Source organism: Bos taurus, chromosome 1 (assembly GCF_002263795.3).
Source record: "Bos taurus isolate L1 Dominette 01449 registration number 42190680 breed Hereford chromosome 1, ARS-UCD2.0, whole genome shotgun sequence".
Classification (NCBI taxonomy): domain Eukaryota; kingdom Metazoa; phylum Chordata; class Mammalia; order Artiodactyla; family Bovidae; genus Bos; species Bos taurus.
The window spans coordinates 9,434,393-9,506,481 of NC_037328.1; the positions used below are offsets into that span (position 1 = coordinate 9,434,393).

Below are 72,089 nucleotides of genomic sequence, written 5' to 3' on the forward strand. Positions count from 1 at the left end.
TTACAGCAGATCTCTAGATTTTAGTATTCTCTGAAACTTTACACTCTTAAAGAGGAACTCTCCATTTCCCTGTCCTGCCAGACCCTAGCATCATCATTCTTCTCTCCAATTTTAGAAATTTGACTCTTGTGTGTGCACGACACAGTTGAACCTGAAGGACACTGTCTGTGTGTGTTAGTCACTCAGTCATGTCCAACTCTTTGTAACCACGTGGACTGTAGCGCAACAAGTTCCTCCGTCCATGGAATTTCCCAGGCAAGAATACTGGAGTGGGTTATCATTGCCTTCTCCAGGGGATCTTCCCAACCCAGAGATTGAACCCGGGTCTCCTGCATTTGCAGGCAGATTCTTTCCCACCTGAGCCACTAGGGAAGCTCTAAAGGACATGAGGTAAAAATGAAGTCACAGTCATAGAACAGACGCTGCATGATAGCACTTATATAGACATCTAAAATAATCTTTGCTTTTGAGGCAGATCTTCTGAGAATTTGCAACGGTGAGGGGCACTTGCAGGGAAGGGTGACCTAGAATCTTTAAAATGTGCATACAGGGCCTCAAGAGCAGTGGAGGTGGTCTACTCGCTGCATCTAGCATCCGGCCACTCGGGGACATGACACTTGGGGACCTCAAAATACAGCAAGACCTATAAGGTAGGGGCCATAATAGGGGAAAAACTATTACAGAGTTGAGGGACTGAGATTCTCCAACTTGGGAGGTAAGGAGCAGGTGTTTGGCTGGAGGGGAATATTTTATTGTCCGTTATTTCCTCACTCTTAGCATTAAAATCATAGATGGGGGAAGGGGAGGAAATAACACTTTAGCGAATGGAAATCTGAGAAAATATTACTTACAGGAACATACACATCCTTTGCAGGAAAGCTGTGCTGGAAATACACAGCTGAGAGCACCTGCAGAAGCTGGTCTCTTGCTTCTTTTTCCCCCTCTCTGGTTGCATTTTCCAGTTTGCACTCCAAGTATTCCTTGGTACATTTGGCTATTTCTCTGAATGGTTAGCATCTCTGAATATTAATCATGGCTTACTCATCTTTATATGTCTCCAGAGAACTTCCAGTGGGTGCTTGGCAGGTATTTGTTACACTGGGTGGATTTTAAGAGACGTGGATTGAGCATCAAATTACGAGGGAAGGGATTTTAGCTTCAGGATAGCTGGCCACTAGTGAACTTTTGGCTTACCGGCAGCTCATTTTGGTCTTGACTTTTATAAAATCTCTAGTTTCCAACTGATAACCTTCTGGAGTCGAACATTTGTTTTCCTTTGGGGAAATGTGAAATTACACATCAGGGGTGTTCATGTACTCTATAGAAATGCAGTAGACACCTCCCATTAAATATGCACAAATAAAACTGTTAGAATAATGAAAGAATAAAGAAACAATTAATCCCCCTAAATGTGATGCCTCATATATTTTCTCTTTCTACTTTAAAAAATGAAAATGAAAACCCAGACTACTTCCATCCAGTGCAAATTATTTCCTTGGAGGGACAGACATTAATTTTTCTGGAACATTTCTGGAATTTTCATCCTAATCCACAAGAGTAACATTTAGAAGTGTTATGAGAGGAACTTCCTAAAGTGCCCAAGTTACTTTCACAGAAAAAAAAAATATATCCAAGTAGAAGTTTTCTGAATGTGTAAGAATTTACTCATTGTATTTATAAGCTGAATTAGTTTCTGCCCTTGTAAATATGTGGTTATATTTATATTTATTGCTTGATATTTATGTTTGGAGCTTTATCTGTTTCCATTCTGTTATTCAACATATCTCTAAACATTTAAAGCATCTATCAAACCAGTCAATCCTAAAGGAAATCAACCCTGAATATTCACTGGAAGGACTGTTGCTGAAGGTGAAGCTGCAATACTGTGACCACCTGATATGAAGAGTCGATTGACTGGAAAAGACACTGATGCTGAGAAGGACTGAAAGCAAAAAAAGAAAGGGTTGACTGATGACGAGATGGTTGGATTGCATCACTGACTCAATGGACGTGAGTTTGAGCAAATGCTGAGAGATAGTGAAGGACAGGGAAGCCTGGCGTGCTACAGTCCAGGGGGTTGCAAAGAATCAGACATGACTTAGCAGCTGAACAACAACCTGAGTACAAATATCATTATGTAATTAAAACTGAAGGCCTAAAATTCAGAGACATGATTCATGGGAGAAATGCAGAGCTTTGGAAAGAGGAGAAAAACGTTCACTAAGAAGAAAATTCATTTGGAATTTCCTTAAATGCGAAATAAGAAATCTGTGAATGCAAATCATTATAGTTAATTGAAGTACACCACTGTCATCTAACATGCCTCTCTATCAAAATGATCCTTTGAGATTAACCATGATGAAAAGGTTAAAATTATTGAATCCAAATTGTTTTAGAGATGGTATTTAGTGACATATATTGAACTGTTTTTTACTGAAATTGGTAATAGCAACAGTAATAATAACAAATATTATCTAAAGGCACAAGACAATGACCATTGAAGAGAGAATGGCCAGCACAAACTTGAAGACTATTGGAGGAAGAGGAAAACTGCAAGAAAACTAGGTTGTCCCCTTTATTTCCTGATCTTGAAAGTCTGTAGGTCCTCAAACTATTCAACTGGTAGTATTGGTCTTAGACTGAGAGCCTGAGGGATTGTGGAATTAAAAAGCAATGGCCCAATATAAATTTCCACTAACAGTGTAGGAGGGTTCCCCTTTCTCCACACCCTCTCCAGCATTTAATGTTTGTACACTTCTGATGGTGGCCATTCTGAGTGGAGTGACAGAGGGTGGGGGAGTGGTGAAGGAGCTTCTCTTTTGGTTCAGATGGGAAAGAATCTGCTTGTAATGCAGGAGACCAGAGTTCAGTCCCGAGGTTGGGAAGATCCTCTGGAGAAGGAAATAGCAAGCCAGTCCAGTATTCTTGCCTGGAGAATTCCATGGACAGAGGAGCCTGGTGGGCTACAGTGTATGGGATGGCAAAGAGTTGGACATGACTGAGTGACTAATACTTATTTACTTATTCTGACTGGTGTGAGGTGATATCTCATTGTTGTTTTGATTTGAATTTCACAGCTATTGTGGAGAACAGTATGGAGAGTCCCTAAGAATCTAAAAATAGAGCTATTATATGATCAAGTAATCCCATTGCTGGGCATATATCCACAGAAAAGCAAGATTCTAAAGGACATATGCACCCCAATGTTCCTCATAGCACTATTTAAAACAGTGAAGACATGGAAGAAACCTAATGGTCCATCAACAGATGAATGGATAAAAAGAATGAAATAATGCCATTTGAGGCCACATGGATGAACCCGGAGGTTATCATACTTAACGAAGTAAGTCAGAGAGATAAAGACAAATATCATAGATATCGCTTTCATGCTGCTGCTGCTAAGTCGCTTCAGTCGTGTCTGACTGTGTGACTCCATAGACGGCAGCCCACCAGGCTCCCCTGTCCCTGGGATTCTCCAGGCAAGAACACTGGAGTGGGTTGCCATTTCCTTTTCCAGTGCATGAAAGTGGAAAGTGAAAGTGAAGTCGCTCAGTCATGTCCGGCTCTTAGCAACGCCATGGACTGCAGCCCACCAGGCTCCTCTGTCCATGGGATTTTCCAGGCAAGAGTACTGGAGTGGGGTGCCATTGCCTTCTCCAATCACTTTTATGAAAAACCTTTAAAAAAAAGTCACAAGAACTTATTTACTAGATTCAGACTTAGAGAATGAATTTATGGTTAGTAGGGGATAACAGCTGGAGGAGGGTTAGCCTGGGAGATTGACATGTATACATTGCTACATTTAAAATAGATAACCAACAAAGATACTCTGTAATAACCTAAATAGGAAAATAATTTGAACAAGAATAAATACATGTGTAAGTATAACTGAATCACTTTGCTGTACACCTGAAACTAACACATTTTTAATCAACTATGTATGTGTCTATGTGCGTATGTGTGTGCTCAGTCACATCCTACTCTTTTTGACCCATAGATTGTAGCTTGCCAGGCTTCTCTCTCCATGAAATTTTCTAGGCAAGAATTCTGAGGTGGGTTGTCATTTCCTTCTCCAAGGGATCTTCCCAACCTACATCTCTTTCATCTCCTGTATTAACAGGCAGATTCTTTAGTGCTCACCAGCTGGGATTCAACTATACTCCAATATAAAATTTTAAAAATAAAAATTTAAAGGCAATGACCTTCAGCAATAGTAACTTCTTCCCAGATGTTGTGGTATTTCAGAATCCACTAGGGGTTATAGAGTGGTCCAGAAATCCCAAGGATCATTATAATCATTACAATGATAAGTGAGAGCTAACTCAGGTGTTTCACCCCTCCTCTCCTACGACTCCAGAGGGTGCTCCAGGCGCAAGGCAGTGGGCATCACTGCTGGGCAATTCTGGCATTCTCAGCTTCATTGCTCCTCCGAGGACCTGAATCCAATTCAGGACCCTCCTGATTCCCTGAAAAAGTGATTAAATCTCTTGGCAAGGATACAAGAAACCATCAGCAGCTTGGCCTACACAGAGGTGCCCCTGCTATCCTTGGCATGCATCCCCTGTGAATTTAAGGTAGAAAGTAGATTCATTTTTCACTGATGTATTCATTAATTCGCCTAGGAATAATGGGGAAGGAAGATGCTCTTGTCCCTACAGTAGACCTTTTAATCATTATCAGTAGTGGTTAAAATATTTTTCCAGCAGTCATGTATGGATGTGAGAGTTGGACTGTAAAGAAAGCTGAATGCCGAAGAATAGATAACTTTTGAACTATGGTGTTGGAGAAGACTCTTAAGAGTCCCTTGAACTGCAAGGAGACCCAACCAGTCCAACCTAAAGGAGATCAGTACTGAATGTTCATTGCAACGACTGATGTTGAAGCTGAAACTCCAGTACTTTGGCCACCTGATGTGAAGAACTAACTCATTTGGAAAGACTCTGATGCTGGGAAAGATTGAAGGCAGGAGGAGAAGGGAATGACAGAGGATGAGATGGTTAGATGGCATCACCAACTCAATGGACGTGAGTTTGAGTAAACTCCAGGAGCTGGTGATGACCAGGGAGGCCTGGCGTGCTGCAGTCCATGGGGTGGCAAAGAGTCAGATACGACTGAGTGACTGAACTGAACTGAACTGAGTGGTTAGAAAGTCGTTGGATTTTCCTTTTTTTCTTTTCTTTCTTTTTTCTTTTTTTCTGCTAGATTTTATAATTTGAGGAAAGAAAGAGGAGGGACAAATAAAGTTGCAGTCACAATGCTGCTCACATACTAACACCAATTGGCACCCTTCCTTCCAAAAAACAGTCTTCTTTTTCACCTACAAGGAATTTCTGAGAATGATAGTATGTTAGGACCAAGGATGGTGAGTGGTTGTTTTAAGAGAAATAAATATAAATATGGGTATTTATGGGCTTCCCTGGTGGTTCAGCTGGTAAAGAATCCACCTGCAAGGTGGGAGACCTGGGTTCGATCCCTGGGTTGGAAAGATCCCCTGGAGAAGGGGAAGGCTACCCATTCCAGTATTCTGGCCTGGAGAACTGCATGGAAGAAGTCCCTGGGGTCGCAAAGAGTCGGACACAATTGAGCAACTTTCACTTCACTTCACTCATGGGTATTTATCGTGTAAGTATTATTTTAGCTGAAGGAAGAAGTGAAGTGTGGGGACATTATTTTTTTAATCTTATGGTGGGGGGGGGGGGGGGGGCGGGTGTGGAATGAGTTAACGCTTTCAACCTGGCAAAGCAAAGGAAGTTCCAGTCATCTGGGATTGAGTGACAGATTGCGGGCGCGGATGAAACGCGCGCTGGAGAAAGCGGGGAGCGCGCGGCTCGCACACAAAGGCGAGGAGTTCCCAGGCCTCCCGCGGCCCTGCCCGGGGACACCTCAGCGGCGCGCCAGCTGCCCGGCCCCTCTGCTGGAGGCTGGGAGAAGTTAGTCACCCGAAACCCTAGCCTAGCGGGCATCCGAAAGCGACAGCGAAGAGTCTGGGGAATGTGGAGGGAGGAGATTGGTACCGGGAGCGCAGGGCGAGGGGGTGCACGGGAAGCCGAAAGCCCTTGGCTGGTGGATGCGCTGCTGCAAGGTCTGCGAGGCCGGCGCGCACCGGCCTGCAAAGAGAGAGGGGAAAAAACTTGCGGCAGGAACTTCCTACCGAGGGAAAGAAAAGCAGGCGAGAAGGAGGCAGGGAGAGACTTGAAACGTCTCAGTAACTTGAAAAGCACACCAAAAACACCCCTTCTGGAGATGAGGTAAGCCGAGGTTAGCCAACCCCATTGGTTGTGAAATATCAGACAAACCCCGAGCCGCTGTGGCTTTAAATGCGGCCAAGGAAATCTGTTTTGCTTCCTCAAATACTTTTTTCTCCCCCTTCGCCCTTGCTCTCTCCCTCCTCCCTCCTTCCACCTCGCCGGGTCCCTTCCTCCTCCGCGGTCGCCCTTTCCTCGATCAACCCCCCCACCCCATCCCAGGCCCGCCCTCCCCCATCTGATTAGGCGCGGACCAGGAAGGGTGGGAGTGTTGGGGGAAGCTCTCCCTTTAAGAGGCAGCTTGCAGTGACGAATTGTTGAAATTGCCATTGCAGGATGGCATGCCGCTATAAATTCATTGTTCCACCTCCTCGCATCTTCACAGCGCTCGCGCTGCTCTCGGCGCTCGCAGCGGCAGACTGGGGATGACGGCGGGCAGGAAGACACCGCATCCGAAGGGACCCAGACGCGCCGCTTCGCTGGCTTGCCCCAGGCCGCCCCTGGCATTTTTGTTTTAATTTTTCTGCCTTTTTTCCCTCTTCTTCTTCCCTTCTGACCTGTTCCAGTAGAGTCAAGGAGACCCCCCAAATAAGAAAAGAAGCCGGCTCCGGAGCTGGGAACCCCGCGGCCGGCGGGTCGGGAGCAGCAAGGAGCCTGGAGGAAAGCATGCACCAGTCTCCCGCCTGGTGCGCGGCACCTTCCTGACTTTTCTTGGTGCCCCGATCCTGGCCGTGTTTGGGTTTTCCCCCCTTTTCTAGTACTTGCTGAATATCCGCAACCCGGCTTTTTTTTTTTTTTTTTTTTCTTTTTTCCTTTTCTTTCTTTCCTCTTCTTTCCGGAGCCCGAATCCAAACATTTTCCAAAGCAACAAAGAAAAGTTCGCACGCTGGCATCGCGGCCGGGACAGGCTGGCGCTGCTACCGGGTTCCCCCTCCCTCCGACACTAGACTCAACCTTGCAAGCAAGTGTATGTGTATCCCCACCTCCCGCCCCGGTAACTTCCAGAGCTAATAACAAATAACCCACCAAGTGCCCCCCGGCGCGCAGCCCCTCCCCGCGGGCAGCGCACTATGCTGCTCGGGTGGGCGGCCCTGATGCTGTGCGCGCTCCGCCTGCCCCCGGTGGCCGCCGGCCCCACCGCGGCACCTGCCCAGGATAAAGCCGGGCAGCCTCGGGCTGCTGCTGTGGCTGCGGCCGCCCAGCCCCGTGGGCGGCGGGGGGAGGAGGCGCAGGAGCCGGCCGAGCCTCCGGGCCACCCGCACCCCCTGGCGCCGCAGCGCGGGAGCCGCGGGCTCGTGCAGAACATCGACCAGCTCTACTCCGGCGGCGGCAAGGTGGGCTACCTCGTCTACGCGGGAGGTCGGCGGTTCCTCTTGGACTTGGAAAGGGACGATTCGGTGGGCGCCGCTGGCTTGGTGCCCGCAGGAGGCGGGCCGAACGCGACCCGGCGCCACCGGGGCCACTGCTTCTATCGGGGCACGGTGGACGGCAGCCCGCGCTCGCTGGCAGTCTTTGACCTCTGCGGCGGCCTCGACGGCTTTTTCGCGGTCAAGCGCGCGCGCTACACCCTGCAGCCGCTGCTGCGCGGTCCCTGGGCAGAGGCGGAGGGCGATGCGCGAGTCTACGGGGACGAGTCCGCGCGAATCCTGCACGTCTATACCCGCGAGGGTTTCAGCTTTGAGGCTCTGCCTCCTCGCACCAGCTGCGAGACCCACGCGTCCCCGCCAGGCGCCCGCGAGCGCCCCCCGGCGCCCAGCCGCCCGGACGGACGCTGGGCTCTGGCCCCGCAGCAGCTCCCGGGCCAGTCGGCTCCCTCGTCCGACGGGAGTCAGGGACCACGGACGTGGTGGCGGCGGCGGCGCCGCTCAATCTCCCGGGCCCGCCAGGTGGAGCTGCTCCTAGTGGCCGACGCATCCATGGCGCGGATGTACGGCCGGGGCCTCCAGCATTACCTACTGACCCTGGCCTCCATCGCCAACAAGCTGTACAGCCACGCCAGCATCGAGAACCACATCCGCCTGGTCGTGGTGAAGGTGGTGGTGCTGGGCGATAAGGACAAGAGCCTGGAGGTGAGCAAGAACGCGGCCACCACGCTCAAGAACTTCTGCAAGTGGCAGCACCAGCACAACCAGCTAGGGGATGATCACGAGGAGCACTATGACGCGGCCATCCTGTTTACTCGGGAGGTAGGTCCCGCCTGGGTGAGTGGTTCAAGCCCTGCAGTAAGGAGGTAGGTCAAAGGGATGGCCTTGTTGACAGCCTTCTTTCTCCCACGAACCGCCTGGCCCCATGGGTTTACTGATCTGCTCCTTGCAGGAAACCCATGACAGCCTCCCACTGTGCTCGTGTTTTCAGAGTATAGAGTCAGCAGCAAATCAAACCTTAAATGACCAAGTCGGGCTTAGACATCAATCCATCAGGTTGGATGTCTCCAGTCTGAGATCTGATACCATAGAGGTGCAAATAGGATAAAATGGGCTGGGCTAGCATTCTTGGGGAAATGTGCACGGTTCCGTGGGGAGAAGGGGAAAGCTGAGTCTGTTTTTGGAATCAGGGGTCATCTACTTTCCAATGAACCCAAAGGTAGAACCTTGGCTAACCTGATGTAGAGGGCTGTGATGGGTGATTCACGGTAGTCACCCTTATCTACCATCTTCCTCTGTAAATGCCCAACCTTCTTCCTTGAACCTCTTTCGGGACATAAGTCAAAAGAAGACTTTCTAAAGGAAGGATTCATTTTCTCATCTGGCTTTCTAATGGCGTTCTTACATATCCACCTTGGTGGAAACTTGGTTCCTTGGATGGAAGAGATGCGGGAGGGCCAGCAGGATATAGAAACCAGTCTTGTGAGGTTCCTTAGCAACGCCTTTGCCTGGTTCTTCAGTGCACAGCAAGCACTGCTAGGTTGTCCACAGCTGCCTGTCAAGGGTCACATCCAACTCGCATGTTTGGGTTTTGGATGAATGTTTCTGAAGTCCCAGAGCGGAAAGATCTGGGCAGAGAGTCAAGACATGAAGGAATGTTTTTCCAGGATTTCCCTCTTTTAAGGACGGAGGTAATGGGAGGGGAAAAAATGATCTTTATAGACTCAGAGGTTCTGGGAGTAACCCAGTACCTATGTAGACCACCACCAAAGTATGACATTCGGATACAGAGTCTGAGATGGTTTTGTGCTGGTTTTGCTGGGAGCTCTGAGCCTCGGTTTTCACAGCTGTCCTCTGATTGGCAGTTTTGAGTCATGCTCTCAGATGTCTGGTAAGAATGGACCTTGATAGCACATTCTTTAAGTGCTTGAGATCCATCCAGGATAGAGGAGGGATTAGAAACTTTGGAATATTATGCAAATTCATGGTACAAAAGGGAACGAACAGAAATAGGACAGGAAATTCAATGACGGCTTGCAGGAGGTTTCAGAATCACACAGCTCCACCACCTAATTCTCCTATTTTTACTAAGGCACTCCTGGTATGAAGGAAAAGTGTTGATAAATTTGGAGTGAAGAAACACTTGTGGTTCATGGGGTGGACATAAATGCAAACCACATGTAAATAAAGACGCTGGAGGGCAGCAGTTAGGGAGATGCCGACAGTACAGGGTGCTTTGCAAGATGGAAAATCTTTCTCTGCATTAAATGATCTCCTGGACACCATCCTTTAATTTTTCTGCACAACATTAATCTTTAAAACGGAAGAGCATTCACTTTTGTGGCCTTCCATATGAAGTGAAGTTCTCCTGTAAAACTATCCCTTTCTTATTTGGTTTCCAGGTCTTTTTTTTTTTTTTTGGTAAGCAACTTTCCGTGTCTGGATTTCTTGCTTTGCTACATCACTAGAGGCTGCCAAGAAGGAGGCTTCAGAGAGTTTATGGAAGGAAGTTCTCCAAAGACAGAAGAAAAAATACTTTTGTAGGCATACTACTCCAAAGTGTTCCCTTTGAACATTGTCATGGTGCACTCTCATTTTTAATACAAATGCAGATTCCATAATTTTTTAAGTAAACATAAATAGAAGACCCCATGACTCTCTAGTTCCCGCCCTATAATTTTCCTAATTGCGTCTTAGAATAAAAAGGAAAAAAGTAAAACTAGTCAGTGAATCTAAATGATTTGCCTGTTGCCTTTTCTGGATTTCATTTGAGTAGTTAACAATTCCTATTTTCCAAGCTTTGGAATATATCAGTACCTTTTATTAGATAAGGAAGGAATAAATTAACATCTATCTTCATTTTAATAAGTACTATAAGGACATTCATTTTTCAAGCTAGTCTACACATGAAAATATTTTACATGGGCCCTCCCTGGCCTCCTTGCCAAGCAGAAGCAGTAAAGTAAATCTCATTTAGCTGGTGGCTGGCTCTCTGGTATATACATCTAACTTGATGAGAACCAAATATTTGAAAAGCATATTATCATGATTATATGCATCTAATTTAAAAAGCACAATTAATTAGGGGCTGAGAAGAATATAGCAAGATTCTCACATAGCATTCACTGGGGAGTACTTTAAAATAGAATGTCAGTCTCTGGTTAATACTTCAGAGTATGGAAACCAAGGGGAACTAAAGGAGAAATGATCTGAGATCTTCAGTTTCATGGAAATCAGATATCTGGGATCTAAAGAAAAACTTTCATGGCTGTTTTTTTTCAATGAGAAATACCCGGAGTTGGCATCAGAATCCCACTTTTACAACTCTGTTTTGAATGTAAGAAGTACGTTGCTTAGCAGCCAGACGCCAAGCCATGAAATCCATGTTTTGATGGGCTCTGAGCACTGTTCAAATTCTGTGTCCAGATGTCTTCTCCTAAATTGCTTGTTTTTCAGGCATGAAGCAAATGTGTGAGGATATGTTTTCCACCCCTGTTGACTAGCCGAGGCCACCTTGATTGCTGTGTGTAGGAGTCAGCAGAATACTGCTGGTAATTCATTTATCAAACTAACAGACTTCACTGTTAGCGCCGTTCCCCAGCACTTGGTGCTGTCCTAACTAGAGAAACTTAGCACCAGTCACTTTTTTTTGCAAGAGGAGCAGTTTTCATCCCGGAGTGGCACTTACACTGGAATTCACACCACTTCTTCCATCAAACAGTAGAAATCCGAGCACCCTAGGATTTATTTTTGCCTTCCAGAATCCTTTTCTGGTTCTTAGCTTCCTCTTTTTTTTTTTTTTTTCTTTTTAAGATAGTTTCTTTAAAGACAAACTCCTAAACCCACTTTGGGGGCCATGCAATTTTTTTTAGAGGTAAAACACCTGCCTGCTTGAGAACACAGTGGGAAATTGTTTGTTTAATATTTTCTGCCCTCTGCACCACATCAGTGAAAGCTTGACTTTTTCATGGATTGGAAGGGTTGGATCGAAACTGAACCAGCTATCAAACTATACAATAGAAGCAGTTCATTCATTTTCATGAATCATCAGTGTGCCAGTTAACAGGTAATTATCAGTTAACACCTTGCTCCTATAATTGGTCTTATTTTTAAAGTATTTTTTATATTGGTGTTAGTTTCAGGTATACAGCAAAGTGATTCAATTATGCAAATCCATGTATCTATTCTTTTTCAAATTCTTTTCCCATTCAGTCTATTACAGAGTGTTGAACAGAGTTCCCTGTGCTACACAGTGGGTCCTTGTTGGTTATCTGTTTCAAACATAGCAGTATGTACATGTCAATCCCAAATTGCCAATCTACGTTCTGCCTTATAATGCTGTAAGGCATTATAAGGGGAACTCTTACATTGTAACAGGGACTCCACTCAGAATTACTAGCTAGCTATCATGATAGGGCGCCCTAGAAGAAGATTGGGAGCTTGGAAGAGGGAAAAGGATGAGCTCTTTATTATTTGCTTGTAGGCTAGATTAACTGATTCTATCACACATTTGAGTTCAAATCCCATTTAAACTCACAAGGAAAGCCTTCTCAAAGAATCATAGCCAATAGGTCAATTCTAAGTGGTAAAAAGCTAAATAACTCAGAATTGGGAAGACAGGGGGAAGTTTCAGCCGTTCAAGTTGACATTTAAATAATAAGTTATGAATTTAAAATTGCTGAGAGTAGGTCTTAAAAGTTCTACATCACGAGGGTAAAACTTTGTGATGGATGTTAAGTAGACTTACTATGGCGATCAGTTTGCAATATATGTGTCTATTGAATCATTAGTTTGCACACCTGAAACTAACATAATGTTGTAAATAAATTATGTCTAAATTAAGTAGTCATGAAGAATATTCCACAAAATCAAAAGCCATTAGATCAGAGACAATAAACCATGACACAGAGGATATATTTCACTGTCGTCTCTCTTATATTCAGCTCATGCATCTGAGCACCTCCTTTTTGTGAGACACTCATTTAGGGAGTTGAAGGGAGTAAGAAAATATCTCATCCCTGCCCACTCCGGCTTGTCACCAGGGGAGAGGAAGCAGATATATGCATGTTGTTGTCGTTTAGTCACTATGTCCAACTCTTTGTGACCCCATGGACTTCAGCATGCCAGGCTCCCCTGTCCTCCACCATCTCCCATCATCCACCATTTGAGTTTGCTCAAATTCATATCCACTGAATCAGTGATGGTGTCTAACCCTCTCATTCTCTGCTGCCCTCTTTTCCTCCTGCCTTCTATCGTTCCCAACATCAGGGTCTTTTCCAATGAGTCGGCTCTTCGCATTAGGTGGCCAAAGTATTGGAGCTTCAGCTTCAGCATCAGTGCTTCCAATGAATATTCAGGACTGATTTCCTTTAGGATGGACTGGTTGGATCTCCTTGCAGTCCAGGGAACTCTTAAGAGTCTTCTCCAGTACCATAATTCAAAAGCATCAATTCTTCCAGTGCTCAGCCTTCTTCATGGTCCAAATCCCACTTCTGTACATGACTACTGGAAAAACCACTGCTATGACTATACGGACCTTTGTCCACTTACATATGTATATGTGTTGTGCCTGCAAGCTAAGTTGTTTGAGTTGATGCAGTGGATTATAGCCTGTCCATGGGATTCTCCAAGCAAGAGTGTTGGAGTGAGTTACCTCACCCTCCTCCAGGGGATCTTTTCAATCCAGGGATCAAATCCACCTCTCCTACACTGGCAAGCTGGTTGTACTAGTACAAGTACCACTAGTTACTCCCTGGGAGGCTCACATATATGCATATATTACTCTAATATTAGGAAAGCTCTGATAATTGCTGCAACTGAGCTATAAACAAAAGCTGAGAAAGGAAAAAGAAGGGAACAATCAATTCTGCCTCTGGATCTTTATACAGGCTTTATTGTAAATGGAGAATTGAATTGGTCCTCAAAGGATGGATAGATTTTATTTGGATTCAACCAGCTTTTGTTGAGCATTTCATAAGATGCTATTCATAGTCATAAATCATTTAAGAGTTAATTCTTTCAACAATGTGCATGCATCTGATCCTATTATCATTTGACAGATAAGGACATGCATACAAAGAGAAACAGAGATAAACTTCTCCCAGTAACAGCTGACAAATGGCTGAGAGGGAAGCTGTCCTATTAAGTGGTCTCTAAGATAAAAATATTACAATGAATTTATGAAAACATTCAATATATTTCTAATAGGCAAAGAGGGATTCAGAGGTTTGAAAAGTGGCCCTTTTCCTAAGAATCCTAATGTAGGAAACAGAAAAGAAGTAGATGATTGTTCTACAGTGTGATGATGTTTTAAGATATGTGGTCATTAAGTGTCATGGGAGTACATTAGAAGGTAGCCTAACCCATCTGAGTTCAGTTTGGAAGAAAGAGGAGAATTAACCAGATCCATAAGGAGGATATAGGCATTGTAGAAACACCAAATTAATTCTTGGAGTTGCCCAGAGGCAGCATGGCAATCCTGGGAAATAGAATAAGCTTTAGGTATGAAAGGACAGGGGCTTCCCAGGTGGCGCTAGTGGTAAAGACCCTGCCAATTCAAGAGACACAGGAGACACAAGAGACTCAGGTTTGATCCCTGAGTCAGGAAGATGCCTTGGAGGAGGGAGTGGCAACCCACTCCAGTATTCTTGCCTGAAAAATCCCATGGACAGAGGAGCTTGGCTGGCTACAGTCCATAGGATCACAGAGAGTTGGACACGACTGAAGCTACTTAGCACCCAGCACATCAGGATGCTGAAAGGTAACTTACGTAGCATATAGGTAGAGATCTCACAATGGAACCCCACTCCAATACTCTTGCCTGGAAAATCCTATGGACGGAGGAGCCTGGAAGGCTGCAGTCCATGGGGTCGTGAAGAATCGGACACGACTGAGCGACTTCACTTTCACTTTTCACTTTCATGCATTGGAGAAGGAAATGGCAACCCACTCCAGTGTTCTTGCCTGGAGAATCCCAGGGACAGGGGAGCCTGGTGGGCTGCCATCTATGGAGTCACACAGAGTCGGACACGACTGAAGTGACTTAGCAGCAGTAGCAGTAGAGATCTCACAGGAGACAAAGGACCCTTTAAAAGCCTTAAGTGATAGACAGGAAGGAACAATGAAATGAGCGAGAAAGAGAGGACAGCTACCTGAGACATCTGTGACTCACAGTGCCCGATCTGATGTGGCCAGGAGAGGCAGGCAAGTTAATGAGGTCACCAGGTGTCTTATCCATCACTTTCAGCTTCTTTTCTGGAATATCTTTCTCAGTGCATTTCGTATGTATTATACTGAGCCTGTAGGTTATTGAATTTCACCAGACATACCATAGAGATAAAGATTATGCTTCCCAGGTGGCTCAGTGGTAAAGGATCCACCTGCCAATAAAGGGACTGCAGGAGACATGAGTTGATCCCTGAGTTGGAAAGATCCCCTGGAGGAGGAAATAGTAACCCACTCCAGTATTCTTGCCAGGAAAATTCCAGAACACAGTAGCCTGGTGGGCTATAGTCCATGAGGTCACAAAGAGTCAGACATGACCAAGAGACTAACACTTTCACTTTTTTTTTTAACATTGTCAAACATCTTTTCATCCCTTGAGATCCAGTGACCTCCTTTGAGACACCTTTGTTGATTTCCCCAAGGAGCGTGTGTCATCCTCTTCTGAAATCCCTCAATAGCCTGTTCAGTCTGCCTCCCTCTGGACGTGTCTAAATCATGTCATGTCACATTGAGATCAGATCTTGTTTTATTTATTCACTACACTGGCAGCACTTAGTACAGTGTCTGGCAGGTTGTGACCACACAGTAATTGTTTTAGGAGTAAGTGTACCCAGGGCCCTTGGTCCCTAATCCAGCAGGGCTCTCTGTGTTTTGTGTTACCTAGCTGTATCCAGAAGCACAGATGGAGATTGCATAACATGGGACATCGTCTTTTTCGGCTAAACAGACCCAAATAATGTAGTCTCTGCTGAGGCCCACATAAGACCCTCTGTTATTGGGGGGATGCCATTTAGATAGCCAGAGAGGGAAATGACACCTCAAGAATCAGATCCAGGGGAACTTCCCCGGCAGTCTAGTGGTTAAGACCTCACCTTCCAAGGCAGGGGGTGTCCGTTTGATCCCTGGCCAGGGAACTAAGATCCCACATTCACAGAGGCCAAAATACCAAAACATGAAACAGAAGCAGTATTATAACAAATTCAATAAAGACTTTAAAAATGCTCCACACCAAAAAATCTTAATAGGATCCCACAGGAAAAATATGAATTATGATGAATAAGTGTATATCTGAGTTATACTGATGGCCATAATATGTACCACACCCCTTTCTCCTATCAATAATTCTTCTTCATTAAGAACTGGGCAGACAGATAGGCAGACACGCAAGGCTACGTAAACCCTCTTCTCTGCCCTTCCCTTGAGCGCCAGGCTTGTCCTCATGTATGTGCTCAGTGGCTCAGTCGTGTCCAACTCTTTCAACCCCATGGACTACAGCTGGTCAGGCTCCTCTGTCTATGGCATTCTACAGGCAAGAATACTAGAGTGGGTTGCCATTCCCTCCTCCAGAGGATCTTCCTGACCCAGGTATCAAACCCTCATTTCCTGCACTGGCAGGCGGATTCTTTACCACTGAGCCCCCAGGGAAGCCCAAGCTTGTCCTTTTGAGTGGTAATATCTGTATAAATATTTAATAGAAAGTACTGTTACAAACACTGGGAGAAGCAAGGCTGAGCATCACTTTGCCACAACTGTCGAGCACCTCAACAGCAGCGACCAGCCGATCAACAATAGGTAGGGGTCTAGCTGAAAAGCCATGAGAAACCCAGATAGCGCATTACAAAGCAGAGACATAACTCTGCCGATCTTTCCAGTAGTCATGTATGGATGTGAGAGTTGGACTATAAAGAAAGCTGAGTGCTGAAGAATTGATGCTTTTGAACTGTGATGTTGGAGAAGGCTCTTGAAAGTCCCTTGGACAGCAAGGAGATCCAACCAGTCCATCCTAAAGGAAATCAGTCCTGAATATTCATCGGAAGGACTGATGCTGACACTGAAACTTCAATACTTTGGCCACTTTATGTGAAGAACTGACTCATTTGGAAAGACCTTGATGCTGGGAAAGATTGAGGGCAGGAGGAGAAGAGGGTGAGAGGATGAGATGGTTGGATGGCATCACTGACTCGATAGACATGAGTTTTCATAAACTCTGGGAGTTGGTGATGGACAGGGAGGTCTGGTGTGCTGCAGTTCATGGGGTCGCAAAGAGTCGGACAGGACAGAGCGACTGAACTGAACTGAACTGAAGTGTTAGTTAACTCAGATTCCCCCTTACAAAGCACTCTGCCTTCATTCTGGCTGCTGTTCTGCAGATGTGATCAAATCTGCTCTTATCAGCCTCCATGTTTCCTTCCTTCCCCCAGTGCGTTTGTGCTGCCTGAGAGACCAGTCTCCCCTACATCTCTTTCTGTTACTTCCAGTTTGCACATTCATGTCTACTTAGTTCCTTTTCTCCACCCAGTACCAATCACTTTAATTTTCCAAGTTGTATTAGCTTCCAGGCACCTGCATTTCAAGGTAGCATGCTTTGCTGGCTCCCTACTCCCCGCTCCATCTGCAAGAATAGGTCTGGTACACTGTGAGTCCTTCTAAACTCCATGATGAATCACAGATACTGCCATATTCATGACATTGTAAATGGCCACCCCTAGTCACCATGTCAATGACCTCTTTGTCAAGCTTTCCCTGGTCTTGCTGACCATTTCAGCTCTATTTTAGATACAGTGTCCCAGTCCTGTCCTCCAGCCAGGAACACCCCAAAGCCCACTGGTTAAATCTCTGCGTGCTCTCGAAACCCTTACATTGTATTCAATTTTCCATTGCATCATTGTCTATACATATCAATATCATGAAATCAATCCTGCTTAAAAAGAACCATCTTTAACATAACAGATATAAATTAACCTTCAGATTTATACTGACTAAGCAGAAGAATCCTTGTCAGCACTCTTAATTCATTTGACTCTTACGTGGATACCTTTTGTGGTTTTCATTCCTTTAGTACTCCAGTACTTTTGCCTAGAAAATCCCATGGATGGAGGAACCTGGTAGGCTGCAGTTCATGGGGTCGATAGAGTCGGACACGACTGAGCGACTTCACTTTCACTTTTCACTTTCATGCATTGGAGAAGGAAATGGCAACCCACTTCAGTGTTCTTGCCTGGAGAATCCCAGGGAAGGGAAGCCTGGTTGGCTGCCGTCTATGGGGTCGCACAGAGTCGGACACGACTGAAGCGACGCAGCAGCAGCAGCAGTATCTCCTACCTCCAGTTTTGGAAGATAGATGAATGGATGGACAGACAGGTAGATACGTAGATATGCTATTGTCTCACTAGGATGCTTAATCCTGCTCTGAATTAAAAAAAAACAAAAACACCTATAAACTTCAAATAAGCTTTGCACCTGTAAATGTTGTTATAAATCATCATCAGAAAATAGAGATGAGTTTGATGTGTTAATAATTTGATGCACAAGTTCAGTTTTAGTGGATTAGAGTGAACGTTGGATCACAGAGAAGCACAGGCATTCATTGTCAGTCTTGAGGAAGACACCATTACTGGGCTGCCATGATTTGAAACTGCATAAGTAAAATGGAAAGGTTGCCAGTTCACATAATTACAGTTACAGAAATAAAGACTGTGGCTATGCAGTCAAGGGGTTTAATCAATGTGATTTAAAAAAAAAAAAAAAACTGCTTTTGTTCATAATTTTGTCACATGTACAAATTTCCATGGCAAAGGGCCAAATGCATTTAATGCAATTCAAGGATGACAAGGAGGGTTGATGGGCTCTAATGAGCAATTGATTATCAGTAAACAGAGAGAGATGAAGAATCCACATTAAACTCTGTGTAGAACAAGAGGTCATTTCCATTAGCTGTGACTCTTCATCCAAGCTTATTAATGAAGTAAAGCGTAAGAAGGGGAAACATTTCTTAGATTTTGTCATTTGAAGATAATAACCCCAAACTGTGAAGGTAAACATAAATCCTTGTTTAAAAAAAAAAAATTTGCATGTGCAGAAATAACCTACAGTGTCCAGCAATTCACTTAAACCATGACCCCGGTCTTTGGTCTTAAAGCTACTAAAATGACTGGAGGAAAAAAATGGATTAAAACATGCATTCAACTATACAATTATCTCAAAGACCGATTGTTATGCAAACGTGTGTTCTAATTTCAATTTTAAAAACTACTAATTTGTTCTCAACAGTAGTAATTTGACATCCCACAAGATGGCATATGAGGATACCCAGGAGACTTTGGGAGGCTATTGTTGGTTTGGTGACTCGATTCACCAAAGGTACTTGGCTGAGATTTCCACTGTCTGAAGTTGTAATGACATGGCGGCCACAGTACAGTTCATCACAGCTGGGATCTCATATGGAACACAGTAAGGATCTGAAAAAGTAGGGAGATTGTAGCGTATATCTTTTAAATATTATTCACCTTGGCTGGACTTCCATGCAGCAACATAGAGCAGAGTTAGAAGAGTATGTAGACATTGACTAGGTGGCATTGATTATATAGTAGTAACATCTCGTGTTGGCTTCCTGGAGTCTATTGCAGTCTTGTTAGCATACAGCATATTAAACATGTGTGACAATGTTCAGTAAGGCAAAAGTCCACATAAGATAAACATCTTTTCTCTTCATCCTGGTAGGATAAAAATATTAGCTTATGTCATCAAAATATAAATGAACAAAAAATAAAGGCGTGTGAGGTCGACATTGCATCTGAGAACTCACCTTCAATTAAGCAAATGTTTGTTGAGTTCCTGTTGAAAGTCAGACATTGTGGTAGTTGGAGACACAAAGATAATAACTGCAATAGAAAGAACAATTTTAATTAGTAAACAGTCATCTTTCATAGTAATCAATATTTTATAAAACTCTTCTGCCGTTATTCACTTACAGTTTCTTTGATAGAAATATACACACTCTCAATTCATTTTCATTGAAAACAGGAGTCAAATACAAGAAAAGCTAATGTCCATTAATATTCAAATAACATTTAGTGGAAAGTTTATAGTTACAAATCTATATCATAAATTTTGGCTTCTATTTTCTCTTTATGCTTCATAATTTAAATTTGTCTTGTTGCTGTCTCTTTCATCTAATTTGATCATCTTAACCATGAGTAACAAGCTTCCCTTTTGGCTCAGCTGGTAAAGAATCCTGCAATGTGGGAGATCTGGCTTGGAAAGACCCTCTGGAGAAGGGAAGGGCTACCCACTCCAGTATTCTGGCCTAGAGACAGTTCATGGGGTCGCAAGGAGTCGGACACGACTGAGCCAGTTTTCACAACCATTAGTGAGGTGTGATCATGTTGTCCTTTGAGAAACTCTTATAAGCTATACAACTTCTCACCAGACAAATGCATACACTCATTTATATAAATACAATATATTACAGGGGCTTCCCAGGTGGCACTAGTGGTAAAATTCTGCCTGCCAATTCAGGAGACTCAGAAGACTTGGGTTCGATCCCTGGGTTGGGAAGATCCCCTGGAGGAGGAAATGGTAACCCACTCCAGTTTCTTGTCTGGAAAATTCCATGGACAGAGGAGCCTGGTGGGCTACAGTCCATGGGGCCACAAAGAGTCAGGCATGACTGAGTGACTGAGCACCCACAATATGTTACCTATATTTTCTGAGGATTGATCAAATTGAGAAACACTACATTAAACACTTTGGGAAAGATTGTATACATTTCTGAAGAAACAATCTATGACATTACCACTGGATTTGGAAATTGAGATGATCTTTTGAGGAATTACCCTCATACATTAAAACTTAGTTTCCTATCCAAATGACTGAGAAGTTTATATTCTGCCATGAATATGTGGCAGAATTGCAGTTTTGCCCCTGTGATGGAAAATAAATTATTACGTTTGACTTCTGATACATTTAACATGAATTTAGGTCAGAATATTAAGACTTTCTTAAGCATGACCCTATGTGAAAATGAGATACGTGCCTACATTTACATGATACAGCTTTGTTAAGACTGTGGCTACTTTTGTACGGGACAAGCCACAATCCTGGACATCTTTTAAAATGTAATTGAGTCCCATCATCCTTCTGTGCTTCTGGGGCCTGGAGAAGCTCAGCAGAGACAATGCCGTCAGTCTGTCTTTGGACCATTTCCAGAGCTGAGCAGGTGATACCATCAACAAATCCCAGTGTTGACATTTGGAGTGAGCAAGTGGTTCTACAAGGTGGCTCCTTCTGGATGTAAATTGACTCTAATGATTTCTTTCTTTCTCCTGGGCAGGATTTATGTGGGCATCATTCCTGCGACACCCTGGGAATGGCAGACGTTGGGACCATATGCTCTCCTGAGCGCAGCTGTGCGGTGATTGAAGACGATGGCCTCCATGCAGCCTTCACCGTGGCTCACGAAATTGGTATGCAGCGTCTTTTCTCTTTCCTGGCCAAATCAAACACTTGTAACAGCTGCAACAGGAACCAGCATACTTGTCAATTAATTCCAGATTTCTCCTGGTTCAGATAACCCTTGGGGATTATATTTGTTTATATTTGCACTTTTAGGGTTAACTCCTAAGAGGGATGGAAACCAAAGTTAGGCACACGTGGTAGAGACTTCCTTTCTGTTGGTACCATTTAAAAGTTTCAGAGAAAGTTACTACTGCCATTGTAAAGTATCCACCCAGGACCTGATGAGATAAAATCTGTCACAGTTGACAATGGAATGCAGAGATGTTTGTCTTAGAAATCACTCTGTGGACTCATCCAGGGCAAATCAATTTACACAGAAATTCATCAGGTTTTATTCCACTGTCAGTGATACATCGACTCCTGGCAAAGGTAATCAATAGCTTAAGGTCACCATTCCAGTCTTGTTTTTAAGAAGCGAAGAAAATGAAACAAAATCTGTCACCAGGGTTGATGTAAAGTGTTCCTTACCTGGTGACATTAAGAAACTCATTTCAACCCTGAAACTGGAAATTTTAGACTAAATATGACAAATATCCCAGCAATTAGGAATATGTGTTTTGTAATCACTGACCGAGGCTACTAGACATATGAGAAGTTAATTTACTATTTAGGATTAGGTTTTAGAATTAGATACATCTGGGCTCAGTTCTTGCTAGAGTACTTTCTGCCTGTGTCCTGTTCGTCTGATGATTTAAACTCTCTGAGCTTCAGTTTTCATATCTGAAATATAGAAATAATAGTGCCTACTTCATTGAATTATTTCAGGGGCCAAGTTGAGTAAATTATAGATACCAGCTGTTATTTATATTCATATCACTTCTGTTTTGCTTTTTAATTAACTAATTTACTTATTAAATGTATCACCTTTTAGCATTCTTTTTGGGGGCAAAGTATGGTGCAAATTTTTGTGCCTTTTGCTGTATTTTATTAAACAGATGTAGTTTTCTTAAGCTAACACAGTAATTTTAAAATAGAAATTAAAACTTTTCTTCCACGTTAGTAGGCAAAGAACATTTCACAATGTGTTGATTTTTGGCCGCTATGTTTTCTTTGGGGACTTAACTTCACATCAAAAGTACAATTGCAGAAGTCCGTATATTAAAGCAGTAAAATAGAAATCAGTAGTTAAATTCCAATTAATATATATTAATCATGATCTTAATTTTCTTAACTGACACTCTTCTTACCACCTAAGCAAAAAAAAAAAAGCACAAACATAACATCTTAATGTAAATAACTGTCCAAGAGCACCACTGATCACAATCCAATTTAACACTTTGTTAATTGAGCCTCTTTAGCTTTGAGATGGACTGCCAGCTCCGTATCCATGTTCTCTGTTTTATCTCAGGCAAGAGATTCAGACAATGAGTCCCCGTTTTTTCCCTAGAAGGTAGACCAATAATGAATGAGACGGCCCTCTGGTGACTGCACCAGAAGACCTCATATGGCTGCAAAGATTTTTAAAACACAGCTGCCATTTAAACTTCAGGGCTGGGATTATGCCTTCACCTATCTCTTACTCTTGCCTATTAAACTGATTGATAAAAATACAGCCTAGCACTGGTCTTTCATCAATATTTGTTACTTATATCTATATATGCACAAGTGAGTAAGTGGGAGAAACACAAGAGCCACGCAAGGCAATATTCTGATTTTTCAGCAAAGCTAAGAAGAATAAATTCAAATACTCAAAAGCATTGTAACTACCCAGAGATGATTTTCAAAGTACACCAGTATTTAATCACCATTATTCAGAATGGGAGAAGTTCCATAAGGAAAGTTCTAAGCCCTGGTAGGCAGAGGCTGGTTAAGGAATGATGAGGGATAAGCAACAAAGTGGAACTGTGGCATCAACCACCATAAGCTCATGAGCCCTAATATTGACTTTCTAAAAAAGAGAGTTCAGATTCCATGAAGGACGGGCTTTCTTCCTTCAATCCTCTTGTTGTTGTTCAGTTGCTAAGTTGTGTCCAACTCTTTGGACCCCATGAACTGCAGCACACCAGGCTTCCCTGTCCTTCAGTATCTCCCAGAGTTTGCACAAACTCATGGCCATTGAGTCAGTGTTGCCATCCAGGCATCTCATCCTCTGTCGCCCCCTTCTCCTCTTGCCTTCAATCTTTCCCAGCATCGGGATCTTTTCCAGTGAGTCAGGTCTTTGCATCAGGTGGCCAAGTATTGGAATTTCAGCTTCAGCATCAGTCCTTCCAATGAATATTCAGGGTAGATTTCCTTTCAGATTGACTGGTTAGATCTCCTTGCTGTCCTAGGGCCTCTCAAGAGTCTTCTCCAACACCACAGTTTGAAAGCATCAATTCTTTGGCGCTCAGCCTTCTTTGTGGTCCAACTAGTTATCTATTTTCACACACTGACAGCATCTTGGAGGTTTCTTTGTAAGGGAACCACAGTGGCAGTAAATGCAGCTTCTTTGAGGTTTCATGGACCCTCAAATCAACCGAATTGGAATGAAGAACCTTCTAGCACCACCTTTCTCAGCCCTCCTGAATTCCTAGGGAATTACAAGGGATTACGCAGGCAGATACAGTAAAGAGGTAGGAAGCCAGATGCTAATGAGAACAGGTGTTTTATTAAAACTATTTATGTACAATAAGAAGTTTTCTTTTCTTAAGTAGACATGGTTCTACAAGAGAATAATGTGGGAGAAATGTGGGTTTCTCTGCAAAAAAATCAAACCTAAATCTTTGCTGTCTGACTACACTCCATGTTCCTTTTAATTTCTTGATTGGATCATTTGTATGTACTTTAGAATTCTGTGTAATTTATTCTCCAATAAAACAGTGCCTATTTCATTTCTCTTTATGTGTCACATATGGCCTAATCTGAGAAATGTAAGTTCTGGATATAGGGGAATATGGGTTTAATTTCCCTTTCATAAAGGAATCTGGCTTTCATTCATTTTGTTTTCTAATTGCTTTATTATTCTTTAATTTCACTTTTCACCTAAATATTGCAAACACGTGTTATAAAGTATGAGCCTTAAAAATTGTAGCAAAGATAACCTTACAAAATATTTCCTAATCATCTGTATACGATTACAGAGCTTTGCCTCTGCAGCCAGTGTGCTCTTGGGTCATGGAGTTCCCTGTTCTGTTTCCAGGGCTTTATTTTTAGATTGTTGCTTGTAGCCATCAGCCTGAGTTTATTATGCTCTGGATTCTAATTCTACTCTGTTCTTCTATGTAATTTCCTCCCTTTTTATTAGACATTTACTACTTTCCAGATCTGGAGGTTATATCCAGGCTATATGGTGATATGGTGACAGGTTATACGGTGATAAAGTGCTGCTGTGAAACCTCAGTTTTGCCAGAGTGTTTTGAATTCACTTGAGTCTATTCCAAAATGAGCAATTTGCTTCATGTGTATGGTAAATACGTTTCTGTGCTCAAAACATAAGATGTGGAGAAAATTTCCAGGATATTCCCATGATTTTTCTACTTTATTTCATCTATCAGCAATGAAAGGTATAATTAAGAAATCAGTTCAGTTCAGTCGCTCAGTCGTGTCCAACTCTTTGTGACCCCATAGACTGCAGCACACCAGGCCTCCCTGTCCATCATCAACTCCCGGAGCTTGCTCAAATGAATGTCCATCAAGTCGGTGATGCCATCCAACCATCTCATCTTCTGTCATCCCCTTCTCCTCCTGCTTTCAATCTTGCCCAGCGTCAGGGTCTTTTCCAATGAATCAGTTAGTTCTTCACATCAGGTGGCCAAAGTATTGGAGCTTTAGCTTCAGCATCAGTCCTTCCAGTGAATAATCAGGACCGATTTCCTTTAGAATTGACTGGCTTGATCTCCTTGCAGTCCAAGGGACTCTCAAGAATCTTCTCCAGCACCAAAGTTTAAAAGCATAAATTCGTCGGCACTCAGCTTTCTTTATGGTCCAACTCTTACATCCATACATGACCACTGGAAAAACCATAGCTTTGACTAGATGGACCTTTGTTGGCAAAGTAATGTCTCTGCTTTTTAATATGCTCTCTAGGTTGGTCATAGTTTTTCTTCCAAGGAGCAAGTGTCATTTAATTTCATGACTTCAGTCACCATCTGCAGTGATTTTGGAGCCCAAGAAAATAAAGTCTGTCACAGTTTCCACTGTTTTCCCATCTATTTGCCATGAAGTGATGGGACTGGATGCCACTATCTTCGTTTTTTGAATGTTGAGTTTTAAGCCAGCTTTTTCACTTTCCTCTTTCACTTTCATCAAGAGGTTTTTTTAGTTCCTCTTTACTTTCTGCCATAAGGGTGGTGTCATCTGCATATCTGAGGTTATTGATGTTTCTCCCAGAAATCTTGATTCCAGCTTGTGCTTCATCCAGCCTGGCATTTCGCATGATGTACTCTGCATGTAAGTTCACCTTTATTAACTGGTTTAGCTTCTCATGGCATGCTCTAGTCACTACTTCCTCTTTCTATACAATAAGCGTTTAAAACACACAGTCTTGAGAGTTGAATATAAAATTTTTTGTTCTTTTTTAATAATTTATTCACTTGGGTCTTGGTTTATTTGTGCAGGATCTTTCATCGGGGTCCACAGGCTGTGAAGTGTGCAGGCTCAGTAGCTCTACAGACATGTGGGATCATAGTTCCCAGACCAGGAATCCAACCTGCATCCCTTGCATTGTAAGGTGGATTCTTTAACCACTGGGTCATCAGGAAAGTCCCCCAAAGTTTTTTTTTGTTCTTTTACTCACTTTTACTTGCTCTTTCACTCGGTCCATTGAAACATGTCCCTACATTGAGAATTATCATGTAAGACAGAGGCAAGCCTTAAGTCTTTATCTTGTACCTTTTCTGTCCATGATGTTAAAGTCATAATGAAGTGACTTAAATGAACAGTTCTGAGAAGTGATGCTTCTTGTGCCATGTGTGAATGGGAATACTTCTCTTTTCCTGCTTTCCTGTTCCTTCTTAACAGAAAGCTAGATTTTGGAGACGCAGTCCACGGGTGTCAATACAGCTTTCTGGAAAATAGATTTTGATGCGTCTAGACACTGCCCAGGCAGTAAAGAATTGCCTTACTGCCTGCCTTCTTGCTATCTTATGGACAGGTCAACATCAGGTAAAGTGTTAGGATCTTTGAGAAAGTTTTTTAAACTATCAAGAGCGTGGTTCCTATCCCTGGACTATGGGTGGAGGTAAGAATGTGACTATAGCTGTTTTACAATCCAAATGTGAGCTGTAGCAAGTTTCAAGCGAATGTAAGTTTACATTTAGAGTTTATGTTTTTAACTTGTCAAACTTTTATTATGGGCTTGTAATAATGATTTCACCTGCTGCACACATAGTTCTCCAACATAATAATTTTATTGATGTTGGGCCAGCCTCTAATGTGCTAGGGGAGCCATCTGATTTTATTTAGACTCATGATATCCGTAGTTTGCAAACAGGCTGAAGCTCTGCCTTAGAGTGGTTAATTATAAAATGTGCTAAGTGAATCTCTCCATCATGAAAGACTCCAAAAATGCTTCCTAAGCTAAAATCAGGCCGCTCAAAGAGTCAGGGCCAGATAGTCAGCTGGAAACTTAGGAAGTGGTGGAGACACAACAGTATGGCTGCCTGTGTTTTGCTGCGGTTGGAGGGAGTGCTCTGGTTCTGCTGATCTGCGTGGGACTCTGCCCCCGCCATCGATTAGATTAAACGAGGCCATGTTTTGAAAGGCTGCAGAGGCCTTGGAAACACCATAGACCAAAGCCAAGTACACAGAATCAGATGTCAGGACTGGCTGTGAGATGTGAGGTGAAAGGAAGCCAGGATTAAATTTGGTATTTACCCTCAAAACCCATAGCTGTAATCAACATGAACTGAGCTTTTTTTTTCTGTCCGGTTTGGAGCAGTGCCATACAGTGTCTTTCTTGGCCCCCAGATGAAAGGTGGAAATAGGTCTTTGCTCCGTGTCCAGAGGCAGCATTGAAAGATGTAGTTTTAGTATCAGTTGGTTTGTTTTTAAATCAAACCCCAATTCGTATTTCTCTAGGGAAAGCCTATGGGTTGTCTGCCATGGGTATGGAAAGCCAACAAGTTGAAGGTGACAGAAAATAAATATATCACACACAACATGTAATTTTTTTTTCCTTCTTAGGATTAGAAAATGTCCCCTTGTCTCCCAAATTGAGTGTCTGATTATCAGACACTAGTAATCAAGTGTCTACTAATCAGACACAAGTAATCTAGCATCTGGTAATCGGAATTTATCAAAAACTATGTAAAATTAAACTACTCGTAAGTTAAAATTATAACAACCCAAGATATCAGTGAGAACAATAAAGTTCAGTAACAATCACTGGGCCTTTATATTTCTCAGGCACATTTTCCAAGCACTTTGCAACTTTTATATCCTTTAAGCCTCACCAAATCCCATGAAGTGAGTACTATTAATGAGTCACCCAAGAAAGGAGGATGCTGACACACAGAGAAGTCTCTAAACTGATCTAAGGTCAACAACTAGGTATACTGCTTGGGGAAAAGTTAAATCCAATTTATCTGGCTCCAGAGCCCAAAATTTGGACACTATGCTAGAATGGCTTGTTAGGGTCCCTTTTCAAAGATAGTCTTGAATTTGAATCAAAAGGATATTGACACAGCTATTTATAAGGTGAAAAAAATTTATTTTCTTCCTTCTAAATTACATCACTGATATAACAGTTAGCATTTGTGTTTAGGGCTTCCCTAGTGGCTTAGATGGTAAAGAATCTGCCTGCCAATGCAGGAGACCCAGGTTCAATCCCTGGGTCAGGAAGACCCCCTGGAGAAGGGAATGGCTACCCACTCCAGTATTCTTGCCTGGAGAATTCCATGGACAGAGGACCTTGGCAGGCTACAATCCATGGGGTCACAAAGAGTCAGACAGGACTGGGTAACTAACACAAATGTTTTTAAATGGGAGTTTAAGAGTTGTATCACTTCTCTTAAGGATTTGCATTTGAATAGATATGTAGGATCCAATTACTGGGGATCCTGGTTTCCTTCACCAAGGATTCTACGTCCTGATCCCCTGTGTGTTTTTGACTCCCTTTTCAACCCCTGGCAAGACCTTCCTGAACCTTAATAATCCCAGCTGGAAAATTAGGTAAAAATAAAAACATGACCTCATTAAGAAACAGATGCTTCATGAGCTGGGCTTTCTTAAGAAAACACATGACAGAGCTCTTTGTGACATTTTTTTAGGATGTGATGCTGCGGCCCCTTGCCTATTGGCCAGTTTGGGGTCAGGACACAAGAGCTTGAAGTTCTGTTTAATTTACAGACCAAAGTTTAGAAAAATAACCCAATTTCCTTCCTGAGGTTAATATTATAAATCAGCCCTAGTTGTACAGTAATACCTGAGTTGAATAAGAAACTAAACCAACATTTTCCTGTAATGTGTCTTCACCAGGGTGTCCATTATTTCAGATTTTCTGACACCAAATTCATGTGTGAATTTAAGGAGGCAAGATGCTTTTTAAAATCTACATTGTGAATATCCAAGATGAAATTGATTTAATGAAATTCTGCCTATTCACCAATTTTAAAAAATGATTCTTGTCCAAAAAAATTACCAGGTGACTAATAGTTTGCTGTTTCTGAACTAACACTTAGACTCTTAGCCTACAGACTTTGAGCTTTGACATAATTTACCCGAAACTCATTTCCTCCGCATAATTCAAATAAACTCTTTCCTGAGGTTATTTTGTGTGATGGGCACTCATTAGCAGGACTGTCATGTTTACGACACGGTTTAATATCTATTAAGAATAGATGGGTATTTTCTACAGAAGCCCTTATAATCTACACCTGGATTTTTACTAATTTCAAACATCAAGATACAGTTGTAAGGGCTGCATCACTTGGGACATAATGAATTGGACCCCCACATCACTGTAAATTTCACTCTGACTTCTGTAATACTTTTTAAAGAAATTTAGTGTATGAATGCCGTTAACAAACTCACCCACTGCCTAACAGTGTTTGGTCTGTAACTGTGTTGGGATTTTACGTGAGAAGTGGCTCCCAATTACATCACTCAAGAATTAAAGGTTCACCAAGAAAGATAGCATTGTAAATAAGGTTGCTTAACTTAGTTAAGGCAAACAAACCGCTCTTCAACCTTTTGCACGTCTACTGATTACAAATGGTTCCATATATAACTGCTAATGCTTCCTTGAAGCAAGACTTTGGAACCTCTCCTTTAAACCCAGATCTTGAATTGTGGTCGTTAATCCATATCAGCCTTGCCCCCTCACTAGGATTTTTCACATCCTGTTTTAGTAAGGGAGCTTGGTAGAACTTCCTCAAATCTCTTCCCTTACCTTTCAAAACTGCCTTGAATCTTAAATTCACTTTTTTCCCATACTTGGCCTAGAGAAAGAAATGTCTCTGTCTTTCCAAGGGAAATAATTGCCTTTCTCTATGACTTTCTGGATCCTATCTCCCTGACTCTTTCTCGATCTTGCGCTAAGTCACTTCAGTCGTGGCCAACTCTGTGAGACTCTATGGACTGTAGCCTGCCAGGCTCCTCCATCCATGGATTTTCCCAAGCAAGATTACTGGAGTGGGTTGCCGTTTCCTATTCCAGGGGATCTTCCTGATGCAGGCATTGAAAGTGTGTCTCCCATCTCCTGCATTGGCAGGCAGGTTTTTTACCACGAGCACCGCCTGGGAAGCCCACCCTTCAGCTAACTCTGGTTTGCATTGCTCAAAAACCCATCATAAAAAAGCCTTTTGATGAAAACAGTACATTATTTTAGGAGATGTCAACATTTTCTCTGACACTGTTTTATCCTCTGGAACACATGTGTTTAAATCTCAGCTTCATTAATCCTGCTCAAGGCTGCTTGTGGGAGAAGCGATTAATCTCTAATCCATGCCTGTCATTTTGCACATCTCACTGGATGATTTAGGAACAGATTCTCACTGGAAAAGGCCATCAGTGACATCATGATAAATTCTGGTCAAGCCCTTCACAACATCCATTTAAAATGTGTTGTTGTCAGTTGCTACAGAACATTCGAAATTTCCTAGGTTCCAGGCTTTTCTCTGTTAATAAGCATGTGGTCCCTAATGTGAGTGTCCCTTGAAAATAACTTATGCTTTTATCTGTATCTTGCCATTCTAAGGCTCAAAGATACGGGATGATTTCAGGCTGACGTAAGGTGTCCTAGCTTAATGATGAGAGGAATCACATTTGAGAATGCCGTTTCTTTGGCTGTCCACAGCCTTTAGTATGCCCGTCACGTCTCTCCTGAAGAGTGTCCGGACATCCCGCACATTGTTCTTCCATTTCAATCCCTCTCCAGCTTCTGAAGGGAAGTCACATGGGTCTCTCACTGTGCCCTGGATCCAGCTCCTGTGGCACTGGCTGCCTGTTCCTCTGGTGCTGAAACGGTCTTCACATTGCCCATGATTCTCCTTGTCCTGGGGAGAGCATTCCTCTCCCAGCCAGCTGACAGGCTTTCTTCATGGAGAACAGAGCATTCATCCTCACTCCAAGGAGTCTGTCTCTCTCAGTTGACCCGCAAGCAGTCCTTTCTGACTGACTCTGGGAGATCTTATAAAATTCATTTTTCCTTTCAGCTCTTGCCAAAGTGGACCTCCAATTTGTTCATGCCCAGAGTGGCTGTCTTTTCTAATAACCATATACCTATATTTTCAGCAACAAGTTATCACATGGATAAATTAGAAATTCAGAGGCCAAAGAGTCTGCCAAAAGATTCATTTAAAAAGACCAGAGCATCTTTATCTTAAAATAAATTGCTTTGCTTTCATAATTGATATTTAACACACAGGCATCGCCATTATGTATAAAAGAAAAAAATAGAGGTAGTTTCCTTGACCCCCTCAAAGTGAATTTGATGTTTACCATGTGGCTTGTATTTAAATGAAATATCTAAAATTTAGCATCCAGATGAAGTGAGTATCTCTTGAGGCAATAATACACATGCATATGAATAGTGCTTTTATCTAGATACATTGGGAGGAAAAGACTATTATTCTATTGAAAGTGCTAGTCACTTAGTCGTGTCTGACTCTCTGTAACCTAATGGACTGTAGCCCACCAGGCTCGTCTGTTCATGGAACTTGCAGGCAAAAATACAGGAGTGGGTAGCCATTCCCTTCTCCAGGGGATCTTCCCAACCCAGGGATCCAATCCGGGTCTCCTGCACTGCAGGCAAATTCTTTACTGTCTAAGCCACCATTTCTCCATTAAATAAATATAAATGTCTTAGGAAACAGAGTGCAAAAATCACATTTTTTGATGTATAAAACCTAGATTCATAATACAGAGGTTCCCTTGGGCCACTTTCTCTACTATGCCAGGGTGGGAAAAACTCAAGTGTGAAACCTCCACATTAATCCCACTATCCCACTGATAAACTTTCTACATTCTCAACAAGTATTTGATGTACTAAGTAACTTTTAGCAGTTTTGAATAGGATGTGAATGAAAGGTACTATTTTTCTGTGGGTGCGGTGAAACTCAACATACCACCCAAAACTTGGACGAGCTCCTGCCAATCTTCTTTTGCATATTATTTGGAAGGTATTTTATGAACTACACTGTGAGTTTATGCTGCTGACCAAATAGAACGTGAGTGGTGGTAAGAGGGTTTCCCACAGAGAACTGACTAGCTGAGTAAATGCTATTGAAGTAAATAACTGTATAAATAGCATCAAAATGCGAAGCTTAGAAGGTCACTGAGCCCTGGCCACTTAATTTCAACCACAACAGCAACCAGCTGCTCAGTGGACAATTTTGTTATGAGGTGTTAGTGATTTAACAAGTTGGCCCCAAGTAGTTGGAATTTGGCGTGAAAAATTTCATCTCTGTTGGGTTTTACTGCTGCACACTGGACTTTTTCTTGGCAGAATGGTCAAAGTTCCTGCCTTTGGTATTCAGGAACTCAAGGAGAATGCAGTAATCGCTTTTCTATGGTATTTTCCACTTTTTTTCTTTTTGGTGGTTTGTGTAGGGTTTTAAAAGCTTTGCAAAAAACACTACACTACTAGGATGTCTTGTTTACTGTTTAGAATCTCTCCAATCTGAATTTTACCACTGAAGTATATGCACCACCATGTGCAAACTAGATAGCTAGTGGGAAGTTGTTGTATAACTACAGGGAGCTCGGCTGGTGCTCTGTGATGACCTAGAGGAGTGTATAAATAGGAGGGTGGGAGGGAGGCTCAAGAGGGAGTGGATATATGTGTACTTATAGCTGATTCACATTGCTGTATGGCGGAAACCAACAAATTGTAAAGCAACCAACTATTGTAAAGCAATTATCCCCCAATTAAAAAACTAAAAACTAAAAAAAAAAAACCAACCCCAGTATTTTAAATGTATTGTAGAATGTATTATACCTTTAGACTATGTGAAAAATTAATCCTATGTAATAAAAAAATTTTAGTCAGATTGTAAAAATGGGCTTATGTACTCTGTGGAATAATAGCACGGTAGAACGGGAGCACCAGTGTGGGGTCACAGACAGTATGTTTGGTAGACTTAAGCACAAACACCACCTGAGTGGTTCTGGACAATCACTTCCCTTCTTAGTATTTGTTTTCCCTCCAACGGCTAACACTTGGTGAGAGTCATATTGGTGCTTTAGGTATTTCTTAAATGCAAATGGGTATATCCTCAATATATACCATTTACTCGCAGAACTAGTGAACATTCACAACTTACTGAATAACGGAAAGAAATGAAAGAGTGACGCAAGCTAACATTTGCATGAAACCAGGAAGTTGCTAAGTTCACTTCTTTCTTTTCTCTTCTAGTCATCTCTTATATGGCTACCTATTTACGTGGCCAAGAAAATGGAAGTCCCTGACCTTCAAATACCAGTATTAAGTGTTTGTAACTTGCAGAACATAGAGTTAAATATAGATTTTCCAGCAGTGGCTGGTGGGGAGTAGGGGGGTGGGGAATGCTTTCTGATCTCATGGGGCTTATAGTTGAGCACAGAAGATGGAAAATTAACAAGCATTCAAAATAATATGTTGTGAGGACTATGACATAATCCCACAGTTGCCTTGCAAATTCTAGATTCTAAATAAGGTCTGTTTCTACATATTCTTGAGCATGTGTGATCCAGATGGATTATGGGAACATCTCGTCTCGTGTAATTTTTCAGTTTTCCCCAGAATGTTCACCAAAAGTGACCGCTCTGATGACATCCAGCTTTAATTTCCCTAGGGGGCGTCCAGTCTCTGTGTGAAAAAGCAGTTAAAATGAACTCATGTACAACTGGGAAGAGAAGAGTCAAGTGCTAGTTTAATTGCCACAGAAAAGTAGATGTGCAAAAATCGCTCATTATTTGCACTTCATCTATCCTGTCTTTCAGGACATCTGCTTGGCCTCTCCCATGACGATTCCAAGTTCTGTGAAGAAAATTTCGGCTCCACGGAAGATAAGCGCTTAATGTCTTCCATCCTCACCAGCATTGACGCATCCAAACCCTGGTCCAAATGCACCTCAGCCACCATCACAGAATTTCTGGATGATGGTCACGGTAGGTACAGCTCCACAGGCTCAGAGACAACACCTCATTGCATCCTCCTGGTGTTCACCTTGTCCTCTAAGACAATGGTTGCTGAGACAGTGTCAGAAAAAGAAACAAGGGGGTCTGTCTACTGGTATGGAATGCCAACATCCTTGGTGGCATTATAGCTATGGTATTTTTTGCTTTTGAATTGCCAAGTTCAAAGAGAAGCAGTGTGGGAGACCACACAGAAGGCCTCGCTAGTGCCCTGAAAGCCTGGCTTTTATTCCCTCTTTCACCACACCAGCCTCCTGTGAGAATGTTGGCATATATCTCATTTCCCTGTTATTAATAGGACTCTCAGAATTATTTGTTACATGCTTATTATAAAGATATGGTTAGAATATAAGTAACAATTCTGTCAGATTCTCTTTATGGCAGCATAAAACCAAGAAAGGAAGCTCCATAGATCTACATTCACTACAAGACTTGGCTTCACCCTGGCAGCCTGTTTTCATGAACGTGGGGTAAAAGCTGCAGAAACAGAAATAGAAAATCAATCTGAACCATGAGAAAACTGTTTAAGAACTTCAAAAGAAAATCTTTGGCTTTATCCTCTAATTGGAGTTCAAGAGCACAGCATACTTTATTAAGGTCTATTAAATCTAGGATTAGTGCTGTAAATTATATCAAAATACCAAGGAAGCCACAGTTTTTAGAAATAATAAATTCTGACCCTGAAGTAATCTTTGAAACAAGCTATTGCTAATTTCCTAGCATCCCTGTTACTTTAAAATACTGGAAACACAGGCAAATAGATGAGATAAATTTGGAAGAGATTTTCAGAGACCACAGAGTTCAAGTTTCTTATATCACATGTGTGCGTGCTCGGTCACTTCAGTCCGTTCCTACTCTTTGACACCATGGACTTTTTTGCGACCCTTTGGACTGTCACCCACCAGGGTTCTCTGTCCATGGGATTCTCCAGGCAAGAATATTGGAGTAGGTTGCTACTTCCTTCTCCAGGGGATCTTCACAACCCAGGGACTGAACCCACCTCTCCTGCATCTCCTGAGTTGCAGGCAGATTCTTTACCCTCTGTGCCACCTGAATGGACACATTCCCATTCCCTTTTCTTTCCTCTTAAAATTTGTTTCTTTCTAAAACTAATGGTTGAAGTAAATGGGACAGAAATTCTTGATCATGATAATGTTCACAAATTTATCTCAGGATATGGTTCAAAGCTGGATAAAGAGAATCTGGGGTAACTGTTTTTCCCTAGTTCCACAGCAGTTATAGTCTGATATTTTTGTAATTTCTTAGTGAATTTGCCATCTTGAGCTTTGGCTACATAATTACAAGACAATTAGTAAATTCAGTTATTTTCAGACAAAAGGAAATTCTACTATATAGCCTTTTGTTGTCTTATAGCCAAAATGTTCACAAACTCATTTTTGCTCTGTCAATGGTGAATTGATAATGCTTTAGCTACTTTCGACTATTTAAATTTCCTGTTCCTGAAAACAATACCTACCTAGCTTGCTTTAAAATTTCCCTTAACACAAAATAACTGTTCTTTGTTAGTTGAAAAGATGGCCTAATATCTCAAAGATTTAGAAACAGTTTCAAGAATCGATGTATTAGGTTTATCCTAGACTAATAATAAAGTGGTAATTTTCTTTTTAGTTAGCTCAGTTTAAAATGCTGAGTAAATGCAGAGTCCTGAGATAGATGCTTACCTAATTATTTGCCTACCTACATTGATCAAGTCCATATCTAATAACATTTCTTCTTAGGTGAAATCTTAGTTTCCACTCTTAATGTTACTTTTACTGTTTTGTTTTGTTTTTTCAGCTTTTGTGAATATGGAATAACATTAATATTTTATTTTAGCATCCCACATTACACATTCCAAAAGGTTGAGCTAAACTTTGAATCACTAAATGAACAGATTTAGTTGCTAAGGCAGCAAATACTTATGGCTAAAATGGGACCAACATTTTTTTTTCCTGTATAAGTATTAGGTCAGCTAATTACAATGCTGTGCAAAATCTTGTTCCTTATTGCCATATTTCTGGAATGATTCATTTATTTCATGTTTGTGGAATTCATGATTTTACTTTCCATGCAGTAAAGATGCTTCCAGTATTGTTTTCACCTTCTAAATCTCATTTCTGTATTTAAAAGAGTCTACACTCAGATTTAAAAAATTTTTACAACAAATTTTATACATCTTTCTGCATGTGCTCCAAAGGATCTCCTGGTAGATAACCACCAAACCGTACTTTTACTAGAAATAGATCTCATTCATTTGCACTGAGAAAATCTTATCTAACTTTCCTATCTATATGTTAAGTAAATAAATAAATTTCATTACCAATATTTGTTGGACAGGAAATTCTCATAATAGTCATTAATTCATTCATTTCATCAAAACCTAGACTCTCTCACCTTTGAATGTTGAGTAAGCAGTTTTGTATTTTAGCTAACGCTTCAACCCATCTCCGCCCCCCAAAAGAAAACTGATTTTGTGATGAGGGTCAAAGAAAGGCACCGTAGCTGTGACACAGTGGCAAGATTAATTATATTCATTTCAAACCTAACCTAAGCATGCTCAGTCATGTCCGACTCTGCAACTTCGTGGACTGTAGCCCACCAGGTTCCTCTGTCCATGGGATTATCCCAGCAACAATACTGAAATGGATAGCAATTCCCTTCTCCAGGGGATCTTCCCAATCCAGGGGTCAAACCCGAGTCTCCTGTGTCACATGCGGATTCTTTACCGCTGAACCACCAGGGAAGCATTCATTGAAAAACAGATACAGAATCGAAGCTGCAGTACTCTATGTAGCACTGTCATTTAAGCGTCACTTTAAATACCTTAATAACTTTTAGAGTGCAACCAAAAACTGACTTAGGTCAATTCAACTGAGAATGTGGTGATAGGAATTAGTCAGCAGGATTTTGAGATGGTGGCGGTTCTGACATTTCAACTTCAGAGCTTAGGAGAGAATCAAGGGGACCATTCAAGCCCAAGGCAATGGAAAGACAAACAAAAGCAAACAAACGCACGTCTTTGTTAGAAGATTAAGCTGATGTCACGAAACCATATCATCAAACCTTCCTTTTCCATCTACTACTTGCATGCAGAGCCCATTCGTTCACATGCAGTAGGAATGAAAGGGTTCTGTTTTTCTGTTTTGATTTTCTAGGCCACTAACAATTTAGGGCTTCCCTCATAGCTCAGTCGGTAAAGAATCTGCCTGTAATGCAGGAGGCCCGGATTCGATTCCTGGGTTGGGAAGATCTCCTGGAGGAAGAAATGGCAACCCAGTTCAGTATTCTTGCCTGGAAAATCCCATGGACAGAGGAGCCTGGTGGGCTACAGTCAATGGGGTCACAAAGAGTCGAACACAACTAAGCAACTGAGCATGCATGCATGCACAGTACCTAGAAAATTCATTTATATAATTGCTTACCTGTCTCCTTCCCACCTCCAGCAATGCTGGAGAAATGAGTTCTTAGAGTACAATTTAATTTGTATCATTTGTTTTTAAAATTATTAGCCATAAGTAACTAGACATGTGTAGCACTCTACCACTGCCAAATTTAAATTTATTAATATTGAGTGCTTTCTGATTTAGTTCCAACAAGAAATGCACAGCAATTAGGTTATGACTGACAATTCAGTTTGCACACTGTAAAGTAACTGGGCCTGCAAATTTGTGATTCAGAAAGGAAGAAGTCATGTCTTATGGGAGACCCACAACCCCAGCCTGGCCAAGATACTTGTAACTTTCTGTAGTGTTTATACAGCCTAGCTCTAGGCAAATTGGCTTAGGAGTATGATCCTCAAAAATAAAGGTAAGCACTGGCAGAGAAATTGCTTAGCAAAAGCAAGTTATTAAATTTCCTTTCTCAAATGCTTAATAATCTTGAAGCCAAAAATAATAGCCGTGTCCTCTGGATCCCTGAGTCCCCAGTGCCAGGTGATGAGAAAGGGCCACTGCCAAAGCAGATACAACTCAAGCACACCCAAGATACAGGCTGCTAAGGAAAAGCTATAGACATCTTTTAAAAATTCATATTTAAAGAACTAATTTGCAGCCACTTACTGAACACACAACTTTGGAGGAAAACTGGTATTAAAAGCCATTCTCTTAATCCTTTGGAAGTATAGACAATAGAGGTCGTAATACGATGTTAACATTTGGTTTTTAAGGTCTTACGAAATTCAAAGCCCACTATGGTAGCCTCTTGATTTTTCACAGTAAATATGTTCTTTAACAGAGTTTGCAAGTAAGACATGAATTTTAAGTCCACAGTGACCTGTTTAAAAAGCTAATCTTCATCCTCAAATACAGGGAATTTTTAATCGAAATTTCCTTGGCATAACATCTGCTAAACAGTGTACTAATGCTTCTCACACTTTCACAAGCAGATCTCGTGAATTACTTTGAATTACTTTGGCACAGTAATGACTGTGCCTTTGTCATCGCCCGTTAGTTTAAGGGCCTCCCTAGTGATTTCCCTTTAGCTCAGACGGTAAAGAATCTGCCTGCGATGCAGGAGACTGGGATTCGATCCCTGGGCCAGGAAGGTCTGCTGGAGAAGGGAATGGCAATCCACTCCAATATTCTTGCCTGGAGAATCCCATGGACAGAGGAGTCTAGAGAGCTATAGGCTGAGCAACTAACTACTGAGTCACTGACTCAGTGGTAAAGAATCCTCCTGCCAATGCAAGAGATGTAGGTTTGATCCCTGGGTCAGGAAGATTCCCTGGAGAAGGAAATGACACCCCACTCCAGTACTCTTGCCTGAGAAATCCTGTAGACAGAGGAGCCTGGCAGGCTACAGTTCACAGGGTCACAAATGGGTCGGAAATGACTTAGGGACTAAACAACAAGCAACAAGTTAGTTTATCCATCATTGAACCCATGATGCATCAGTGTCTCTTTTAATGTTAGACATTCAAATAAAGACCTCAAAGAAGAGTTGCAAGACCACAGAGGGATGATGATAAAGAAATGAGTTTGTAGTGTTATGAGAGTTCTTTGAATGAGTTTCATTAAGAATATTAATTTATTTCTCCTAGGCCAAGAATATTTGGGCCATTGTGTGTGTGTGTGTGTGTGTGTGTGTATGTGTGTACGCTCTACTTGGTTTGCAGGATCTTGGTTCACTGACCAGGGATGCAATCCAGGCCCCTGGCAGTGGAAGCATGAAATCCTAACCACTGGGCCGCCAGGGAATTCTCTATTTGGGTCAATTCTTAATTTCATCATGTGTATTAAAAAGGAAGAGAAAACAGAAATAACTACAGTGTTAGAAATAGGGGGGGAGCGGGGAGAAAAAGAACAACCTACCTTCATCTGATAATTTTCATTAATCATTAATATGAAAGATAGACAGTGGCACCAGTCAGATACAAAAAAGAAAAATTTTTCTGCTCCATTTCTTGGAGACTTGGCATACTTTCCATCACCCAAAAGTGTACTTTATGGCCATGGGATATGACCACATTATTCCTTTTATTTGTTCATCACAAATCACTGAGTCTTACTTTTTAAACTTTTCACCTTACTGAAAGCATTTAATTTAACATGGATAGTGAAAACAAATTTGCGGTATGCACACATTTTCATTGTCTTTACACAGAATGTTAAGACAAAAGGAAAGAAGGAAGGAAAAGAGATGGGGAAAGAAAAGGGAAAAAGAACTTGGCAATTTTATGGAGCAAAATAAATAGACAAAATGTTGGCAGTGAAGTCCAGATAGGATTTCAGGCTAAGATAAATTTTAAAATATGTAAAGAGATGGTTGAGAATAAAAGTAATAGAGATTAAGAAAAGTCAGCAATAGACTGAACACTTTTAGAGGTCAATATAAATGGTATTAAAAGAGTGATCAATTTCCTTGCTAACCCCTCCCCAAATTGTACACATTTTTTAGATGAAAGATGTATATCCAATCCACTGTTACTCAGATCTTAAATATTTCATATCGTGAGACTCAGGATCAAACTGTATTTTGATTTTTTTATTCTTGTTCCCTGGCACCAGTCTGCCATTTGGTAGTGCTGTCTATATCTATTTTATCGCCAAACGACACGTCAACATATAGATGAAATCGATTGACTGTAGATTTCAGTGTTATCAGCAACTAATGCAGCAACAAATCCTGATGTTGAGAACATTCAAGTCATAAGTAAAGGCAAATCTGAATAAAGCTTTTTTTTTTTTTTTTTAAGCAAGAACAGCTCGTCTCCAACTGACCTCTAACGGAAAACCACAGAACTAAATATGTTTTTTCTTTTTAATAGTCAAGCAAATATGTTATGGTTCAGTGGGTAAAGAATCCACCTGCAGTGCAGGAGACACAGGAGACACGGGTTCGATCCCTGGGTCAGCAAGATCCCCTGGAGAAGGAATTGGCAACCCACTCCAGTATTCTTGCCTGAAAAATCCCACAGACAGAGGAGCCTGGCAAGCTACAGCTCAAAGGGTGGCAAGCAGTCAGACACGACTGAGCACGAGACATACATGAGCTTAAATAAAGAGGGCCCACCTCCTGAAGCCTCCTTTGTTGTAAGTCAATTTCCAATTACCTTGTCCATTTCTTTTCACAAGTCATCTGCCGGGGAGGTTGAAAGGGTGTCAGTGACATATCCGTGGGGAGGTGATGAGTTGTTTTGACTTGAGGAAAAGCAATGTCGACCCATGCCACAGGCACCCACGCATATTAAATACTTTCCAGCTGATGTTTAGTTACAGTGTTACAGTCTGTGATTTTCAGTGGGAAAAAAAAGATTCGTCAAACAGTACTTTTGAAGATCTGGAAAGCATTCTTGATGCTTCAGAAATCTGTTGACAGTCTTCTACCATCATCAACCCACTAAGCATTCTCTGCTTTACACAAGGCTCTTTTTTATGCAGCAAGGAAGATAATGCTCTTCCTGGAGTCCAAAGGGCCTCATCTCACTTTATCTTCTAAACAAAGCTTAGTGAGGTTTTACTACCATTCCTTCCTATTGACTTGCTGTTGATGTTTTTCTTTTAACTTGATGTTTTCCTCCCAAAGTTCTATTTGGCTGGATAGTACATTTTAATGCTTTTTCTGGCCTACCTTAAGAAGCTTTACCTCCTCAAAAGTTCTGGCTTAGAAGTTAAATAGGAACTTTGCTCTTTATTCATTTTCATATAATGCCTCCATCACAGATTGACAAATTTCAAGGTATTCGCTTTGAAGAAACTTGAGCGTAGTTGTAAAAACATTTGCAGTGTACTTAAAATGTGCTGAATGTTCCATTTCTCAGTGGAAAATAGGATTTAAACATGGTTTTCTTTTGTTGGATAAAAAGAATAACTCGAAATAAATCTGAAATGTTGTTAAATATGTTGGGCATAGTACCAGTATGATTGTTTTATGTTTTTCTGGTCACTCCTTAATAGCTCTGTGAGCTAATTTTGCCCCTCCAGTGTCACAGTGAGAAAAGCAACATTTCATAGATCTTGAAAATAAATTAGGGACAGTGAACTAATTTGGCCAAGAACACTCAGCCATTTAGTGTTTTGCCAGAATTAAACTTTAGACCGGGTGTTTCTACCATTAGGCCTGGCGTTACCGTTTAAAGGATTCATACACATGCCTGCCCTTTAGCAATAAAATAAGCAGCCTGTCCACATGGTAAGCAGAGTCAGGTTTGTATATGATGAGAAGAGCAGGGTCTGAGCATAAAGCCCTGATAGCTATGAGACCTTAGGTAACTGATCCTTAGGTCTTCAGGTTCCTTGGTTTCCTTATCTGCAAAATAAAGAAAATAATGCTCGAGTTGACCAAAAATTCTGTCCCAGTTTTTCCATAACATCTATAGGAAAAAAAACAAATGAACTTCTTGGCCAACACAACAGAATCTGCTACGTAGAATTCTCGTAAAGATTGAATAAACTGATACATTTAAAGAACTGAAAAGAGTGTCGTGCTAAGTCGCTTCATTCCTGTCTGACTCTTTGTGACCCTGTAGACTGTAGCTCACCAGGCTCCTCTGTGCATGGAATTCTACAGGCAAGAATACTGGAGTGGGTTGCCGTTCCCATCTGTAGGGGATCTTCCCAACCCAGGGACCAAAACTGGGTCTGCTGCATTGCAGGTGAATTCTTTAAACTTTTGAGCCACCAGGGAAGCCCAAAACGAGTGTCAGTGTGTAACAAATATTCATCATTGTTAGTGTGTAAATAATCAGTGTGTCGGAGAAAGCAATGGCACCCCACCCCAGTACTCTTGCCTGGAAAATCCCATGGATGGAGGAGCCTGGTAGGCTGCAGGCCATGGGGTCGCTGAGGGTTGGACACAACTGAGTGACTTCACTTTCACTTTTCACTTTCATACATTGGAGAAGGAAATGGCAACCCACTCCAGTGTTGTTGCCTGGAGAATCCCAGGGACGGGGGAGCCTGGTGGGCTGCTGTCTATGAGACAGAGTTGGACACGCCTGAAGTGATGTAGCAGTAGCAATCAGTGTGTAAATCCTAAAATCAAGTAAACAGAAAAATACTGAAACTGATAGACAATATGTAAGCTCCTATACAAACTGAGGAAATTAACGGAGTTAACTCACTCAGAAGGAATTTCTTAGGGAAGCTTTCTGGGAAAGGAGAGGTGTATTTTAGCTTCTGAGTTTGCACTGTCTTTGTGTCAGCTTCTACTGACTCCCCACTCCCTTTCTGATCCCCCTCACCACTGTGTACTCAGACACCCTCCAAAGACCCAACAAATACCAATTGTACTCAACAACCGACACAAAGGGGAGAAAAGGAGGTGAAGAGAGACAAAATGGGCTCAGTCCCAAGTTATCAGAGATATTTTCCTTTCTTTTCCCACTGCTCTAATGCATGGTGCCTAAAAGCTCTTCATTAAAATTTTTCAGTCTAAGAGAAAGACTTGACTTACTTTGCTTCCTTCAGTTTATCAGGAGCCCTTGAGGGGTGGATCTGGGTCATTTTTCTGTATTCCCAAATATCTGGTGTGTTTGGTAGAACACGGTACCTGCTAAGCAGATGCTTATTGAGTGCAGCAATGACCAAGTGCAGCAATGACCATTGTTCTTTATTTATGGAATTAATGGAAAGGTGACATGGATGAGTGCATGAAAAAGAGGCAAGAATTGGGGTTGGTAGTGGACAAAGGGGCATAGAAAGGGCGCAAGGACAAACTCTGTTTCTCAAAGTTGTAAACGCAACTTTTTTGTTGTTGTTCTCGTTGTTGTAACACCCAGGTGGCACCAGTGGAAAAGAAGCCACCTGCCAGTGCAGGAGATATAAGAGACACGGTTGGATCCCTGGGTCGGGAAGCTCCCCTGGAGGAGGACATGGCAACCCACTCCAGTATTCTTGCCTGGAGAATCCCATGGACAGAGGAGCTTGGCGGGCTACCGTCCATGGGGTCGCAAAGAGTGAGACATGATTGAAGTGACTTAGCACACAGCATACACATTGTTATTATACCCACTTTCTGATTTCTGCTAGGTCCATCCCAGTTTCTTTTAGTCCCTCAGCACGATGGTTATTTTCACAGCTAATTATTGCAAAATTTTATTTAATCAAACAAAATTCACTGCCGTCATTATGATACCATCATTATGGATACCCCAGGGCACATCATCCATCAGAAATCCTGGTGAGTGTTGGCAAGTTCATGGAGGTGCCCAGCCTTGTCCAGAGAGTCCCCTCACCGGGGATCTGTGGATGCAATGTGTCTCCACACCAGCTGGAGTCTTGCCTCTTTAGATCCATCATTTTCAAAGTTGGAAACAGAAATGCAGAACAGTGGCCAATCTGGGTTGTTCTTGTAGGTAACTGTTTGCTGGACCTACCACGAAAACAGATTCCCGGGCCCGAGGAGCTCCCAGGCCAGACCTACGATGCCAGCCAGCAGTGCAACCTGACCTTCGGGCCAGAGTACTCGGTGTGTCCCGGCATGGACGTGTGTGCCCGCCTCTGGTGTGCCGTGGTGCGCCAGGGCCAGATGGTGTGTCTGACCAAGAAGCTGCCGGCCGTGGAAGGAACACCATGTGGGAAAGGGAGGATCTGCCTGCAGGGCAAGTGTGTGGACAAAACCAAGAAAAAATATTATTCGGTAAGTGCTTTTCTTGTCACGCAAGGCCTGGAGCCTCAAGGGCTGAAGTACATTCCTGTGACATGTGGAGGGGACTGTCCCCAGAAGGCTCTGTTTCCTAGTTAAAATATTTTTCCTTGAGGGATCTATTTACCGCTTCCTCTTTTACCTGGAGGAGTCATCCTCAGCTGTTAATTACTGGAGAAAATGCCAGTCTCGGGTTATACCAGTAATAAATAAGTAGAGAGCCCAGATTCTGTCTCATTGAGACCACAAGTAGGGCCCCCAAGTCACCACTTGGGAGTTTGCTTTCAAACTGCTCTTCAAGTTATCAGAATACATTTGTTTAAATTCAGGAAGGGAATCACAGTAGAGCTGACAGATGATCCTCAGGAATACTTGGTCAGCTCCAAAATGTTCCTGGTCCCCCTCATGGTGTGCCTGCTACATGCATAGTTGCTCAGTCCTGTCCGACTCTTTGCAAACCCACGGACTACAACCCGCTAGGCTCCTCTGTCTGTGGGATTCTCCAGGCAAGAATACTGGAGTGGGTTGCCATCTCATTCCTCAGGCGATCTTCCCAACCCAGGGATCAAACCTGGGCCTCCCACCTTGCAGACGGATCCTTTAACCATCTGAGGCAACGGCAAGTCATCCAACTTCAGTAACTAAAGTAGCCACATCTGCTGTAGGAAGGCACCCGACCTCCCTCCCTGTATAACCAGTCCAGCTTCACGTCAGCTCCCACCACCTTCATTGTCAAGCAAAGCATTGGTTCCTTCTCACTTGCAACATTTTCAGAGTCCCTGGAAGACCTTTGCCATCGGCTCATTGCTTGTTCCTTTCAAGGCTTACCACCCAAGCTACTAGTCTCAGATACCCTGACACAGACACCCTGAACCATGCAGCCAGAGGAGGTTGTTCAGGAATGTCCTTGACAAAGGAGTTTCTAATATCTTCCTTTTGGCGTCTCTTGGCTTCCTGCTGCAGCGTTTCCAGAGGAATCAACCTGGGATGTCATAACAGGGCTCTTCATTCCCTGTGGTGTTGGTCCATGTGATTGGGTGCTGTTAGTATCTGTCTCTTTTCCTTTCTCCTGGGTGTTATGAAGCCAAGCTCAGGTCAGATACGTTTACATGTGACAGATGGGCTGTGTGATATCTGCAAAGGGACTGCAGAACTTGAGTGCTCAAGAGGGAGAAAAGATGGAAGCATAATCAGCCTGGGATCATGCAGCTTCTTTAGCATCACACAGTTCTTTAAAGATGCAAAGTCAGAGTGGACACAAGGTGAACCATGATTCAGTGGTAATTGACAGATACACACAGTTATCAGAAGGTCCTTGCAGCGTGCCCAGTACTTCAGGTGAATATTCAAACCCTCTGGGCTTCTCAGGTGGCTCAGGGGTGAAGAATGCACCTGCCAGTGCAGGAGATGCAGAAGACACAGGTTTGATCCCTGAGTCAGGAAGATGCCCTGCAGGAGGAAACGGCAACCCACCCCAGTATTCTTGCCTGAATAATCCCATGGACAGAGGAGCCCATGGCGGGCTACAGTCCATGGGGTCAAAAAGAGTTGAACAAGAATGAGTGACCAAGTACACACCTGTTCAGATCCTCTAGTGCTGGGGGCGCAGGGGGCAGAAAAGGTGGATTGTTTAGAATTGGAATCGCATTGCAACTTCAGAGTGTTCAACATCTGTGACCGTGTTAAACTCAGAGGTGATCATGTTTTATCTGCAATGACATTTCCACCGAGTCATTGCATGCAAGTGATTTCTGAATGTACATTTTGAAAATTGTCCACTCTTCTGAGTAAAATATCTCCTGTTTTCTATTTTAGACATCAAGCCACGGCAACTGGGGGTCCTGGGGGTCCTGGGGCCAGTGTTCTCGCTCGTGTGGGGGCGGAGTGCAGTTTGCCTACCGCCACTGCAATAACCCAGCGCCCAGGAACAACGGCCGCTATTGCACAGGGAAGAGGGCTATCTACCGCTCCTGCAGCGTCACGCCCTGCCCAGCTAACGGTACGCAGCTCCCAAGTGTCAGCAGCCACCATATGTCAAGCGTAATGTGTATTCTGGGGCTTCTTTGGTGGCTCAGTGGTAAAGAGTCTGCCTGCCTATCCAGGAAACATGGGTTCAATTCCTGGGTCAGAAAGATCCCCTGGAGAAGGGAATGGCTCCAGTATTCTTGCCTGGGAAATCCTCTGACAGAGGAGCCTGGTGGGCTACAGTTCATGGGGTTGCAAAAGAGTCAGGCAGGACTTAGCAACTAGACAACAACAATTTTATTCTAGCCGTCATCAATAGGAGAGGCTGAAGAAATATTCTGTTAATCTTGTACCACACTGTTCCACCAGTGTGCAAATCAGTAACAAATACATGAGTGGTTTTTAAATTATTATCATAAACAGTTGAGTATTCTGGGAGTAGGAAAAAGTAATTGCTATTTTCAACTCTGTGGATAAAAATCCTTCAACACTGGTGTGTCAAGAGACTGTAGAAAAAAAACCAGCATCTTCTCCTTAAAAGTATTTACATGAATAAGAATGTATCTGAGTTTCAGAACAGAGTAATAATGTGCTTTTTTTATTTTTAGGTAAATCTTTTCGTCATGAGCAGTGTGAGGCCAAAAATGGATATCAGTCTGATGCAAAAGGAGTCAAAACGTTTGTGGAATGGGTTCCCAAATATGCTGGTGTCCTGCCCGGAGACGTGTGCAAACTGACCTGCAGAGCTAAGGGCACTGGCTACTACGTGGTGTTCTCTCCAAAGGTAACTGCTCAGACTGTCCAGAAACAGTGGGCGTCCTTGGTGGGAAGTACTTGGTAGGATGGAGGCTGCACATACCAAATGTAAACAGTCATTATTTGAGGGGTGGCTAGATATTGGAAGGTTTTATTTTCACCTCTGTAATTTCTATATTTTCAAACTTGCTACAGTGAATCAAAAGGATTTTGTAAACAGAACAAGTAAATGTTTTAAAAGCTATTTTTTGAAAAAGCGTAACTGTCAAGAAGATGAGTTGTGACCTTAACTTCAAAATAGCATTCCCTAGGTACATTTGTAATTTGTCGTGTCTGACTCTTTGAAACCCCATGGACTGTAGCCCATCAGGCTCCTCTGTCCATGGGATTCCCAAGTATACTAGAGTGGGTTGCCATGTCCTCCTCCAGAGGATCTTCCCGACCCAGGGTTCAAACCTGCATCTCCTGCACTGGCAGGCAGGTTCTCTACCACTGAGGCACCTGGGAAGCAAAGATAAATATAAAGGATACTTAAAGTTTGTATTCCCTCCTAGATGGAACGACTACTTCTCAAAAGAATACTTTTTCATATTTTTAGCACAAATTATATTTGTAAAGGGGACTATAAAACAAGAAAGTTGTCTATTTTTTCTGTGTTTTATTGAAGAATTCCATTGGTGATTCATGAAGCAGGATGTCAACATCATTATCCCTGACTGAGACTTTAAAATGTCCTGCATTTTTAATATGAATCAATGTCCCTCTAGATATACACATCATAATATATACATCCTTTATTTTCCACAGAAGAGCATTTTCTAAATTACTGAAGTTTCACTTCTCACAATCAACATTATGCTATGGCTTAAAATACGGTTTATCTAATTTGTAAATAGATGTGATATTTAAAACCACCTCTGTAACAGATATTCAGATATTTATGACATATTATTGAAAAATAAGTTAATGTCCCAGTTATGTACATTTTAAAACATTTCATCTTTTATTGCAAAATAAAACATTTTCTTTTAAAAATATTATATAAAAAATAAAAGCAAAAACCATTATCTGGAAATATAATCATTCAGAGAGTTGTTAACCTGTTGAAGAATATCCCACCCCAATTAACACACATCCACGTGTTCATATACTCACAGACATATATGACAAGAGTTTTGTTTATACACAAATACAAAATATGTACATTTATTTGTATGACTATGTGTGTTACATACACAAACCACTAAGAGGTCATATATATACTATTTTATAACTACCTTTTTCAATATACACTAATTCTTTTTTTCAAAAATATGCAGTCTCTTCCAGTAAGTACTTTTCTCAGACTTCCCCAGACTCCTTTTTTTACACATTTGTTTCTATTTGGGGCTTCCCTGGTGGCTCAGTGTGAAGAATCTACCTGCAGTGCAGGAGACACAGGAGACTCGGGTTCGATCCCTGGAGGAGGGCATGGCAACCAACTCCAGTATTCTTGCCAGGACCATACCATGGACAGAGGAGCCTGCTGGGCCATGGACTGTGGGTTTGCAAAGAGCTGGACACGACTGAAGCAACTGAGCATACATGCACACATCTCTATTTCAGCATCTCACCATTTCACACAATAGGGAATGCTTTCCAACATGACAAGGCTGTGCGTGTCTGGCGTAGATTTTCAATTTTATGACAGTAATAACAAGTATGCAACCAGAAAGGATGCCCACATTCTTGAGCCTGCTCAAATCCTGCTCTCCCTCTCTCCACACAAGTGACAAACAGTCCCACATACTGGGTGAAATATTCTGCAATAGAAAGACAAGACTATACCATGGGGACTTATCACAGACACAGAAATGGAGATGAGGACTTTGGATCTCCTAACACATTCAGATTAAGCTCAAGAGAGAAAGAAGAAAGAAAGGGCATAACCCTGATTTATCCCAGTTCATCTTCCTGCCAATATGTCAAAGATTTTCTACTCAATACTCCTGGAAACCATGGCTTTTTTTGGGGGGGTGGGGGTGGTGTTTGTTTTTCTTCTTTGGGTTGTTTAGTTTCTGATATAAAATCTATTCCAACCAAACTTAAAAGTCCCAAATTAAAACTTGATTTAATCAAAGAAACCACATATGCAGACCCAGTATTTCCCATCGCTAAGGTGTTTCTCATTATTCAGGTGACCGATGGGACAGAGTGCAGGCCATACAGCAATTCCGTGTGTGTCCGGGGGAAGTGTGTGCGGACAGGCTGTGACGGCATCATTGGCTCGAAGCTGCAGTATGACAAATGTGGCGTCTGTGGAGGAGACAACTCCAGTTGCACAAAGGTGGTCGGAACCTTCAATAAAAAAAGGTAATGTGAGAGAACCACCTTTAACTGACCTGAACAAGACTTTCAGTTCAGTCACTCAGTTGTGTCCAACTCTTTGCGATCCCATGGACTGCAACACACTAGGCCTCTCTGTCCATCACCAACTCCCGGAGTTTACTCAAACTCATGTCCATTGAGTCGGTGATGCCATCCAACCATCTCATCCTCTGTCGTCCCCTTCTCCTCCTGCCTTCAATCTTTCCCAGCATCAGGATCTTTTCAAATGAGTCAGTTCTTCGCATCATGTGACTTTAGACTCTTACAAAATTGATAAAGGAGGACTCATTACATCCTAAGCTATCTGTGGGCATGTTACCCACCAGGGTTCTTGGCCTCCTCTAAGCAATAGAAATTGACTAGAGGGCATACAAGAAATTCAAGAAAAGCTTTACTGGGGCCCATACAAAGGGAAGCAAAACAACAAGCAACAGGTCCCCTTGCTTGCTCACTCCCCTGAGGAGAGAGAGCTCATTCTTTATATGGGATGAGTAGGAATGTGTCCATGGGTTGGCCAGAGGGGGACCTAGGTATTTTGCCCACCCTTCTGGTGGAATGACTCAGAGGGTAAAGAATCCGTCTGCAATTCGGGAGACCACAGGTTCTATCCCTGGGTCGGGAAGATGCCCTGGAGAAGGGAGAATGGTTACCCACTCCAGTATTCTTGCCTGGAGAATTCCATGGACAGAGGAGGCTGGTGGGCTACAGTCCATAGAGTTGCAAAGAGTCGGACGCAACTGAGCAACTAACACTTTCACTTTCTGGTGGTGTAGAGTGAAGGGGGGCAGGCACAGTACCCTGTTTTTTGCTCCATGCTCTTCAAAAGTGGCGGTTGGGTTTTTTAATCTCTTCGTATTTTGGGGGCCCAGAATTTGCCCCAGCTACACACAGTCGATCACACATGCAGTAATTTTTAGTCCCATACAGTTTCCTTGAGTTTTGTTGCTGGAGGAGAGGTGTGTCCAGGTGCAAGCATTGCAGCACTGCAGCAAAGCGTCCCAGATCCCAGGCCTGTCTCAGAGGAGGTTTAGCCAGCCTCCCCTTATTAATGCTTTATGAATATGAGAAAGGAAGGCAAGGATGTGAAATGAGCCCTGGCTGCCAACTGGAAACTTGTGGCACCTCTCAAAGCAGATGGAATCACAATGGCCATGGCCCCAGGTTTTTTAGAGTGCGAAAAAGGCAAAGACAAAAATCTGTGACATTCCACTTGAGCCATACCTTGCAGATCTGTTATTCCTGAAACGCAATTTAGGAAGAGATGACTGGTTTCCATCTTAACTACTTTTTTTTTAAACAAATAAATTCTCTTTGGGCTATATTTTTCCTGAGAAAACATTTCTCAAACCAAAATGTAAGTGATCTGCAGTGGTGTAGAGGGCAAGCCTGTTTTTGAGTGCACTACCCTGGTTTCTATCTACTCTATGAAGCATAATATCTGTTTCCTGCTCCCTCTCATGGTCCTTGATTACACTCTTGCTTTAAAAATGTAAGTTTAAAAAGTAACCAGTTTCTGGCATGAAATATTATACGCTCGGCTAGGATGACTGAGTCAGCTAAAGAGTCTGCAGGAATGCAGAATTGTTTTTCCTCTTCCCCAGACTACCCTTATGCTATGTGGTATTGGTTTGATGGGGCTTCCAGGTGCCACAGTCGTAAAGAACCTGCCTACCAATGCAGGAGATGCCAGAGACACGGGTTTGATCCCCGGGTCAGGAAGATCCCCTGGAGCAGGAAATGGCAACACACTCCAATATTCTTGCCTGAAAAATGCCATGGACAGAGGAGGGTTACAGTTCCATGGTGAGCTACAATCCATGAAGTCACAAAGAATCAGACACGACTGAGTGTGCACACACACTCACACACATACATCAATCAGGTGCATCTGTATTCCTGATGTATGTGCTGTGTTGTCTGTAACTGGAGAGGAATATACAAGCCAAGTCAACAAGAAGCATTTCTTAAAACAAATCGCATGCCATGGTAATGTAAAAAAAACTAAATGTGATTTTTGATATGATAAAAAATGTATGGCTGGAGAATTTATTCTGTATTAAAATATTCATTCCTAATCTTGTTGCTAGTGATATTATAATTATTCATCTAATGGTGTTGGACCATCTAGGTCAAAAAGCCTGCAAGTCCAATTATATTCTGCATTTCAGTATATTTCAAAGCTGCCGGCACCTTAGAAAAGATCCCATCTAATGTTTTGCTTTATAAATGAGGGATCTGGGACTCTGAAACTTCAGATTTACGCAGTTTTCCATGACTGGGGAATGCCAAAGTAAAGGCTATAGTTTAGGTCATAAAAATAGGATGCACAGGCTATTTGTTAAAAAAAAAAAAAAAGAGAGAGAGAGAGAGAGAGAGAAAGAAGGAAGGGAAAAAATTCAGAACCAAAAAAAGAAAGAAAATTATTTTTTAAAAAATAGCTTACGTACTATATGCTATGTATTCTTCCCACATCAACTTATAAGACTCTTATAATGCTAGATTTAGCTTTTAGGTTTTTTATGTATTTACAGCAAATAAACACGTATTTGCTGTCACACAAAAAGATGAAGGTATTCATGATAGCAACAAGCAGGATGCACCATAAATCCTTGCAAACTGATTTGACCAAGATTAGAGTTTGTGATGCAAATGATCTGTTTGAGTATCCTGAATAAATTACCTTGACATAGTTGACTGAGAAAAAGGAACATTGATATTGGAGCTGGATTGCATATATTCCAGTTCCAGTTCCAGTTCCAATTCCAATGTTCCTGGAATATTTGCAATCCAGCTCTGACTTAGTAATTCCCTAGCCATGTGGTCTTGAGGAATCACTCAACTTTTTTCCTACTAACATCCTTGAAAGTAGAATGCAAATAATAGTAATTATCTTGCAAATAAATGTTTTCATGAGGATCAAATGAGATTATGCATATTAAAATATTTCACCAAGTTCAAAATTCTTCAGGAACATGATCCTAATTTTAATTCACTCCTCTCTCAGTTTCTTCATGTCACTAAAGGGCAAGTCAGTCCTTCTACTGCCTAGGTCTAAAACTTTGAGCCGTCTTTCACACCTCATGTTCTGTCACACCCCACATCCGTTCATCTGCAAATCCGCTCAGTCCTACTTCCCAGGTGTGTCCCAGAACCTGGTTGCCCCTCACCACCAGGAGGGCAAGCACCACCATCCGGTGGTCATCCTCTTTGGCTGTATCAATCCCGCAGTCTTCCCAAGGGTGGCTTCCCAGCCCATGGGTCTTCATGGTCTCTTCTTACCTGAGTCAGATGGTGGCATTCTTGGGCTCAACTCTTCAGTGGCTGCCAGCTCACTTAGAGTCAGTGTACAAGGCTGTTTTGTAACCTGGGTGATGCCAAAAGCTTTGGTCCCTGCCCTGCTCTGAGTCTCTTCTTCCTTGGCCTCTTCTCTTGTTCTGCTCTAACATCCTGGACTTCCCAACTTCCCAACGCTCTTCAAACAAGGCAAGCAGGAGCACGGGTGCTATTTCCTCTGCCTGGAACAGTTTTTGACAATGAATATAATCAATGTTTCCTCTAAAATTCCTTTAAATGTCTGCTAAATATAACCCCCATTGCTCCCAGGCAGTGACTTCCTTAAATTAATTGGAGGGTCTCTCCCCTTCCTCCTTGTTCCGCTGTCTTCTTACTCTCCTCTCTTCTCCACAGCTCTTATCAACAGATATAGTCACATAATTTTATTTGGGGGTCTAACTCCCCCACTCCTGCTAGAATGTCACTTCCATGACAGCATGTGTAATATGTAAGAATGCATGTATTCCGTCATGGCAGGTGCTGTTCTTAGTACTATGGAGAAAGCCCTGGACACAAGAAGATTCCTTTTGTAAATAGGTTCATCTGTACCATTTTTCTAGATTCCACATATATGTGTTAATATAGTATTTGTTTTTCTCTTTCTGACTCCATTCTGTATTAGACTCACTAGGTCCATCCACGTCTCTGCAAATGGCACAATTTTGTCCCTTTATATGGCTGAGTAATATTTGTTTATATATATGTACCACATCTTCTTGATCCATTCCTCTGGACATTTACGTTGCTTCCATGTCCAAAATGGGAAAGAAATCCAAAAAAAAGGGATATTTGCATAAAGAAAAAAGAAGATTCCTTGCCCTGCCATCCACACTTCATACTTCATACTTACATGAAAACAGCTGCGTTCATTCATGGTGACCAAGGAAACTGGTTAATGCCCAGAGTTCAAATGATACCAAGCAGGGTGAAAGAAAACAAATAAGGAATAAAAGGAAATCCTATTTTACTGAAGCATCAAGAAATCAGCGCACAAATCTTCATACTGCCCAGTGCCTTGAGCTGCTCAGTCTGGAGACCTGCATGGGCTGAGTTCCCAGTGATTCTCATGAGTATGAGTCAGACTCCAAGAACAAGGATTAAAAAAAAAATCTGTGCTGCCTGATTCTCTCAACCGACATTCTTTACTTTCTTGACACTCTGTTTGGTATCACTTAAACTCTGAACATTACCAGAACATATTTTCATTTAACTGTTAGTAAGTTCAGCTGATTGAGCTAAGGGTTCCATGCACAGACACCTGGTGAAAGGAGCAGAAATTGGGAGTCAAATCTCCTAGCGCTGCCACTGGTTAACTCTAGTGAACTTGGGCAAATTACTTTAATATATCTTCCCCGATAGGCTTTTTTTTTTCCAAACATGTACTTGAGTTTTGTTTAGATTTGCAGTGTAATTCATTTACACATTGAATTTTTCTGCTTTCTCTTTTTTTTAATTTATTTGTTTTTAATTGAAGGATACTTGCTTTGTAGTATTATGTTGGTTTCTGCCAAATATCAACATGAATCAGCCATGAGTAGAAATATGTCCCCTCTCTCTTGAACCTCCCTCACCATCCCACCCATCTAGGTTGTTACAGAGCCCAAGTTGGAGTTCCCTGAGTCATGTAGCAAATTCCCATTGACTATCTATTTTACACATGGTAATGTATGATTCTGTTGTTGTTGTTTGGTCACTAAGTCATGTCCAACTCTTTGCGGCCCCATGGACTGTAGCACACCAAGCTCCCCTTTCCTTCATTATCTCCCGGAGTTTGCTCAGATTCATGCCCAATGAGTTGGTGATTCTAACCATCTCATCCTCTGCCACCCCCTTCTCCTTTCGCCTTCAATCTTTCTCAGCATCAGAGTCTTTTCCAATGAGTCGGCTCTTCTCATCAGGCAACCAAAGTATTGAAGCTTCAGCTTCACCATCAGTCCTTCCAGTGAGTATTCAGGGTTGATTTCCTTTCAGATTGACTGGTTAGATTTCCTTTCAGTCCAAGGGATTCAAGAGTCTTCTTCAGCACTACAGTTCGAAAGCATCAGTTCTTTGGCGCTCAGCCTTCTTTACGGTCCAGCTCTCATCCATACATGACTACTGGAAAAGCCATAGCTTTGACTAGATGGACCTTTGACGGCAAAGTGATGTCTCTGCTTTTTAATATGTTGTCTAGGTTTGTCATAGCTTTTCTTCCAAGGAGCGGGCATCTTTTCATTTCATGGCTGCAGTCACTGTCGACAGTGATTTGGGGCCCCCCAAAGTAAATTCTGTCACTGCTTCCACTTTTTCCCCTTCTATTTTCCATGAAATTATGAGACCAGATGCCATGATCTTCATTTTTTTAATGTTGAGTTTTAAGCCAGCTTTTTCACTCTCCTCTTTCACCCTCATCAAGGTGAAAGGCTTTTTAGGTAAGATGGAATATTTTTCTCCTGGCTTTGTTTGAAGCCATTGTAGAAACATCTCCTTTCTTACTATTAGACACTTAAAAAAAAAGATCCTGTGACAGAATTTAATCCAAAATGTACTACATAAATAAAGTTAATAAATCAAATTGAATAGGTAAGCCATATAGTCAACATTGCATCTTCTCTCTTCAAGACAGTAAGACGTTCTGCCACCTGCCTGGCCATCACTGTAGATCAGATGCCCAGTACAAAGGGGCCTTCCCTGGGAATAAGCCTTCTCTCCAACTCAGAGGAAATGCTTGAGTGGGAAACACACTTGGATTTTCCATATATGGATCAGTTGCCCCATATCCTCTAAACTTGAGTAAGAATTTGAAAGTAAATAAGTAAATTTCACACACATTAGTCAAACTGCACAAGCAAAGTATTTGTTTATATTTAAATAGCTAGGAAGCTAAAACATATGGAGACATTAATTACTTAGACAAAGATTTTGGCAAAAGATGCCTCCTCTGCACTGGTGTAATGCCTTGGTGCTCAGTTAACTTTCATCCTAACCTTTTCTGCAAACTTATGGATATCAGAGCTACTTATACCTTTGCCCACTTTCCTGAGCAGAAGATGGATCATTAGAAATCTATCTCATTTGTTGCTCATTATAAAAGCCTCAGTCAGTCCACCATAAAGTTTTGCAGACCCTAATAATTCTGGGAAACTTGCTAAGGCATTAATGTTTCTTTTTTTTTTTCCCCCTTTTGATACCACTAAGCTGTGGTTACCCAGTTACAGAATTTTATGTTGTATTTTCTGTCCTGCCCCAGCAAATCCAGAGTGTAAGGTAGAAACAGAATCAGAGCCTCTATGCTGTCTCTGGTCTAACAAATAATTAAGCCCATGGTTTCTCAACTAGTATGCGCATTGGAATGGTGGGAGAAACTCCAAAAGTACTGCTGCCTCTGACCCATCCTGAAAGATGAGGATTTAACTGCCCTGGATTCAGATTTGCAGGCTTTGAACTTTTTCAAAGATCCCCATGTGATCTTAATGTGCATACAAGCTTGAGGAACGTTAATTGAAAGATTTCTGTGAGATTAATTGAGGGTAGATTTTTGTTGGTTTCAGTTTATGTGTATCCCATTTTGTGCCAAAAAGAACATAGAGTAGCTTTGTAAATTTTGAACATAATAAAAATGTATACAGGACATCCCTTCGTGGTTCAGTGGTTAAGACTGTGCTGTCACTGCAGGGGGCATAGGTTCAATCCCTGATCAGGGAACTACAATCCCTCATGACTCCTGGTGTGGCCAAAAATAATAAGAGAAAATTAAAAAATCCTGTTGTTTAAAGAAATGTATACCATATGATAGTCTAACTATAATTTTATCTTGTTATAAGAAAACCAACATTTGAAAACAATTTTAAGCTTTAATAAATTGAAAATTTTAAATTTTAATACATTAAAACTGCACTAAGATAAGGTAATGTATGAGTGTTAATCATTCAGTTAGTGTCCGACTCTTTGTGACCCTATGGACTGTAACCCACCAGGCTCCTCTGTCCATGGAATTCTCCAGGCAAGAATATTGGAGTGTGTATCCATTCCCTTCTCTCCATTCCCTTTGATACCCACCCAGGGATGAAACCCGGGTCTTCCACACTTTTAGAGAAATTCTATTTGTGCATCTATTTGTTAAGCGTCTTACTTATTTTTTTTTTTCCTTCCTCCTCCCTCCCCCACCCCGCCCCCCATTCCTTCTCTCTCCCCTGCCGGACATCCTTGCTTTCCAGTAAGGGTTACACTGACGTCGTGAGGATCCCCGAAGGGGCGACTCACATAAAAGTCCGCCAGTTCAAGGCCAAGGACCAGACCAGATTCACTGCCTACTTAGCCCTGAAGAAGAAAAACGGTGAGTACTTGATCAATGGCAAGTACATGATCTCCACTTCAGAAACCATCATCGACATCAACGGGACCGTCATGAACTACAGCGGTTGGAGCCACAGGGACGACTTCTTGCACGGGATGGGCTACTCAGCCACCAAGGAAATTCTCATCGTGCAGATTCTTGCCACAGACCCCACGAAAGCCCTTGATGTCCGCTACAGCTTCTTCGTTCCCAAGAAGTCGGCTCCAAAAGCAAACTCTGTCACCAGCCAGGGCAGCAATAAAGTGGGCTCGCCCACCCCGCAGCTGCAGTGGGTGACGGGCCCCTGGCTTGCCTGTTCGCGAACCTGTGACACGGGCTGGCACACCAGGACGGTGCAGTGCCAGGACGGGAATCGGAAGCTGGCGAAGGGATGTCTCCTCTCCCAGAGGCCTTCCGCGTTTAAGCAGTGTTTTCAGAAGAAGTGTTAGCCCTGTGGTTATGACCGTCTCCAGGGACGGCTGAAAGGATGGCTCGCGGATGCAGGCGTGGTGAACACAGGGTCCACCTAAAGCGCAGAAAGTCACACCCTGCCGTGTCATCGTCAACGAGGAGTCCGATTATGGGCAGAATCTGCCCTCAGCGACCAAAATGAAGGTGTGCACTGCTTCGTGGGACAGTGGTGACCTTGAAACGTGGCAACACTTGCGAGTTATTGAACATCCCCTGGGCCGAGGAGATTGCAGAAACACGGATGAATGTAGAATCAGGGGACATTCGAAGATGGCCGAGCAGGCTCTCCCTCTTCACCTACCTCTTATAGAATGTCTTCAAAGGCATCATAATCATTTTCATGCATATTATTTACACAGCAGCTTATTTTTATTGTTTGTAAATACATTCTTCCTTGGTATGTCACTTTATATCACTTGGTTCTATCAAAATATATATATATATATTTCTATTAAAAAAAAGTATTTGACCAAAGTAGGTCTGCAGCTATTTCCACTCTTTCCAGTTTCCAGAAAGAGCTGTGGATGTTTTACTGGAAATTAAGAACTTGCTGCTGCTTTAAAAAGAGTTAGTTATATGTTCAGACTACGGGAGATATAATTTTTGTCAAAAAACATTTTGACAGCAAGCATCTTCTGAGAAATTCTGAAAAGAAAAAAGGGTCTCAATGTACCTAGTCATTTAAATATATGCAGGGGTCCATTTATTTAAATCACTAACTGCCTGTATTTTTTCAGGCAGCCAGACAAATTAATGTATCATGAGGAGGTAGAAGTGTTTGTGTGTGTATCAGTATTCAAAGGTCTGAAAATTAATTTCCTCCTGTTAGAATTTAAAAGTAAAAACAAACAAAAAAATACCTGCTTCACCATATTTTCAAGTTATATTTTCACAACTGCTTTCTCTCTCTCTGGCTTCTGTCTGATATCTCACAATGTGTCGTAGCCATACAGAACACACAGCAAAGTCTTCAACACATTCAACACTGGTATACCTCTTACCAGCAAGCCTTTATAGTGTGTTTTGTTTTTGCTCATTTGTTTGCTTTGTTCAAGGGTTCTGAACCTATGATGTTTTGGACTTGTTGACTTGGTAGTCAGACGCATGTAGAAGTGGTTATTGTTAATGTGGCTAGTGCAAAAAAAAAAAAAGTGAATATTAACAAGACTGTTTCCACACCATGGGCAATAATTCTTTGCATTTTTTTTTTAATCCAAGTATACTGATACTGTTAAGAGTGTTCCCAGTTAGAAAGCATTTGGTAGTACCAGTGAGTGATGAAATGTGATGACCTTTGCAAAGTTTGCTCTTATTTCCATAGCCTGTTTAGGTAGATTGTGAGTTGGAATAGTTAGACATGGAAAATTTTTCCAGTCACCTGCATAGAAACTTTATAGGCAATAAACCACATCCCTCTATGACATGGTTCAGAAAAACTAAAATATTTCATTTTATTTGATTTTTCTTTGTGAAATAGCACAAACAATTTGCTTTTATGAAATTTTCTAATAATCCTACCAAATGTGCCCTATTATTAGAGATTTGCTTATAAGGATATTAGGGAACTACTATTTGAGTTTCCTTAAGCTCATGAGAATTTATTTTTGTCATAACATATTTTTAATATAAAAGAATTATGTAATTGATCTTGATATAGCACATTCATTTCAGTAAACCAAGGGAATGGATGTCTCTGTGTTTCAAGTATTTTCTCAAGAAATCAAAAGTGTTAATCATCCTTTGGGTTTTTGTAGGCTGACTTTGCTTTAGACATGGTCCTTTTTCTTAATCAAGTATCAGTTAGAGAATGGAGGCCTGTACAAGACTGCTAACCTCCATTTGATGAAGGTACCAGATACGAGGCACTGAGAGCAAAGCTGTTCCCATCAGTAGAAAAAAGAAAAATAACACTGATCATTTGACTATGCTGAGAGAATTAACAGACCAGCTTTACTTTTTCCAATATTCAAAATAACTTGAATCAAGTAATTCAGCTATGGCAATTTTTTAATCTTTTGTGGTTGTATTGGCAGTAACATTAAAAAATAATTGAAGAGCAAACGTGATTGTCTCCTATTCTGCTTCTCCATACTGTATTCATAGATTTGTAAAATATGATTTATCAATGATTCCAATTTTCCCCAAATACCGAAGTTTTACACTTCTCATAGGAGCAATCCTAGAGAGTTTAAAATAAATAAACCACTATTCCATGCTTCTATCTAAGGGGCTTTTTTTTTTCTTTTTTTTGTATGGGTATCAGTAGATTGACTAAGGAATGTATGTCTAAACTCCTGAGAAAATATATAGACTGGAAACTGAAATTTAAAGAAATGGAGTGTTCGGTAGACACAGAGAATGATGAGCAAAGGGAAAATCCTCACTATATGCAAAGTACTTTAGTTCAGTTTCAAGTTGTGTTATGCCTTTTCTCTTTCCATAGTTGCGTCTTGAATTAAGAGTGTAAAATTCAGGATGCTGGAAGCCACTTCCTAAAAAGAAAAGAGTTTAAAAGAGTTTGTTTGAAAATGCTCAGGTTAGTAAGAATCTAATCACACTCACAAAACTAAACACTCCAGATTGTTTCAGTAGATAAAAGGGATCCCTGAACAATACAACATTTATTTCTTCTGGAACAGAAAATGTCAAATGAAGCCCTACCTTGTTGTTTAGAGGCTTAAGGACATTGTTTTAATTTATTCAACCAATTCAATTTCCTCTGCCTTCCTGTGGAAACAGTTTTAGCACATTAAGAATGAAGGGATTAATCACAGACAAAAAAAAAATGCAGCACTGATAAAAAAAAGTAATTTATTGTTTTTGCAACTGGTATGTGAATTTGTGTGATAAAATTATTTATTCTTATTTAACAAAAATATGTGCAAATTCTTCTATATTTAAGATGTTTTGCTGTTGACCTACTTTTTAATTTATGCTTCATGTTTGTGTATAAAGTACACTTTGTGAGTTTACATAATATATGGCACTGGTTGCTTTTGTATTTTTTTTTTTTACTGAAAGCTTTCTGTGTGAAACAGGTGTATATGTGTATATTCCTCATGTATTCTTATTCTGATACTGTCCCTTTCCTTTCTAAGGACATTTTAAATTTAATCTTCCGTGGCTAGTAGTGTTCATCACTTGTAGTTATGTTAACAGGTCTTTGGGTTCCTAATCTTCCCAAACCTCAGCTAAGAAACACATTTATTCAAGGAACTAAGGTCTAAGTTTAAAACTAGAGTATATAGGTAGCCTGGAAGCTTCCAGTAGAAGCTAAGACAATTCAGAATCAGGTCCATACACTTTCACTGACAAACTTGGCAAGGAGTTGTTGATATATCACAACCTCCAAATGATATCAATGATAATGAAGCAAAATAATGTCTTCTGCTGCTTTAGAAACCCCTCTTAACATTAGTATCATTTCCTCTCAGCATCTTTAGGAATTTATAAATGAGAGTAAACAAATCGAATTTAAACGATTTAGATGTTTGTAGTCATAGCTGTTTCTGCATAACTTTCTGTAGTCACAACTGTTTCTGGATCTCCATTGATATGATATGATGTTTTACTATTACAAGTTAATCTTTTGGAGGGATAATAGGATTTGGGACAAGCAGGGACACCTTTGATCACACCAGCTTGCCCCAGACTATAATTTCACAATCTGGTCATAGTAAGGCAAAGCACCTTTGAACACGCAGTTGACCAGATCAGTCTTTGGTTCTGATGTTTCTCCCCTTGGCTCCTTTTTTAACAAAGTCATTTTAATGGTTTAGGAGAGACAGCAGCCAGATCCAAAGAAGTTCAGGACTTGTGCTATAACTTAGAGTTTACTGTGAAATAAGACTGAACTTAACAACCGCTGGATTTTGCTAATAGTTTGTGGCTGAGTATGAAATCTTATCTGCATGATCAGTGACTGTTATTAATCTATTAATAGTCAAACTTGAAGTCATAGAAACACCTTATATATATTTTTTAACATTTCAAAGTTACAAAGAAACCTCTGAGTTACTATTTTATTCTACATGAATGACCTTGAGAACACAAATGGCCATTCAAGTGCAGGGTCAAGGTGATCTATCATATAGACACACAGAAAAGGAACTTGTATGTTTTCTCTATTATTTTTCTAATTTGACAACAACCTGTAGTTTTAGGTTGTCAAACAGGTAGACCAACTAAGTGGGTAGATCAACTAGCCCACTGAAAAATACAGTCTTTCTAATAGCTCCCTGTTAGAATGAACTACAGGGCTTCCTTTGTAGCTCAGCTGGTAAAGAATCTGCCTGCAATGCCAGAGATCTGGGGTTTGATCCCAAGGATAGGAAGATCCCCTGGAGAAGGGAAATACCCAGTCCAGTATTCTGGACTGGAGAATTCCATAGACTGAATAGTCCATGGAATTGCAAAGAGTCAGACATGACAGTGAGTTTCACTTTCACTTTCACTAGCATGAACTACAGAAATGACTTTTCAAGTTACAGCTCTTAAAACACATCAGTCTATACTGCATACTGAATGTTCTATTCAATTAATATATGAGAACATATTGAAACACCAACCCATACATCAGTGATTCAGAAAATGAAAATATACATAGTGTTCAGATCAGGAAAGTATTCCATCTGGCTATCCTGTTGCCATGATATCATAGTTGTCAATGCAGATTTTGTAGAAAAGATAAAGGAATGTGCTGTTAGAAAATGTTGGTTTTAAAATGGAATAGGACTGAAATATATATATATATATATTCATTAACTTACACTCTCTTAATGTTCTCACACTAAAAGTAAGTTTGCTGTCTGTGGTCCATATCTCACATCTCCACCAACTGGCCCATGTGCACTGCCAGAGGTCAAGTGAAAAAAATAAATAATGGCCCATCATCCTATTGCGGGTTCAATCCTTGGGTTGGGAAGATCCCCTGGAGTAGGAAAATGGCAACCCACTCCAGTATTCTTGCCTGGAAAATCCCATGGGCAAAGCAGCCTGGTGGGCTACAGTCCAGGGGTTGCCAGAGAGTCGGGCATGACTGAGCACACACGCACACATCTTCCTATAAGGCACTGCCACAGCAGAATGATCCAAGTCTAACACTGTGAGGACAACTGTGATTTACAAATAAAACAGGGATTTTTTTTTTTTTTACTTTTCCTTTGGCACATCCAGTGAACAATTGTAATCTTTATCAAGGTGCTAGCATTTTCAGTGACCCAACTGCCAAATGCAGTATTACTGAGTTACTATTTTATTCTACATGATTTCTTGGTTTGCAAGAAAGAGCTCTTTAAGTCTTTTTGTCAAGGCTGGGCGCAACTTGATAATCAAAGTTTGGGAAATTGTACCTAATGGTCATTCAGATTGGCAGGGTTTAGTGACAGAAGCTCCATGTATATTGAGGATATTTAAGGTGACATCCAAACTTGAAAAGCATCAGGTTGCTGTAGCCCAGTTTTAGATGAGTCACATTCCATCATGTACTAAGGCATCTGCATTCCTTTCAAACAAACTTGTTTCAAGTTTCTTATACACAAAGGACCTTTTGTGTATATTTGGCTGGATTTCAAGTTTTGCAGTATTTTATGTCTGTACACTTGGCTACTCTATCTCCATCTTTTCTGTAACAATTCACAACATATTAGAAACATTTCACCCCACGCTGAGTATATCTAAGATAGAGTATCATACTGTGTGACTTTGTGAAACTAGACTTTGGATTAAGAAATGTATATTGTCTCTGGATGGTATTTTTGCATTGCACACTCCAGCATAACATAAATGTAGGAGTTGACAAATACTGCTTACATTTTAATAAGATCATTCATCAGAGGAAATCATGCATGTGCTTTGTAAATAGACTGTGGATAACTAAACAGATTGCAGGAATATGTTGGATTTGATTTGGGCAGTGGCCACAGATATTTGACTTCTATATTAGTGTCTGTGAGTCAAGTCAGGTAATAAACCAAAATAGGTATAGAACTGATATTTTTAAGTCTTGAAAGATGCTTTCAAGGCAGAGTAAAATATTGAAGATTTACATGCTGTATACAAGCAGTAAAATGTAAGCTGCTTTTTACTCTCAGTTCTCCAGAAGTGATGGCATTTTTTCAGTGAATACAATGCTGTTGGAAAATTTAAAAAAAAAAGATCTTGGAAAACGAAGACGGGTCTTGTTTAAAATGTCTCTTCAGCTTTGGCATATTTCAAACCTGAAACAACTATTGAAAGCATTACTGTGTTTTGTAGCCTACATTCCACAACAGCTCTATTATTCAGGTAAACCACTTGAAATAAGATGTTTGGGACCTTTACTGTAATATTTTTCATTAAGGAACAATATCCTATTTTGTAAAGCATTTCCTTATGTGTGACTTTAAACTGTAAAATTAAACATTGGTTTTGTGGTTTCAGTGGGCATAATAAATGTAAATTGTAAAATAGGTTAAAGTATGTACGGCATATAATATGTTTTAGAGGTAGAAACTACTGTCTGTTCTCATAACAGCAATACGACCAAGCTAGGTCTTAATGAAGCCCCAGGTTCTCTATAATCTCTACCATCTCTCATCCACTTTGGCACAGGCCTTTAATACTTTGTCTGTCTTAAACTATAATGAACTTTTGCTTCAAGTTCTTCTTACCAGACCATCAGCCCCTACATCTGTCTAGTATCAAACTTCTGATGTTAAATTGGAACCACAAGCAACATAACCTACCTACTTTATCCTTACTTTTATAAAGATAAATGTATTCTAGCTATAAAACTAAAAAGCCAAAAAAATAATGCATGCACGGAAATTTAAAAGGCATTAACATTCACTAGCAAAAGGCTATTTATTTGGTATCAAATTTATAGCATTAAGATTCTGAAGGACATAAATTCCTTCTAAAACTGAAATCATTACTAGTTAGTATACATTGCAAACCCTGAATTTCTCTTTCTTATCAAACAGTACTTCAGAATTGTACTTTAAATTTTCTTCTTGGTAGGATGTATAATGTTGAAAGAAATAATTAAAAACACTTAAACATTTAAAAGTCTAGTATATTATAATTTAAGATTATTGAACACCTCTTAGTGTCAGGCTCAATAGTAAATACCTCACAAACTGTCTCCCAGGTTTTCCACTCCATGACCCTTAGCACATTGGTCTTAAGATCCCAACACTGCAGATGGCCCTCAAATCATAATAATTGTCAGTGGTCATCTAGCTGCCGACAAGGACCAAGCACTAGTATAATAACCTTAGATAATTGTCATCAATTATTGGCTTCTTAAAGTACTAGGAGTCTGAGGGAGAGGTTGCAGGGTGCATGGAAGAATGCGTGAAATTGGGGGGATTAGGGGGAGAATTTAAATGACCTAATGTGTGGGCCTTTGAGTAAAAACAAGAGCGATCCTAAAACTCCAATTAAAATGGCATGGAAACTGTGGAGAATTGGGCAAACGGTGAGAAAAAAGACAAGAGCTTAGAGTGTACAAAGAACTGTTGTTTAAGGAGAGAGAATTTGATTTAGAAAACCAGTAAATGGCTGGAAGGGGAAAAAGCACCTTGGTATTTAATCGTACAAACTCCTTCACGTTAATATTGAGCTAGTTCAGGCAAAGTAGAAAGTATAAAAGTGGTCCGGAGGTTAGGTTTTAGATTAGGAGTAAAATGAACAAAGAAGATGGTTCAAAACGGAACTATAGGCATGTGAAAAGTCCAAACCATCTTTAATTCCTAGATTCTCTGGGGTCTTTCTTGATATATTGGGCTGGCCAAAAAGTTCTTTCAGGTTTTTTTTGCAAGTTGTTATGAACTTTATGGCCAACTGACAACATATCTTGAGAGCACAGTCTTTTGTTTGTTTCTTCACTGCCATTTCCTCAGCTACCCTGAAAGTACCTGGCAAAAATAAATACTCAATAAGTACTTGCCAAATGAAGGAAAGAGGGAAGGAATGGATAGCAACCAAGTAGATAATCGTCACTAAAGGGATTCAGAAAATGGTCAAAGATATCTTAGCAAGTAAGGAAAAACAGCTAATGAAAATATTTTAAACAGGGAGCTCTGACATTTTAGACAAAAGATCAAGGATGTAGGGAAACCAAAGCGGATGTATGGTAGCTCCTTAGTTCCAAGACAGATCTTTAGTTCCTAGAATGACATGTTGTAAAAGAATTCTAAAGATGTCCCTCCATAATTCCCATCCCTTGATCATTCAATCAAATGCTGCTGTAAAGGCATTTTGCAGATGGAATTAATGCTACTACCCTCTCTAACTCAAGAAAGGAAGGTTCAGTTCAGTTCAGTTCAGTCGCTCAGTCGTGTCCACCTCTTTGAGACCCCATGAACTGCAGCATGCCAGGCCTCCCTCTCCACCACCAACTCCCAGAGTTCACTCAGACTCACGTCCATTGAGTCAGTGATGCCATCCAGCCATCTCATCCTCTGTCATCCCCTTCTCCTCCTGCCCCCAATCCCTCCCAGCATCAGAGTCTTTTCCAATGAGTCAACTCTTCGCACGAGGTGGCCAAAGTACTGGAGTTTCAGCTTTAGCATCATTCCTTCCAAAGAACACCCAGGACTGATCTTCAGAATGGACTGGTTGGATCTCCTTGCAGTCCAATGGACTCTCAAGAGTCTTCTCCAACACCACAGTTCAAAAGCATCAATTCTTCGGCTCTCAGCTGAAGAAGTGAAGAAGTTCACAGTCCAACTATCACATCCATACATGCATGACCACAGGAAAAACCATAGCCTTGACTAGACAAACCTTTGTTGGCAAAGTAATGTCTGTGCTTTTGAAGATGCTATCTAGGTTGGTTATCTTGGGCTAACCAGGAGTGGGGTGGAGGGTTCAATAATCATATGAACTCTTAAAGGCAGGAAAGAAAGGCAGAAGGGCAAGTCAGAGAAATTCCAAGAATGAGAAGGATTCCACGCATGACTGCTGACTCTGAAGATGGAGAGAGGGAGTCAGAAGCCAAGGAACATAGAAAGAGTCTAGAAGCTAAGAACAACCCCCCAGTTGACAGCCAGGAAGAAAACAGGGACCTCAGCTCTATACCTACAAGACACTGGATTCTGGCAACAGCATGAAGTTCAGAATCAGAGTCATCCTCAGAGCCTCCAGAAAGGAAGGCAACTCTGTTGACACCTTTATTTCAACCTGGTTATACCCAAACCAAAGACCCAACTGAGCCAAGCTAAGCCTGATGTTTTTCAGTTGGTAAGTTATGTCTGGCTCTTTGGGATCCCATGCACTACAGCACACCAGGTTTCCTTGTCCTTCACTATATCCCTGAGTTTGCTCAAGCTCATGTCCATTGAGTTGGTGATGCCATCCAACCCTCTCATTCTCTGTCATTACCTTCTCGACCTGCCCTCAATCCTTCTCAGCATCAGGGTCTTTTCAATGAGTCAGCTCTTGGCATCAGGTGGCTAAAGGATTGGAGCTTCAGCTCCAGCATCCGTCCTTCAAATGAACATTCAGGGTTGAATCAAGCTGAAACTCCAATACTTTGGCCACCTGATTCAAAGAGCTGACTCATTTGAAAAGACCCTGATGCTGAGAAAGATTGAGGGCAGGAGGAGAAGGGGACAACAGTTGATGAGCATTACTTTACTAGCGTGTGAGATGAGTTCAATTGTGCAGTAGTTTGAGCATTCTTTGGCATTGCCTTTCTTTGGGATTGGAATGAAAACTGACCTTTTCCAGTCCTGTGGCCACTGCTGAGTTTTCCAAATTTGCTGGCATATTGAGTGCAGCACTTTCACAGCATCATCTTTTAGGATTTGAAATAGCTCATCTGGAATTCCATCACCTGCACTAGCTTTGTTTATAGTGATGCTTTCTAAGGCCCATTTGACTTCACATTCCAGGATGTCTGGCTCTAGGTGGGATGGTTGGATGGCATCATTGAACCAATGGACATGGGTTTGGGTGGAATCCGGAAGTTGGTGATGGACAGGGAGGCCTGGCATGCTGCTGTTCATGGGTTTGCAAAGAGTCGGACATGACTGAGCGACTGAACTGAACTGGTTTAGACCATTAAGCCAAATGAACAATGATCAAGGTTAGGAACTAGTTCTTGGGGTTATAGTATAAGAAGGGGAAACACAGAAAAACACAGACTCTGACTTGCTTAAACAGGCACAAAGGCTTGAGATCAGACCCTTATCTAAGCTCACTTTGACATGGAGTCACTTGGGCTGCTGGAAAAGTGGTCCATATATATACCTTGACTCAAATACAGGATGAGCTAAAAACTTGAGGGGAAGTGAGAATCTGCAGCTACAGATTAGAACAAGCAAAAACAGATTGAAAATAGGGGCAGAAGGGATAGGAGTTCATGAAATAGAGAAATCTATTGCCTGGAACTTTGTTCTCCAACATGCAGCTAAGAAATCTTTTGTTGGCAATAAATCAGTGAATAAAAGTTTTGATCAAATAAGTCAAAGTTTTAATAAGGATGTTCTGAGTATAAATTGTTATTAACGAACCATCCCCACATTTTGTGGTTTAAGACTACAGCGTATTGAGCCTCATGACACTGTGAGTCAGGCCTCAGTTAAGTGATGTGCCTGCCTCACATATGAACTGGAGTTATTCGATGAGATTCATCTGTAGCTGGACGGGACTGGAGAGTCCAAGACAGGTTCACTCACAAGTTTGGCATCTTGCAAGGACAACGAGAAGGTCGGGTTCAGCTGGAGCCTTCCTTTTTATATATCTCAGGGCTTGCCCTGAGGAAAGATCTTTTCAGCAGGTTGTGGTCAGTCTTCTTACAAGGTGGCTCAGAAGGCCAAGAGTAGGTGTTTCTAGAGAACCAAGTGGAACCTACATGGTTTCTGGAGGCCAAGACTCTGAAGTCCCAGAACACTCTTTTTTAGCACAACTAATTAAAAATTTCACAATACAGGAATCAACAACATTCATAGATCCTTCCTTGATTCTTCTAAAGTTGAAAGATTATACGATACTCTATTCTTTGTAGTTATCAACCTTTTAAAGTTAACTTTTCTTTGCAACCATGTCATTTCCACACAAATAAATGGAGGCTTTCATTTCAGAAAAAAGCAATGTTTAGAATTACAAAGACATAATAGTTAACAATTAAGTGGAAATCATTACCCTTTATATTCGTGTGAGTACAAAATCAGTGGGCTACAGACAAGAAGTCACACAGTCTTGTAATTAACTTGGTATACCAGCCCAGACTCTAGGGAATCTTTCTGGTTGGGTGGGAAATATGAATTGATTTTTATTGTTTTGCTCTGTTTCAGTTTTGTTATTGTAGTTTTCCCACTATACATGATTTTCCCTGAAAAAACATTTCAATGTGTCTGAAAAGTTGTTGAAGGTCTGTGGACCAGGAATGTCTGACTTAAGCAGGTCTCAAACTTAATATTGCAAAGGAATTTTAGGGTATCAGCTGTACATGAGGAATTAAGCAAATAATAAATAAATATTTATTTTCTAAAATATATTAAGCCACATGTACACAATAAAATTGTTCAATCATCTGCAGGTCATTTCATAAGCTAGTAAAGCAACCCCATGGATCATAGCCCCCAGGCCCCTCAGTCCATGAAACTCTCCAGGCAGGAATACTGGAGTGAATAAGCTATTCGCTTTTCCAGGGAATCTTCCCATATCAGGGAGTGATCCCAGGTCTCCTGTATGGCAGACAAATTCTTTACCATCTGAGCCACTAGGGAAGCCACTCTAATTAGGAGGATGAAGACTTAGGAAATGGGCTGTTTAGGGAATGTGAATAGTACCTTAATTTGTCTCTATTTAGTACAGACAACCTCAAGTTCCTTTACAGTGATAGTCCTCACTCCTAATTTTATTAGTTCCTATGTCATTGGTTCTACAGGAAGTTCGTGTGTGTTAATCACTCAGTTGTGTCTGACTCTTTGCGATCCCCTGGACGGTAGCCCACCAAGTTCCTCTGTCCATGGACATTTCCAGGCAAGAATACTGGAGTGCGTTGCCACGCCACTCTCCAAAGGATCTTCCCAACCCGGGGATCGAACTGGAGTCTCCCGCATTGCAGGGGCATTCTTTACCTTCTGAGCCACCAGGGAAGTCAGAGACTATGGTTGAATTAATATAAATCTATCAACACAGACTTTTAAAGGCATCTACTTCTGAAAATGGGCAGGGATTTGTAGAAAGGACAACCTATCTGTTGTATTTTTCTCTTAGTGAAATAATAAAATTGTTTCAGTACTTGTGGAGTATTTCTGGAGCCCACTATTTTTGTTTTTATAATCCAGTAGAGTCCTGAACCTTCTTTGGATTTTGACATTGGCAAGACACCAGTATATGAGCTCAGAGACAGAGTTTGACATGAAATCCAGAAGTGTCATAGAAGATGCTATTTTCTTTCTTCTCTTTCTCTTTTTCTTTCTGTTTTTTCTTCTTTTGGTACTACTCAGGGTCATAGGAAGACAGAGATCTCTCCAAAATAGGCCCTTACTGGTTGTTTTCATTTTCCTGAAAATAATTCTCTCAGAGAAATTTTCTTTTAATTTCTCATCTTTTAAAAAAATCTATATTCTATAAGAAGTTTAAACTTCTTAAGCCAAAGATCACTTTAAGAACCTGATTAAAACTGTGGTTTGCTTCATAAGTAGACGCGCACACATATATTATACACAATTACTAGAGAATTCACGGAACTTCGAAGCTAAACAAGAAATTATAATGCAACAGAAAGAAAAATAAATATATTTTAAATGGAAATATTCTAATAAACAAGTTTTGCAAGTGAAAAGTTTTAGATTAGAATATATTTGGTATACATTGGTAAGTTTAAAAAAAATTTACTGTTCACTTAAAGAATATAGCCTGAAATGATGTTAATAATATCATTGCAATAATAAATAGTTATAATTCCTCAAGGAGGTGCATATAGGTGACAAAAAAATTATATTGCAGTGTGACAGTTTCTCTGATAGTTAAATACAGAGTCAGTCATGTGATACAGCTGCCAAAGAAGCAATTAGACTCTTGAAGTGTATTGATACAGTTGCATGCTGTGATTGTGTTCCTATTCTCCATGCTGCAGACACTGTTAATGTTAACATATTTCACCTTCCTCCTTGCTCTATATTAATAATAGTAGGGCAGAAGAGACTGTCATTGCAAAGCTGAACCAGTGCCAACAGTCAACTATCTTTGGAATACTTGTTCTACGAAAAAAAAATTTTTTAAGGTTTAAATCCTTGTTGAATTTTCTCTTTGTTAAGGCAAAAGCACTTCTCATTGACTCAAGTTCCCATTTCAATTCTGGGAACCATAATTTAAAAATAATATAAACAGACTGAAGTTCCTTTGGGGAAAGAAAGAAGTTGGAAAACTGAATAACTTACAACAATGTCCTATTTTGTATGGTGTTTAAAAGAGTTGGAATGGGACTTTAGAATAATATATATAGTATATGTATTCATATAGTTGATGGGTTATCAAGGGGAAGAAAAATTATAATTGTTTTGCATAACAAGAAAGGGTAAAATTAAAACCAATGAATTGGTCAAAGTAAAGACCAATGTAGGCGAAAGAGTCTACCATTCTCACATTGCAACTTTTGTTCCAAAGTCAAGTGCTCTAAAAGTACTATAACTGGTTTATTTTTACCACTCCCCTCCCCCAATGAAGTTTTCCAAAACCATCAGTGTACTTTTGGAGATATGTGATATACACACACACACACACACACACACACACACACACACACACATGATGCTGACCCTGAAACCTGAAGTCCAATACTTTGGCCACCTAATGCAAAGAGCTGACTCATTGGAAAAGACCCTGATGCTGGGGAAGATTGAAGACAAAAGTAGAAGGGGGCAGTAGAAAATGAGATGGTTAGATAGCATCACCAATTCAATGGACATGAATTTGAGCTAACTCCGGGAGATAGTGGAAGACAGCGGAGCCTGGCCTGCTGCAGTCCACAGGGTCACAAAGAGTCAAACTTGACTTAGCAACTGAATAACAGCAACAACAATACGTACATACATAGATATGGGTATAATATATATATATATTACCTGTAAGCATGTTTAATAAGGGAAGATCCCCTGGAGGAGGAAATGGCAACTCACTCCAGTACTCTTGCCAGGAGAATTCTGTGGACAGAGGGGCCTGGTGGGCTATAGTCCAGGGGGTCTCAAAGAGTCAGACACGACTGGTCATCTGTGCACACGTTTCATAAATATTTGTCTAATTATTTCCTTTTATCTTATAGTCTGCTGTATACTTCAGGAATTCAGTGCACAATGCTGGCCAATTATAAGAGCCTAGTTTTACTTTCCCCCGGTACAGTAGTTCTCATTCAGAGCAAATCCCCCCGTTTCCCCAGGGGGATATTTGACACTGTTTGGGAATGTTGTTGATTGCCAGAATGCAGGGGTCAAGACACTACTAGTATGTAATGGAAAGAATCGAGAGATTCTGCAATGCACAGACCAGGCATTATCTCACCCAAAACGTCAGTGTTGAGGCTAAGAGATACCACCTTAGTAGATGACTCCTGCCCTGCTCTGCCTGTGGAATACACATCTCAGGAAACTACTTTTTACCTTCTAACGAGATGGGAGTCAACAGGCCTGTGACGCTCTTCTCCTCGGTGCTGTGATAGTTGGAGCAGTAGGAGCTGGGGGCCATGCTTCATTTTGCATCATTGGCACTTGCTGTGTTTCTTCATACAAGAATCAAATAACCTCAGGTAGGTTATGAGTCCTGGGTATATGGGGGACAATTGATGGATTATGCAGGTGAGCATGACATAGACTGATGTCAGGCAATTACTATAAATCCCCGTTAGTCTGACTTCCAGCCACATGCAACCGATTGCAAAAAATGTGTGGAAACTAGCCCTGGTCCATACATTTCAGAATATTAGCATTGTGCCCAAAGCCAGGTATGCACATTTTCTGAATGAGCTAAGTGGAATATTTCCCAAATAGGCAAGTGAAAAGAATTGAGAATGAAAGTTTTGTTCCTTCAAGTGTACATTTAAACAATAGTTTATTTTAGATGCAATAGCATGTATTTTAAATAATAATTGCTATAAATGAGTATGTATTCCTTTCTAGGGAATTCTAGAAACACAAAAACTCT

The 72,089-nt window shown here is 41.3% G+C and overlaps 1 protein-coding gene across 2 annotated transcripts; it reads left to right on the forward strand.

The window, feature by feature from the left end:
- Positions 1 to 6,625: 6,625 nt before the first annotated feature.
- ADAMTS5 (ADAM metallopeptidase with thrombospondin type 1 motif 5) lies at positions 6,626 to 56,932 on the forward strand. 2 transcript variants are annotated; one of them, XM_024993812.2, is made up of 8 exons: positions 6,626 to 8,431; positions 20,946 to 21,078; positions 33,470 to 33,637; positions 43,458 to 43,741; positions 45,563 to 45,746; positions 46,321 to 46,496; positions 48,645 to 48,820; positions 50,437 to 52,147. In XM_024993812.2, the coding sequence occupies exons 1-8, from the start codon at positions 7,316 to 7,318 to the stop codon at positions 50,465 to 50,467; spliced, it is 2,268 nt and encodes a 755-aa protein (XP_024849580.1). In that variant the 5' UTR covers positions 6,626 to 7,315; the 3' UTR covers positions 50,468 to 52,147. The 2 variants fall into 2 exon arrangements, with proteins under 2 accessions (XP_024849580.1, NP_001159987.1); NM_001166515.1 differs by lacking the exon at positions 50,437 to 52,147 and adding an exon at positions 56,365 to 56,932 and having other exon boundaries at positions 7,316 to 8,431.
- Positions 56,933 to 72,089: the final 15,157 nt, after the last annotated feature.

What these genes read in the sequence shown, in the direction of transcription:
- ADAMTS5 (NM_001166515.1), top strand. Translation starts at nt 7,316, where the DNA reads ATGCTGCTCGGGTGGGCGGCCCTGATGCTGTGCGCGCTCCGCCTGCCC. An exon ending in ATTTCTGGATGATGGTCACG is followed by an intron (nt 33,638 to 43,457) that starts GTAGGTACAGCT and finishes TTGTTCTTGTAG; the next exon opens with GTAACTGTTTGCTGGACCTA. An exon ending in ACGTGGTGTTCTCTCCAAAG is followed by an intron (nt 46,497 to 48,644) that starts GTAACTGCTCAG and finishes CTCATTATTCAG; the next exon opens with GTGACCGATGGGACAGAGTG.